The sequence below is a fragment of the Bacillus rossius genome, chromosome 1 (assembly GCF_032445375.1).
Source record: "Bacillus rossius redtenbacheri isolate Brsri chromosome 1, Brsri_v3, whole genome shotgun sequence".
Lineage (NCBI taxonomy): Eukaryota > Metazoa > Arthropoda > Insecta > Phasmatodea > Bacillidae > Bacillus > Bacillus rossius.
Window position 1 is genome coordinate 261,422,976 of NC_086330.1, and position 70,744 is coordinate 261,493,719.

General features: G+C 37.4%; 1 protein-coding gene across 4 annotated transcripts; it reads left to right on the plus strand.

Annotated features, from left to right (window-relative positions):
• The first annotated feature begins 257 nt into the window (after window positions 1-257).
• Window positions 258-57,380, plus strand: LOC134527532 (CLIP domain-containing serine protease B4-like). 4 transcript variants are annotated; one of them, XM_063360284.1, is made up of 8 exons: window positions 3,670-4,072; window positions 4,168-4,344; window positions 23,470-23,595; window positions 31,465-31,671; window positions 46,139-46,247; window positions 48,365-48,540; window positions 53,682-53,780; window positions 56,760-57,380. In XM_063360284.1, the coding sequence occupies exons 3-8, from the start codon at window positions 23,487-23,489 to the stop codon at window positions 57,053-57,055; spliced, it is 996 nt and encodes a 331-aa protein (XP_063216354.1). In that variant the 5' UTR covers window positions 3,670-4,072; window positions 4,168-4,344; window positions 23,470-23,486; the 3' UTR covers window positions 57,056-57,380. The 4 variants fall into 4 exon arrangements, with proteins under 4 accessions (XP_063216355.1, XP_063216354.1, XP_063216357.1 ...); XM_063360285.1 differs by lacking the exons at window positions 3,670-4,072; window positions 4,168-4,344 and adding an exon at window positions 258-450; XM_063360287.1 differs by lacking the exons at window positions 3,670-4,072; window positions 4,168-4,344 and adding an exon at window positions 5,629-6,835.
• The last annotated feature ends 13,364 nt before the right edge of the window (window positions 57,381-70,744 follow it).

A 70,744-nucleotide genomic window follows, 5' to 3' on the forward strand; every position in this document is an offset into this window, starting at 1 on the left:
GGTGTTATTCCCAACTATTATGTGGATTATAATATTGTTTCTTAAAATAATTACAAGGTATGGTAGAGCCTCTTATTTTCCTCTCTAGTGGATATTTTGGGAGTTGTCATTTTTTTTATCTGACTTGATACGTCGTTTTGTTTACAGTAAGCCATTTATTTAATAGGGGAACTATAATTATTTAATAGCTAATATTAAGTTAATGTGTGATTTTGTCTTCGTTCAATATGAATTTTACTTTCGTTGTTTGAACTCCCGGAGTTTGTTTTAATTCATAGTGATAAAAAAAGTTCCCAGCCAAGATGGAGTCTTTCGCAGCACAGTGCTGCCAACTTTGAATGTAGTACTTTCATACTGACCCAATGTTGTGGTGTGTTTACTTCTGACATTAGTAGTTCTCGACTCTTATTTGTCATTTTCATTTTTTTTTGGCTTGACTTTGATGTCCAGGTTAGGCATTTTCTTAAAATAGTGGTTCTTCTTTTCGTGTTTTAGTAAATCATGAGTAAATGTATTTTTTTTGGAGGGTTTTATATTTGTAGTTACCTAGTATGTTATTTAGGAGTTAAGGTGTGGAGAGTTATTTTTTTTAACACTTATTCCTGCTTTCAGTTGAAGGTCCACCATTCGGGTCCACTGTTAGCGAATTAGTGTCTTTAGGGTCTTTGACTCAGTCGATCGTGGCTTGATCACCCACTGATCCTAGTCTTGGAGTCCCTGGATTCTGTATGTCTGTATTTTCATAGGCCTATAACCTAAACATAAACTTCATCAATACAAAAAACCATGGTACTAATTTTAAGTTTATTTCAAGGGTTAACTAGTTATGTAACTTTATGGGAACAAGTTTTTTTTAGAAGCACAATTATTTTGCATAGTTAATATTTTATAGTATGAGAGTCATTGGGTAATTTTGAAGTTTTTTTTGTGTGGGTATTTTCAATTTCTCGTTATAAGTTGTAATTTCCAGCAGTTTTGTTATTATGTTTAATGTTGTTTGTTTTTCCCATGTTTTGCTGTAGGTCATCTTGGGTATGTATTTTAGGTATTGATTTCTTTTCAGAGACATTTTGCCGTTTTCCTAATATGTTCATTTAATGTGTGTCCTAGTGCTTTTCATTGCACAATTTAATAATTGATGTTATGAAGTTGTTTTATAAGTATTTAATCTGCAGTATCTTTGAATCAAGTATTTTGGTTAATATTTTTTTTGTCTTGAGCTGTTTTTGGTCTTTTAAATTTTTTCTTCTTGAGCCTATTAATGTTTTGTCTTCGTTTTTAATTTCACTATTTGCATTTGTTTTGTTTTTAATTATTTTGTTTCAGTGAGATGCAGTTAAAGGTCAGTGGTTTTCTTCTGTTAGAATTTTGTCGTTTTTCTTTTTAATATAATTTTTTTAAGCACTGTAATTGAAAGTTTTATAGGTTAGAGCTTTGTATGTTTACAATTTTGTATTGTCTGGAGTAAGTGACTTCCAGACGACATTAGATTTTGTTTTAATGTTTTGTTGACTTTGGTCAAGTTTAGCCAGTGGGCAAACTTTTGCTAAATTAATTTTTCTTGTGGTGGTCCTTAGAGCTGTTGAGCCAGGACAATTTTCTAAGTGTTAGGCTTCACTAACACTTATTTTTGGTGACCTCTGTCATGTTTTAAATCTTATGTCTGCCATGGAAGATCCAATCACTCATTTTAATAATAATTTAAATTTAGGTTAGTATATTTTGTGATTTTATTAGTTTTTTAATAATAATTTATTTTAAGTGCTATCTTGAATTATTATTCTGTTGTTTGTCTAGCTAGTGTCATCTTTTAAAATAACATTTGAATATATCCGTTTTGTTTCTTGTCTTGTCATCCAAAACATAAACTGTTTTAAATTTCTGTTTTGTAGGTTATGTGTGTGTTGGTTCATGTGGGGATGTGGTGTGTTGTGTGTCTTGTACATCTTCCCACACGACACAGCTATTTCACATGTGTTCCACACATTACACCGTGTAGTGTCATCAATTTAATCATTTTTCAAATTTGTGTTTAACTTTTTTTGAACTTAGGTACTTTTCCTGTTTGATTTTGTGTACTAGGTTGTTGCTGTAGGACATCTCTCCTGTGGGGTGTCTGCTGCATGGAGTTTGCTAGGGTGGTTGCGGCTTCGGCTCGGTGTTGCTGCGACTCACCGTTTCAGCCATCTCTGGTGAATTTCGTGTAGTGGAGTTCTGCTTGGTGAGACTGTTGTATAGTGGCACATTCTTCATTGTAAGGTATGGTTTCAACTTTGATTTCTTCTCAAAAATTTTTCTTTCAATAAATTGCAGGCAGTTTTTTTTATTCACTTCCCTTTTGCTGAATCTTAAAATTTGTTCATGTTACATTTTGTGTTAGTGGTCAAGCTTGCTTTTGCAGGTGCTAAATTATCTCTTGAGTGTCTAAGGTATGGGACTTAGTCATTCACCTTTGGACGACCGTTTTCTTATTTTTCTTTCAATTTTGTGTTGTCGTTTTGAATAAGAATTTTAGAAATTTTGTTTTCCTTTTTTTTGTGGCTCAAATGTCTTTCGTATTTGATCAGTATTGTCAATGTAAGTTTTGTTAAACTTTGATTAGGTATCTTCTATGTGGAAATTTTTTTAAATTTTATCATGATGTGTTGTTTGAACTGCAGTGTTCAGAGCGGTATCGTATGATCAGGATCTTAGTGACCAGTATCGGGTGGGTGTCCTGTTGTTTTGCCTTGGGTTGTGCAGTTGGGTGTTGGCCCTCTCCACATTTTGGTTTACCCTTGGATTTTGGCACCTCCCAGTTTTTTTTAAGCCGACGGGCATTTTGTTTGAGGTGTTGTCCCTCTTTGTTGTAGCATACGCTGGCTGTCCTGGGTACTTGTACCACCATTCTGTCCTGTCTTGTTTCTACAATAACACATTTAATTTTTTTTGGTCCTTTCGCATTTTGATCTTCGTCTTCGTTTCTTCTTTAGCTTTGAGATTTTATCTCTCGCAGGTATGTGAGCATCCTACGTTCAGCTAATTTATGTCAATTCCGAGACCGAGTTGTTTTGTTTATCTTACTTGAGCGAGCATTTAATAAGATTTATTATGCAGGGGTGTATAGTCCCCATTTTGTTTTGATTATTGTATGAAGAGGTGTATATTCCTCATTGAGTATTGAGTTTCGAAGGATAATATTCTCTTGTTTCTCAGTAAATAACTGTGTTTTATGCTCGTGTTTGTGCTGTTTGTTTCTTCAGCAGTATAATGATTTAATTTTTGATTTCTATATTTAATATAGTCTTTTCTTTTTGACATCATTATTTCTTATGTCTCTTTTTTTTGGTAAAGTGAAATGTTTTTAATGGCAACTTTTAAAATTTTTTTTTTAAGACGGTAGCGTCGGTTTTGAGGGGAGGAGTGTGTGCCGTTTCATGTTTTGGCACTCGTAAAATAGTAAAATTATTTTAGTTTTCTGTACCTAATAATTATTTTATATTGAGTCTTACAATGTTTACTTGTGTTTAATTACATTTTAAACTTAATTTAGTTTTTTTAATTTTAATTTTATAAATGATATTTACTTTAAAATTTGTATTATATTCCATTAAGCACACAATTCTATTTTTTGTTTGGCTTCAGTCAAAACCTTCCATTTGTTCGCCGGATGTTCTGTGCTAGCCTAAGAGTTTTTAGTAACGCCCGCCTGTCCGCCGTGTCCCGGCGTGCTGCCCACGTGATTGTCAGCAGTTGCTTGCAGTTTCTCCTCGCTTCTTCACGTGATTTCATATAAAAAATCTGTACTCTAGACCATTTTTTTTCCTAGAGCATTTTTTTTAGTACCGTCCACGCAACCTGGTGGCAGTTCGGTAAGCTTCCGATGCTCCATTGTTTTAGAATTACTTACCCGCTTCGTCCGTTGTTCTCGGCATTCGCCAAGATGGCTCCAGTCAGTGATGGTGGTTGATTAATGTAACTTTTCGCACCATAGTTTTTTTTTTTGGTAGACATCTCACGTAGAAGTGGTGTTTTTATTTGGTTTTAAAAGATGATGTAAAGTCAGTGTAAATTTCTTCAGCCTCCGATTTCGGTAAGTCACGAGAAAGCATGAGAGAGAGTGAGAGTATTTTTTTGTTGTTGCCTTTTTTGATTTAATTTTTGTTTCTCTGCAACCTTATGTTGCAGGAGGTTAACGTTTTGGATCCTCTTCAAGTTCTTTACGTTTTGGGTCATTCTTTAACCTACCTTCAAACATTTTGAATTGAATCTACGTCCTGTCGGCCCGGGAAGCATGGTTCTGCGCCGGCTGCTGTACAAGTTTTCGTCTTGAACATGTCACGGATATTTATCATCTTCAGCTAAGTCCGTTCTTTTTTAATGTATTATTATTATTGTTTGTCGTCTAAACGTTTCGTCACCTAACGCTTACAAAAGAAAAAGACTTTCGTCGCCTAATGTTGGGCAAAAGATTTTAATTACCTAATGTTTCCAAAAAAGGACTTTAATTACTTAAATGAAGTATTTTTGTATAATGTTTTGTTTTGTTCCTGAAGAAGTTTTTAATCTACATTTAAAGTTATAGACTCAATTAGTAAAATCTTAATTATGGATATAACATGGTATTTAAATTTATTATAAAAACTATATAACTAATATAAATAACATTATTAGCCTGTAATTTGGGTGCACCCTAGGTTTACTATTGATAACAAACATTCCATTTTAATGATAATTTTATGACTTTCTTTACCTCTTCAGATGAGTCATCATTGTTTTTTTTTTGTTTAGCTTTAAATGTATTTTCTAACTAAATATATCACCACTAATAGATGAAGATACGTATGTTGTTGTCATTTACTAAACTAAGTTCCTCTGGACTTACGTAATTATAATTGATGAGGTGTATTCTGTTGTGAAGCTGGTTTACCCTGACACGTTTCCAGTCAAACATTTTACTTACATAAACAAATAATTTTATAATATCAATATTTATTTCATTATAATTTGGTAGCAGTAACAAGTCAAATCGAAATCAAATAATAATAATAATAAACAACCAGTTGTCACAAAGTCTTCCTTAGATAATTAGCAAATTATCTCCGGAGGGCAAAACAGTAATTAAAGTAAACGATAATCAATGTTTCATATAATTTTAAAATCACAGCAATTTAGTACAAAATAAAAATGTTAATCTTTTTTAAGAGAGGGAAAAAGTGTAATAAAATTATTTTAAAAATAATAACCGTAGATAGTAAGTAGCATAGCAATATGTTTTAACTTTGGGAAGGACTTGTCCATTCTCCTGGTATGCCACTGGTGAACTTAGATTTGAAGTATCTTAAAATTGGCAGTGTGATGCAGCAAAGTGTTTCAAGTACAACACGTTCAAAAATTTGATATTGATAACCCTTACTCAATTTTGTTTGCGTTGTGGTAAACAGTGTAGTATTTAGTTTTTCATATCTAAATTATTAACTTTAATAATTAAATAACACTTTCTTTAACCAGAGAATTTTATTGATAAGCATTTTTATAATTAATTTTTTAAACATTGTAGATACGAATAAAAAAATGAATTATGTTTATATTTGTTTGAGAGTTGGGCGTACAGGTAAGTTTGCATGTAAGTACATTACCAATGAAGAATTTTTGCAAATAGTAATGATTAAATATTATTTAAGGCGTGAGCTAATGGAAATCACAAGGATTGAGATTAACATTTCATCCACTTTGAGGCCATTATTGACGATTAAACATTAAGAGATGCTTATAGAGCATTATTGGATTGACTAGATGGGGAAAAAGTAGTGACTAGGAAAAATCTAAAGGACACCGAAGCATCCGCCATGTTTTCCTCTAGAAAAAACCCTATGTTTAACCTTGCCTGGAATCCGCCCACTTTGATGGTAGGCAAGTGGTCTGTCTGACTACTCAACAACACCAAGCGAGGGTTGAACTCAGTCGAATGAGTCACTAGTTATGTGGGAAGGGGTAGTAACTTTATTTTATATATAGATATATCATATTGCAGTGTTCTTATCAAACTGAGTGAAGACAAAACAAAGCCTCTCCTTCCACACCCGCTACAAATCAATCGCTGTGTTGTACAGTGTTGTTGTTCGTCTATGATTACTGTAACAGTTGCAACTGTATTTTTGTGCATCCATTGTGTCCGTCTGTGCTGTGAAATGTTTGTGACATTCCTTCCACGGCAACATCTGTACTGTACCGTACTTGAAGTTGAATTTAGACGTCAGGTATCTTTTGCTTGTATTTCTGTGTGTGTGTTAATTTTTTATTTGAGTACATTATTGAGGTTACTGTTTACGATATGTATTACCGATAGAACAGAGTCATAGGTAACGTGATTGTTTACCCTTAACCACGCGGCGGCTACTACCCGTCGCACTTGTGAGTCAGTGTCTGTGCTCTGCCTTTACCCCTGATGCTGCCGCCACCCAAGTTGCTGGCGCCCGCCTGCGCACCGAATTGCGCGGGTTGTTTCGACCGTTGGTCGCAGAACTTCGGCCAGGTGGAAGCCTCTACGGCGTGGAAGCTTCTATCCCCAGGAAGACGCCCTCCAACTGGGTATATAAACCCCGGCTGCGAGCTGGAAGAAGGAGAGCACGACCCACTGCCTCATCGCTGAGCTGCAGGTTGTTACTAGTGGCCGAGGCGTGAAGCTGTTGCCCCGTGCCACGCGGGTACCGCCTGCTGCAGAGGCGGTCCTTGCAGTCAGGCCTGTTGTTACTGTCGTCGCGAGGTGACAACTGTTATCTTCGCAAGAGCATTCACATTCTTTCTATATTTGTGTTAGTCATATTTTTCAATTTCTTTCAAGGTTTCCTTTAAGGTAAGGTACCTTTTCTGGAGGTTATTTTTAAATGTTGATACATTTCATGGGCGAGCTTGGATTTGTTACGGCCTTTCGCGTTTAGTGGTATAATTTATTTATTCAATAATTATTTCAGAACCGTAATATTTAAATGCAATTTTATATACTAGTGGTTTCTGTTTTGCGACTAACAGCGACACAGTAATTTGAAATAATAGCCCGTGTCTTTCCTTTTTTTATTAAACAATTATATTTTTAAAAAGGTTTTTAAGAGTGTATATATATATATATCATGCGTTCTCAGATTACCCGCGTGCTCGCGCCCCATGCCTTTTAAGGAAAAGTGCAATAAGTTATTATTGTCATCATCTTTTTAAATATTTGTTTTCAATGTTAAAATCTAACCTTAGTGTTAAATAAATTTGTATACCGGTATGTCTTCTGTTATTTTTTCAAGTACTTGATCACTCGTCGTTTACAAGGCGTTTGTATCAGTACCGTACAATATAAACCAGCAGTGCATGTCCAAAAACGTTATAAATTCAAACTCTCAAGTTGTGCATTTGCGGCGCCTTTCTTAACACCTTTTATTCATAACATTGTCTATAGTTAAGATGGTGATTGTGGATTAGTGTGCTGGCCTGTCTCGAACATTGCCGTAATAAAACTGAGATAATATATTTCAATAATCAGCAAAGTTTAATTCTGAATGGATCATTAATTATTTGCTTGGCGCTAGTTTTTGTTCTTCTGCTATCAGCTCACTGAGTCGCGCAGTTTGCCTCACAATGGGGTGTTAACGTCTTGTGAAATGACGAGGGGAAAACAGCGCAAACGCAGTTACGATACAAAGTTCTGCCCCACTGAAGGCAAGATAAATGATTTTATTGCAGTTGGCAATGACATATACGTGGCCTGCTTGTTTGTGTAACAGTCGGCGAGGCAGGCACTTTGAAGAATACACGCTGGTTCTGTCCTCGATTGTTGGACTTACACCTCCAGTACTTAGGTACGTTGTTGAGCGAACCATAGTAAAAAAAATATGGAAGAAATTAGTGTATTTATTTTCTTAATAAGTAGTTGATATTTTCAAGGAAAATTTAAACGCGTATGTATACAATTGTAAATTGTGATGATATTTTTGAAGAATGTATTTGTTACTATTTTATAGTTACATTTAAAGATACTTAATTTTAGTTAGGAACTGTGTAACTTATAAATTCCTATTAAAATATTGTATTTAAATGCTGCATTAAAGAATTTACTAACTTCTCAAAGAATATTCTTACCAGAAAAACAAAACAAAAAAATCATTTAATTTTAATAAATAACACGTACTTTTGCTGGGCATTAATTTTATTTGTTGCCTCCTTACAATGTTTAAATAATCAGAGTAGCGAAAGTGACTAAAAATACCATGTTTAGAGCGTGTTTGTGGAGTTCTCGCAAGTCAGTGACAAATATATTCAATGGCAAAAACAGTTTTCATCTTCAGCTTTCATCTTGTAGAATGATATTTTAGTCAAGCTATTCTTTGCGAGTAATCACACGAGGCATGAGTGAATGTGTGGAATCGTATTGGCCCGCCGCCGGTAATGGTCGGAGGGGGAGGGGTGAACCGACGACACAGACTAGTGAAAGGGTGGAGCAGACAGGTAGGACATCACTAGAAGGGCAGGGGAATGCGTCACAGAGGTAGGTGTTTGGAAACTAGGCTATGATGAAGAGGGAGGATGGGAAGGATATTTTAGAAGTAGAGCTTTTGTTAATTTCTTTACAGTAGTGGTTTGTGACGTATGCATCCAAATGTGGAGATACTGAAGTTTGGTTTAGAGGGACCGACGTTTGGTTTTTAATTGGAGTACATTTTACACTACGCACGCAAATAAATGTACCAACAAACTAGAGAGATGTTGCTATAAATAAACATTTGACTCTCATTCGAGAATACCTGGGTTCACAACATCCTCCAGGTATCCAGTTTTCTGGTTTCCATAGTTTTCCTAAATACCTTCACGCTAATGCTGGGATGATATATTTTTAGGCGGTAGCACTTTCGAGCTTCAACTTACCTGTGTTGTGTTCCCAACTGACAACCTCGTTGCTACTGACTCGTTCAGCTAATAAATAAATACATATCTTTAATTAGTTATATTCTTGCGCACATGTAACACAGCACCCACAAGTTAATATCATGTCTGAAGTAAGTAAACACTTATGACACTTAAAAACCGATCTATAGTAAATTTGTATAGAATAATTTCCCTATACAAGAATTTTCTATAGCTAATAGTTTAGCCAATTTAAGAAGATTTCAAAGAAGACTACTCGTTACTATGGTGTGACTTCCGGAAAATGTTTATACAGTTTTTATTTCATTGTTCATAGACCCCAAAAATATCGTGAGTAGTGTGTAATAGTATGTCCTGAAACTGGCATCTGGCGGTGGAGCCGGGAACCGAGCCACATCTTGGATTGTGACGTCACGGCAGCCATCTTGGATGAGCGTAACAGGACACAGTTAAACGGGACACAGTGTAACGGGACAAGTAGATCACGGCGGCCATATTGAAGGACCGTGACCTTGAACTTTGACCTTGACCCCGGCGGCCTTTTTGGATCCGCCATTTTGGATGACGTCATTTTGTTTTCTCGTACATTCCGGCATTTTGTTTTCCGCCATTTTGAATTATGATGTCGCCGTTGCAATTTCGTTACGCCCACCATCTTTAACTTTTTTTTATACATTATGCGATTTTAATGAAAAAATATTAAAAAATTAAAAAATTCAATTAATAAAATTTTATAAAAAAATTAAAAAAAACCAAATATTTATGTCACGTAGCTCGGAACCTTGGTTCGAACCCGGTGAATAAAAAAATTAAAAAAAACAACAGATCCTTCCTCCACAGAAGCCACCTACAGACTGACCCCCGCCACTTGTTTCATAGCATATATATCATCACCTAGTATGACGTCATGTCCACTGTCTTGAAATTTAGTGGCCATCTTGGAAATCTTTATTTATTATCCGATTTTAATGAAAAAAATTACAAAATTCAACAAAAAATTAACTTATTAGAATTATGATTGATTAGATCGATTTCCGTCCTTGGTTCGAAACCGCTAAGAGCAAAAAAAAAACAAAACCCATCATATCCTTCCTCCACAGAAGCCACCTACAGACTGACCTACCACCAATACCAAAGTAGGTATATATCGTCAGATGGTATGACATCATGTCCGCCATCTTGTCTTCGTACGCTGGAGACCGTCATCTTGTTTTCGTCTGCTAGAGTGTGCTGGCGACATGTTAGTATAATTTTCTGTTCACCATACCATTAACCTCGTCTGTTGGCATTGAACTTTGTCATTGACCTTGAACTTTAAATTGGGCCTTGACCTTGAAAATTGACCTTGACCTTGACTTTGAAATTTGACATTTGAATTTGGCCTTAAAATTTGACCTTGACCTTGTTGTTTGAACTTGAACTTGAAATTTGACCTTGAACTTGATCTTTGACTTTGACCTTGACGACCATCATGGATCCGACATTTTATGTTCAGTACATGCTACCAGGAGCTACAGCCTGATAGTGGTCATTGCCAATATCTTGTTTTCGTCTGCTGGAGGGCACCATCTTGTATGTACTCGTCTTACCATCATGCTAGTTTTATTCTAACCTCCTACAGTGCAGTAATCATTTATTATTACTGAGGTGCCCGACATAATGAAAGATTGGGCATCATCTGGTTATCATGTAATTATTTAGCTAGAAATGCGGGAAAAATTACAAAAGTCTCCGAAAAAATCAATTATTAACATACAAATTGAATCGATGGATTCCTGTCCACGGTTCGATTCTTGACCAGTGACAGTTGTAACTAAATTTTAAACATATTTAATATTTTGTTTTCCATTACCTTTTGTGGAATTTATTAATCATTCACTCTACTAAAAACAACTCAAGTCAATATAACTGACCATCTAAATAAATACAGTGCCGCTATGCATTACATGAAAGTCCAGTTATTTGATACTTAGATTAACCTTTAAAATGTTCATGTACAAAATCATCCATACACCAAGCGTCTTTGGACCGCAAGACCGGGTCATGAACAATGTCAGACATATAGACCATGAACATAATACACGGAATTTACACACAGGAAAACGGAATGTACACACAGGAAAACGGAATGTACACACAGGAAAAAACGGAATGTAAACACAGGAAATGGAACGTACACACAGAAAATGGAATGATCACACATACAGTAGCGGAAACACGTGCTTAGTTGGAAATCAGAATACAAGAAATAAAGTATACTTTTTTTAAAATATAAATAATTCATTTATTATTCAATAGTACACACATGAAAGTTAAACAAATGATTATTGTATGTAGCCAGCTTTCCGCAGTTCTTTAAGTATTCTGCCGCCCTCTTTACCTCAACCTGGCCAAATACCAAGGAGGTACAGAGGCCAACAGTGAAAGCATGGGGAACGGGCTCAATGGTGCCTTGTTAGGCGTGTAGAAAATCATGAGAACCTTGAGCCGACTGGGGAGGCCATATTACAGGATAAAATAGTTAAATATATATACTAGTCAAAATTAATACAAACAGTGGTTTTAGTTAAATGAATACAGCAATATCGTTTCTCTGTTCCTTATATTTTCTTTTCTTTAAATTCTTTTACTTTAAATAATAACAATAACAAGTTTAATATCAATTGATGAGTATACAGTCATACTTATAGTAAAAGTAAATGTTAAGATAAGGGGCACCTTTAGATATTTAAGTTAAGCACATTGATTTTGATGTTAAGAATTACATAGGTTAAAAATTACATAGGTTAAGTCAAAAAAAATTAATTATTAGTCCAAAACAATGCCGAAAATGCTAGGTTAAAATTTTATCTTTTGATATGTGGTGGCTCATGGTTGCTCTTCTGCATGCAGAAAGTAACAAAGAAGATCTTTCCTGATTAGACGAGCTGCATCAGGCACTGAGGAGCACCATGACTCAGGTGACGAAGAAGTTGTGTGTCACGAAGTAATCGCGCCCATGGCCACCCACGCCTTCCGCATACACACTGTACATAAATGTATTACAAAATAAGATAATTGAACAAAATATCATTTCCACATATTCTTGAAGGAATATGCGATTTTACTCACCACTTGCGGTGTACGGAGAATTAATTAAGACATTGATGTCAAGAGATTAAGAAACGGCCGAAGGTAGGAACAGTTACATCATGGCTGACATGCTTCAAAAAGAAAGACGTATTATTTTGTGCAACTGAAGAAGACCATAGAGTTGAGACATGAAAGACTGCACATGTAAAACAAATAGAGTTACACTATAGTGCGATTTCCCAAATCAACATTCATTATGGACAAACGTAAACTTATTTTGTTGGAAAACTAATATAAAAATTTTAACACAGAAACTTGTGCTTTATAAATATAAATTATGTTGAAATTGTTGGTTACAAGATGATTTACAAATTCAAGAATAAAAAAAAAATATGGCTCCCAGTTTGCTATACAAAATAAAATAAAAACAATAACTATAAAATAGATAAAGTGAGCATGCGCATTACTACAAATGTGCAATGGCACACACTCCTCCCCTCAAAGGGCAACAGCTGGTGAGTGGCAACAGTTAATAAGTCCCAAAACTAAAATAACATCCCAATTACAACAATATCCACATAAACACTTAGCTTTATATATAAAAAAATTACTATTCCACATTAGACGACGAGGCTAAGGGAAACAACATTGTCCCGGAAGGGATAGGAGGTGAAGGATTTGGGGGGGTGGTCGAGATGGAGCGCAACTTCAAGAAAATGATAATGCTCAAAATGAGGATACAAATTAAGACCAGGGAGGATATGGATATGGCAGCAAGGTTAAAGTGAGAGTAGGACTCAACGTGTTGTTGCTTCGGACGAAAGAGATTAACTACATCGTGAAAAGGAGCACCGTTAGGACGAGACTTTAACATACCATTAATATCCTTAATAAGAGAAGCATTGATGGTTAAATTAGGGAGTGATGCAAAGGACGGCTTGCTGAGGTTAAAATTAAATTTTGGGATGTGAATAGAAGGTAAAGTTAGATTGAAATGTAAGTAGAAATTACTGACCCGAAAGTTTTGAAAAATGGGCTTACAATGTCACAATGGGATACATTATTTATATATCCACTACCAATTAAAGAAATAGTTAAAGGTGGAAATGACTCCGCAGTTGATCGACACAGTAAGGTAACATCCAATGAATGATTACTAGCGAATAACCAAAGTGTATTGGTTTTTTGAAGGAAAGGTAAATCCAGTGAAACAAAGCTTTTATCACAAATTTCATAAGTGGGTTTACCAAGAAAAAGGTTAAACTCACAATTACTGACATGAGCATCAAAAAATGGAAAGGTTGGGGAACATAAGGTTACACCGTATTTTTTACAACCCGAGAGAGAAGAAGAAAACACAGGAGCAAATATTTTTCTGTCTGGACTAACCAACAAAGTGTCGTGCACGTTGAGTAAAAGATAATGTTTGAACTCAGAAGAGAAAAATGGGAAGGCGAAAATGTTATAAGCCTCAAAACTGCTATCCTTGTTTGCTAGAGGCACGTTAACAATGACATTTAATGAACCATTATAGACGATGGCTTGGACTTTACTCAAACCATAAAACATGTAGAGATTATCATGCGAAATTGTAGCCAACATATGCAAGGGTAGGGCAATATACTGTTGAATTTTAAACAAAAGATCAATAAACACCGTGGGTGTTAGAAGAGTGGAACTTAGTTGTCCATGAACACTGTTTTCAGTAGCTTGTCTTAGATCGGAAATTTCCAGCCGAGCACTAGATAATGTCTCACTAACCCTAAACAAAAGGGTATTTAGATCAATTCTCCAACTTATTAATGTGATTTTGTCCCAGACTTCATGGATGGAGCTGTTTAATGCTTTGTAAAATTCATTATGGCTATTTAGATAATGTAACGCCAAATTTTTAATGAGAATAGTGTTGTTTATGACTCTGTCTTCTAAATTCTTGACCACAATCATATGATGTAACATACTGTTAGAAATGTCATCTTTATTCTCGTTAACCACTTTCAGTCTTTTCTCTAAGACAGTCAAATCATCACTATCTAGGGTACTGAAAACTGTCTTCAATATAGAACCACCAAAATTAAACCAACCACGTTTTTGCCTTCTAGGGCGATGGGGCAGAAGTGAAGTTAAAGCCATAGTCTCAGTTTTGTATGCAATAAAGTTTTCTTGTAGTTGTTTGACCACAAACGTTCTGATTCCAAGCTTCGTCATCGTGATGACCACTATTCAGTGAAATAACTTTGTTCAGAAAAACATCCAATTGTTTACTTTCATTTTCAAGTTGAACTAAATTGAAGTCAAGCACAATGGAATAAACATTGTCCGAAAAGATGAGCGAATCTTGTTTTTCGAAGAGAATACCAGAATTCAAATGATTTACCGTAACTCTTCCAAGAGCGAAGGAGTAGGCACAAACAAGGAGGCACAAGACCCCGAACATGGCACACGACCACAAGGAAATACAGGAGACGGGAGATTCACAGCGACACTAAAACAAGAACACAGGAAAACACCTTTGGATAGTGAAATATAAAATAAAACATTTTAAGATTTCTAATTATTAATAATACCCAACATTATTCAGATATTACCCACACATCATGTGATTTAAACTAGAGCATACCCATAAAAACATACATACATATTTAATACGACTTCTTTCATGTGAGTGCTTAAGGTTTTTAAGGGCAGCTGCCCAAATTACTTTAATGTTTTTAGAATCCTTAGGTAACAGGTCATCCAAGGACCAAAGATTAGACAAGGGATTGTTCGGAGCATAGGTGAATATCAAATTGAAAGGCGAAGATTTATGTGACTCATGACGTGAATAATTAAAAGCCATCTGAAGCCAACGCAGATTTTTGTCCCAACTAACTTGATATTTCGCATGGAAGGCAATTAAGGCCGAACGGAGGTTACGATTGAACCTTTCTGCATGCGAAGGTGGAGGATAGTATGGTGACAACGTGATATGACGTATACCATGTGTGAAGCACATAATTTTGAATAATTTGGAAGTAAATTGTGATCCATTATCCGAAACTATTGATGAAGGAACCCCAAAACTTTGGAATATGTAGGTTTGAAGAGCCCGAATCGTGGATGGAGCATCAGCTTTTCTTAAAGGAATCAACCAAACAAATTTGGAAAATGCACCCACACAAACTAATAAGATACTATTTCCATCTTTACTCCTTGGAAAAGGGCCTACGAAATCAACAAATAATTTTTGCATAGGTTTGTCGGATATTTCAGAAGACAAAAAACCTAAATGGGTATTCTGAGCAAGTTTACTAAGTGCACAAAGATGACATTGTTTGACTCTATCAGCCACCTCAGCATACATCCCTTTCCAAACAAAATGCCTTTTAATAGCCTCAATAGTTTTGTATATACCGAGATGAGCACCAATAGGCGAGGAATGAAAATATTCGAATACTAGGGGTTTCAATACTTTGGGAAGAACAATACGTTTCTGATTGTTTCGAGTTTTGGAAAATAAGATACCTTTGGACAGAAAATATGGTTTTTGTTGGATACCTGAACTCAAATTTTGGACAATTTTCTGCAATTCCTCATCTTCCTCCTGATGAGCCTGAATAGTCTTGAAGGCTAAAGGGAAATCAGTGACTAAAACATTACAAGTGGCTTCCTCCTTACTAGGCTGTGAACAATCAAACATACGTGAAAGCGTATCAGCAATTACATTCTGTGTTCCTCTTATATGCTGAACCTTGAATTTTAGAGATGAGATTTTCATGACCCAACGACCGATTTTGCCTAATTGTCGTGGGTGCGCCAAGAGCCATGATAGAGCTTGATTATCCATTTCCAAAAGGAATTCTGTATGTTCTAAGTAAGGCCTGAACTTATCTATACCAAAAACAACAGCGAGACATTCAAATTCATAAATAGATGCTACCTTCTCTTGATTGGTCAGAGTCCGGGATGCAAAAGCTATCGGATGGCGGGCACCATCAAACTCTTGTGCTAAAACCGCCCCTATTGCTGAACCTGAAGCATCGGTTTGCAAAATGAAAGGTCTCGAAAAATCTGCCATACGAAGTACTGGTGGACTCATTATATCATTCTTTAGTGTTTCAAAAGCTTTTTGTTGTTTTTCTCCCCATTCAAATTTCACATTCTTTTTACGGAGTTGATTCAAAGGAACGGCCTTCTCGGCCAAATTAGGAATAAATTTTCCAAAAAACTGGACCATACCGATAAATCTAGCTATACCTTTAACATCGCGGGGTGGAGGAAACTCTCTAATGGATTTTGTACGTTCTGGATCGATGGAAATACCTTGAGAAGAAATTTTATGACCAAGGAATGAAATCTCTGGGACAGCAATTTTAATCTTTTGTGGGTTAACGGTTAAGCCTGCTTTCTCAAGACGAGAGAAAACTTCTCTCAAGTGTTGAAGATGTTCCTCAAAATTCTCAGAATATATAACAAGATCATCCAAATAATTGTATACAAATTTAAATTTAATGTCATGAAAAATTTGATCCAATAATCGTGTGAGGACTTGAGCTCCAGTAGCAAGCCCAAAAGGAACTCGCGTAAACTGGTATAAATTCCAGGGTACACAAAAACTAGTGATGTGTTTAGATTCTTTTTTGAGAGGGATTTGATGGTATGCTGAATTTAAATCAATGGTGGTAAAGTACTTAGCTTTAGCAAACCAATGAAAAGCTGAATGTAGATCGGGCAAAGGAACTGATTCAATCTCAATCTTTTGATTTACACGACGGAAATCGACCACCATACGTTGCTTACCATTAGATTTAGGAACTAGAAATGCAGGACTCGCATACTGAGAGGTAGACTGCTCAATAACGCCTTTATCCAAAAGTTGCTGTACTTCGTTTCGCAAAAGATTCATCTGAATGGGTGCCAATCTATAAGGTTGATTTTTAACATAGCTGCTATCTTTTAGCTTAATCTCATATTCCAAGAGGTTGGTAAGACCTAATTCGGAGGTTAGAACTTTAGAAAATGATTCACATAGTTTTCTGATAGCCATACGCTGTTCACCAGACAGATGGCTCAAAGTAACACTTTCAATTTTACTAGAGTTGTGTACATTGATTTCAGCAAGGTTATCAAGGTGCTGGTTACTGTCAGCAAACCGAATTTTGAGTTTAGGTAGGAACTTAAAGAAAATACACTTTTCTTGCACATCAAGTATAAGTCCGGTTTTCATCATAAAGTCTGCTCCGAGAATACAATCCAAACCTATATTTTTACATACCAAGCAAGGGAAAACCCAAGTAAAATTTGCTATTTTTAATTTAATAGTGGCGCAACAATCTATGGTTAAAATATCATTAGAAGCAGAATAGCACTTGAAATCGCCTTTTACAATTGATTTTATGCCCTTAGCTTCCTTTAATTTGGTGAACAACTCATAGGAAATGATAGAACGTGTAGAACCCGAATCAACTTAAGCAGTAGTATCAAAGGAACCAAACGATACCACAATACGAGGTACTGGCACGGAATTTATTCCCACAATATTAGGGGAGTTAACCTTACAAACTTGATCTGGAAAGTGTTTTCGTACTCCAAAATATATTTGAAAACAAAGAGCTGAGTTAATCTGCTGAAGAACGTGAGCATTATACTGTGAATTAGGCTTCCGATCTTGCTTGCAGGGTAAGTCGCTCACATTACATCCCTGCTTCTGGCGTTTTTTTTGTTGCAGAACCTTGCAGTCTCTGATGACATGGTTATTTCTTTTGCAATAATTACAAAATTGACCTTGTGCTTGATTGTCTGGTTTAGTTTTTGTTTGGTTGTAAACACTACTCTTCCTAAAGTTAGGATTAACCTGTGTAGTGTTACATGAACTGTGAAAACCATAGTTTTGAGTCTTAAATGTGGGGTGGGCAAACTGTAGGTTACGGTGATGATCCGCAAACCTAACATTTTGCGAATGGATACACATTCTGTCGAGCTCGGAAAATGTGGAGGGTTTGCTGAGAAAGACTAACCGAGATCTCTCATCAGGGGAAAGCCCCTCTAGGATGGTGTTAACAATCTCTTGTTCAGTTACACCAAGTCGCAAAATGGCAGCGGCCTCCTTAACCTCATTTACATACACATAAAGCGGTTCATCAGGTTTCTGTAACCGATTGAAATTATTTAATTGTAATTGTGTAAGCAACCTGAAGGGAATAAAAAAAACTAAGGATATTCTCATGGTAGGCATCGAAGGAAAGGTTCTGGGCAATTGCCAGCTGAGTCCTTTCGGCTAAAGTCCCAAAAGTGAAAGGGTAAATAGTTTCCAAGATCTGCGACTCGTGGATGGTGTTGCTTTGTCGCAATTTAACAATAATCTTAAGGAAATTTAAAAATTTAGGTATGTGCAATTCATCAGTGGCCGGGAAGTCTTTCAACATAGTTTCGAGAGGATGAGTAAGTTTACCAAACACACTTGGCAGCGCAAAATTTCTAGTGGGAGTAGGATTATGTGTCGAGCTTGCTGATGTACTAAATACAACATGAGGGTTCCGACTCGTAGACTGAGTGGATGTGGTATAGGCTGGGTTGGTTAGGTTAGGAATGGACATAGGGCTACAAACGTTGCCGACAGGATCAAAGTCTACCTTGGACGGACCAGGAGCTGATGAAAGAAGTGGATTCGGGACAGTGGAAGTGGGCAATGCCACCCTACTCAACTGTTCACAAATATTTGTCATGGATGTGATTGGTGTTACATCACGCAATAATGAGAACTGAGATTCAGCGTTACCGACAGTCTCAACTAAATTCTGAATCTCCTCCATCATATTTTCAAGTGAGGCAACTTGTAACTCAGACAGTTTAGGTGTGTGAACATCAAGCAAACACTTAATGCGTGTACTCAAGTGATTCAAACGATTTCTGACACGAGGGAGCGTTACGGCAAAATTCTCATCATCTAAGTTTGTAACCAACTCCTGTAAAACTAGTATCTTACTCGTGCAGGTTTTATACTCCTCATTAGGGTTCACTGTTATCAAAAGGTCATTATTAACTGGAGTGCTGTTCTGAAGAGCCAAACGCAATGTTTTACGCAAATGTGCCACTGTGGCGTTTTCACATGAAATGCCACGCAATTGACACTCAAAGATCAATTCATCCTTTATGAGGAACTCAGGGATGATTGAAGAGGACATAATGAAAATAACAAATAACAAAACTACCACAATAAAAACAACAGTAAATAACTATTGCCACAACCAAGCCATGCACATCTGAGGGTGGACACATGCAAGACAAACATCTACACACGTGAACACGACCAACAAAACACCAGAACAACCATGCTCTGCTACCAAGCTCTGCCGCCCTCTTTACCTCAACCTGGCCAAATACCAAGGAGGTACAGAGGCCAACAGTGAAAGCATGGGGAACGGGCTCAATGGTGCCTTGTTAGGCGTGTAGAAAATCATGAGAACCTTGAGCCGACTGGGGAGGCCATATTACAGGATAAAATAGTTAAATATATATACTAGTCAAAATTAATACAAACAGTGGTTTTAGTTAAATGAATACAGCAATATCGTTTCTCTGTTCCTTATATTTTCTTTTCTTTAAATTCTTTTACTTTAAATAATAACAATAACAAGTTTAATATCAATTGATGAGTATACAGTCATACTTATAGTAAAAGTAAATGTTAAGATAAGGGGCAGATATTTAAGTTAAGCACATTGATTTTGATGTTAAGAATTACATAGGTTAAAAATTACATAGGTTAAGTCAAAAAAAATTAATTATTAGTCCAAAACAATGCCGAAAATGCTAGGTTAAAATTTTATCTTTTGATATGTGGTGGCTCATGGTTGCTCTTCTGCATGCAGAAAGTAACAAAGAAGATCTTTCCTGATTAGACGAGCTGCATCAGGCACTGAGGAGCACCATGACTCAGGTGACGAAGAAGTTGTGTGTCACGAAGTAATCGCGCCCATGGCCACCCACGCCTTCCGCATACACACTGTACATAAATGTATTACAAAATAAGATAATTGAACAAAATATCATTTCCACATATTCTTGAAGGAATATGCGATTTTACTCACCACTTGCGGTGTACGGAGAATTAATTAAGACATTGATGTCAAGAGATTAAGAAACGGCCGAAGGTAGGAACAGTTACATCATGGCTGACATGCTTCAAAAAGAAAGACGTATTATTTTGTGCAACTGAAGAAGACCATATAGTTGAGACATGAAAGACTGCACATGTAAAACAAATAGAGTTACACTATAGTGCGATTTCCCAAATCAACATTCATTATGGACAAACGTAAACTTATTTTGTTGTAAAACTAATATAAAAATTTTAACACAGAAACTTGTGCTTTATAAATATAAATTATGTTGAAATTGTTGGTTACAAGATGATTTACAAATTCAAGAATAAAAAAAAATTATGGCTCCCAGTTTGCTATACAAAATAAAATGAAAACAATAACTATAAAATAGATAAAGTGAGCATGCGCATTACTACAAATGCGCAATGGCACAGTATGGACGATACTTCCTCGATATGCGAGTAGTTTCCTCTACGAACAGATGCCACCGACAGTCTTAGCCGGTCAACCAATATGTTTGGATCTTTCCATGATGTGTAATAAATCTCTTCTGCCACCATCTTCCTTGCACGTTTATAATAAATATTATGATCTCTGGTGTCTTCCGTTTTAACACCAACCTCAGGGTAACTTTCATCATCGAGCCAGTGATCATCACAAGCTTGATCAGATTTATTTATTATAACACGTCTTTTCCATCGTTTCGGTCTCAGTACACCATCACAGTCTTCGATCTTGCCTGCTTTAGGTGCTTCAGCACAGTCTTCGATCACGTCACCAGCTTCAGAGTCACTGTAGCAATCACCGTAGAAGGCATCGTCTTCACCCAGATTACCGTAAGAACTCGATATCGTTGATGTCGAAGTGTCTTCATCGTCTTCATGCTTACTTTTTAGGAGTCCATCATTTTTAGAAAGTATGGAGGATCTACTGAATATAGGCTTGAATGTATTCTCACTTTTTACGGTGTTGATACTTCCATTAGTTTCAGTCTTCCCGAAGCCATCAGCATCCTTCAATTTATATTCTTCGTCACGATCGGGTGAGCTAATACCATCACGCTCAGGACAAGGAAAATTATTGTCGTAATGCAGATCACTCTTATTTAGTCTAGTAGTTCCATCGATGTCCTCTTTGCCGTAAGTGGGCTTGGCTTTACATGTTCTACCATTTTTTTTAAGCTGTCAATTCGTGTTAACAACCTGCTACACCGATTACAGCTGAACATTTTGCGTAGTGGGTTTTTAGCACAATCATTCTTCTCATGATGTCTAGCATTCTTTCTCATGACAAAATCCTTGCCACAATATTTACAGCGGCTTCCTTCCGATTCAGCTGCAGATAACAATCCATGATCCATGGTAGCTTTTGTGACTAATGTTAGATACAAACTGACAGTTTTCCAATTTGATCCATTACTTAAATAGATTTTTTTATAAATATTTCATCAGCAAAGAGTTAAGTTATCTAATGCAAAACAAATTGATGCAAGTAGTTCTGCTTGTCAACAACAGATGTCGACACATTTTGCTTGCAGGTAAATAATATTTATTTTATGTGGGATGCGGGTTGCTCACTAACGATCGCAAAAGAAGGAAGGCTTCGCTAGACATCAAGGAGAAGGAAGTTAGTCCTTCATGATAGTGTTTCTCATCTGTCTTATCAGATATTTTTGGACTGAGTAATTTTTTTAAATCCACCTTATAAAAATATTGTCAGTTCTGATTTAGTACCAGAAATGAACAATTTAATTGTATCACAGGATAAAATGACATACCTCATTAGGTAAAACGTCCTTCATGCGGAGATCAATTTCTCATCTGTAACCAGAAGCACTCAGAGAAAACCATACATAAATTTAAAATAAATAAAATTTGAATAGTAAAAAAATTTAAATTTAAAAAATTACAAAATATTTCTGACAATTTCTGCTAGAATGCTGTTATTGCTTCTCGAAAGAGAAGTTCACCAGATGCATAATTATTATTTTTATCCCCAATTAATTTTATTATTTATAATTCTTCATAATTTTTAAATTTAAATTTATATGTTATAATTTTTTCAGACCTCTTGTGGATTTTTCAGAGTGCTACTCGTTATTCCTTGAAATTTGTACACTATAGTTTTCTGTTGATTGTATCCCATCATGTCTTTACAATCATATCCTATCGTATCCAGCCAAGCATATCCTATCGTATCCATCCAATCATATTATATCGTATCCAGCTGATCGAATCATGCCAGTGGTATATTATCGTATGCTGCCCATCGTATTCTATCGAATCCTGCTGATCATATCCTATCATATCGTGCCATTTATGTTCTATCGCATCCTACCTATCCTGACAAATGTATTCTATCATATCCCGCCACACGTATCCTTATGCCCGTACTGAAGACACAGTTGGTCGAAGACTCTTGTCAGATATGCTTGCAACAGGTCTTTCGTAAGTGTAAAGTGTGTTGAGTATCTCATCACAGTGGGGCCTTCTGCTTCTGAGACACGCGAGTTATAGGCCAGTAACTGAATTTATTTTACGTGGGCATATTTATAAAAAAAAGACCTAGTTGTTCGGATACACATTGTATAAATGTACTGAATATGTTTCTACAATACCTCTAAGAATTTATATGCCAGTAAACTTGAAGTGTCATTTTAGTACACGTAATGCATACGTATCATTTCTGTATAGTATGTGTGAAATATTTCCAGTATTGCACTGGCTGGTAAGTACCAAAATTAATTAATACCATCCAATCGTTTTATAATCTCTTACATAGTATAAAAAGTATGTTCTGGAAAGGCATGACAAGGCATGCAAGAAGGGTTTTACATTTGTGGGAGATAAAAGAAATCAAGAAGTGGTAAATGAAATTCATAATTTACTTGCGTGTGTGTACTTGCAGTATAGAAGGTGTTTTTTAGGATAAATAATGTTTGTAATACTATTAGTGTTATATTTATTTTAATATTGCTTCGAATTTATCATAGAGTATTGAGTTATTATGGTATGATAACATTATTATAAAGTGTGATGATAATTATTTAAAACCCCACAGAATAATATTTGAATATAGAACCCGATGATACTACAACAAGCTATGAATAGCGAAAAGTGTATCATTTTTCCATTAAAGCAATTGCTATGACACCTTGACTTTAATTAAATTATTGTGATAATTTGTTGTTTTGATAAATTTTAAATTGTAAAATAAATCCAAGGCAGAAATTTGATTTCTATTATTTACAATTTAAAGGTATACGGTTGGTTATGTCTAGCGACCTGCATGATTAATAAAAAATACGATTTTCTTGCTTTGATTACATGTTGTTTTTTGCATTATTGCGTTCTTGTATAGTTTATAATCCTGTCCTAAAGTGTTTTGCCACACCCACAGTGAACCATGTATGACTGTGTTTCAGGAACAGCGATTTTCACGATGCCTATTTTAACAGCATTGACTTTTGGTGCAGTTCCTTTCTTTAATGGCTGGGCAATAACTAATTTGTGGTATGATGAAGGAAAAATGAAAGCGAAAACGTGTTCAGGTAATTATTCGTATGCTGCCTGTCCCTATTAACACCAACCATGCTCGTATAAACGTATACGTACTTTGTTTAAAAGTTTAAAATTGAATGTGTAACACATTTCAAAGAAGGGACATAAAAAGTATCGAAGATTCGATAGGTTACATGGGAAATTTATTAAAAGTAATATTTAATGATTTTATAACCCTCAAAGTTATTTTTAATTTTTATATTATTAACATAAATATGGATCTTTTTGGAAGTTACATTTGTAATCAGTCACTTATGTGATTGATTAAATCCACTATTGCGACATTTAAATTGGCAGATCATAAAGCCAATGGTGATCCTATGTGCAGAATATATATATGTATATATATGTTTATATATATGTATATATATATGTATATATATGTATATATGTGTGTATATATGTATATATATATATATGTATATATATGTATATATATATATATGTATATATATGTGCAGCCTGTGTCAGTCGGGAGATCATGTTCGCTCTAAGTTAGCAAATGATACGGAAATTAGGTTAATAAATCACTATCACCTCCCCCTCCTCCCCTTCACCCATACACAACATTTTTTCTATTGTTTCATTTCTCCCCTCCCCATTTCGCCAGATGACACGCCACTCCCTCCCTTTTGCAGCCAGGAGTCATCCCTCTTTATCATTATTATTTTATTTTTTGTTATGTTTCATTATGTTAAGATTGATTGGTGTATCTCTAATGTTGACTCCACCCATTCCCCTCTCACCCCTTTCTAACCAAACTCCTTTTCCTCCTCTACCCCTTTCTCAAAAATAACTTTTTTTTTAAAAATTTCTTCATTCATTTCAAACATAGATCACAAATTGAGAGGTAGTTGTTAGTACTGTGTTGCCAGCCATCCGGTATGCCACCATATTATATAACATCACAGATGGATGAGACGTTGGGAGGTAGGTGAACATTTTCGGCCATCTTGAATGACATCAAAGGTAGTTCATAGTATCGCTACGAGGTAGCACCAGTATCTGAGCACGGTGACTACCATGATCACAGGAGTGACCTCGATGCTAGGAAGCGAGTACATTGTCCATTCGACCACGAGCTCAATTGAAGAGCAGGGAAGTAAATAAGTTATTAAAAAAAGTACTGGAGGGGGAGGAATGAAGATGATCAAATTATAATGACTGAAATTAATAATTAATTAATTGGGAGTGTAACGCCCCTCGTGCCCTTGATTTTTTTGGTATTATCACACCTCTTAAAAGTCCTAGGAAACAGCTGAGCAACAAGCTACAAAATTGACATAAAATTCGAACATCACCAGAGGTCGCACGAGGCGGGGAACAAAACAATTTAGAAACTCCCTACTCACAATCCATTTGGAAGTTAGTGGAGCGGTAGATATATAGGTACTCAATTAAATAAAAAACAACAAAATAAGTTATTTGATCTAAAGGCTTCCTGGTTTATTTATATTAATATTCTTTTATATAGTGCATAACCTTTCTTTAAATAGATTTTAACAGAAAATATCAAGACAGATTAACCATCGATGAACAAATTAGCATTTTAACATCTTAGAAATCATTAATGAAGAAAATATGAACAGAATTTATAGTGCTAGCGAGTCCGAACCGCGAATCTAGCGAAAATTTAACAAGGTTCTTGCCATAGTGAAATGTTTACAAAAATAGTTAGAATATATTGCCTTGGTTTTGAATCTTATGCAAAAAAATTACACTATCACCATGTCCGATAAGGGTTGATTCTTCTTGAGTCACAATTTCTGAAGATATAACGTTACATCGTTAACAATAACTTCTCCTATGTCCACTGGCAAACCAAAATTTATGAAATTTTGTCGTTCAGAGCTCACGACAAGGTAAAATTCGGATAAATTTTGTTGACTTTCAATCAAGACCATTTGTGGAGGGGTGACTCTCGGACGACGGGGGTGTTTCTTCAATCGGTGGGTAACTCTTGCACCCTGCCTGCAACAAGGTCCAATATCGACAGAGATTAGACCAGGTCGCAGACAGACCATCAATCGGGCAAAAGCCCGCTAAAAAGGAGCGAATTGGAGGGAAATATTGAAAGCAAAAGACTCACCGAAGCAGGGTGATGACAGATGATTACAATCATATTGCGCGATCGCCAGTTAGGACGCGCGACGCGATGTCGCGGAAGTACAAAGAAAAGAATTAAAAAAAACAAACTATTATGTAGCTATTCGGGTTGGCTGACTAACTAGCAGAAGATAAAGAAAAGTTTAGGGAAAAATTCCTTCGCCCGAGACGATTACATCCTATAGCGCAGTAGAAGGCAGATCTACACGCGATTTATTAGTCGAGGAGCAACTCGACAGAGACGCCGATGTAGTCAGCCCAACAGCCCGCGAATTAATTCCAACATGGCGGCTAGATCGTCTAAAAAAGGATGCTGGGACCCGGGAGGCCGAAGGGGAGATGATATGGCTCAGAGCCGAACGGAGCCGAAGACGTCCGAGGCAAGGTAAAACAAAGGTCTGTTGCTTGGTAAAAACCTCTATAGCCGTCGAGCGCCGCGCGCTCTATGGAGGGGCAGTCGAACTAAGTTTAATTCTACTCGCAAATATCGCGCTAGGTTACTTACAACCAGCATGAGCTAAAGGGGGGGGGGGGGACAAGAGTGCGCTCTGGCGGCCAAAAAAGAGAGAGGGAGAGACTTAAGGACACGACCACTAGAGTGCGCCGAAAACCAGGGAAAGAGAACTAGGATGAAAAAGGTTTGATAATACAGAAGTCTGAAAAAAATTAAATAAGAATAAAAATTTAAAAATTTTAAAACATTAAAAATAAACTTAAAATTTAAAATCTGTACACCAATAAACGGCACAGGAGAAGTGGGGGAATGTGAGGGTGGTCATTGAAAACTTGAAAGAGGACAAAGTGTGAGGAAGGGGAGGTGAAACTAAAATGAATGAAGATAATGATAAGGGTATCCATAATAATAAGGGGTGAAGGGGATATAGGTGGAGGGGAAGTCTATCATGTGATGTTCAAAGTTTCTACCAGTAGTACTATGATCTTTGATGCAAGAAATGGCAGCCGGAGTGTGCCACATGAAATTTTGAAAGTGTCAGCTGGGAGAGCTAGTGGCATCCCTCTTTGACGTCAGACTTATTTAATAGAGTGCACCACAGTCGTACACACCAAAGTGTTACAATTCATACACATGATGTATGAGTAAAGAACTTCTAAATTTTACATGTACATGTCCCTCCTGCTCCCTCACTCACCCTCTCACACACTCCTCTCCTCTCTTTGTCCCTTTTCCTTTTAATCTTCTCTCGACCTCTCCTGTCTTTCTCTTTCTTACACACACTCTTACTTCTTCTTTTCCCCCATTTCCTAACCTTTAAATATCGTACCCCCTATCCTCACTCCACCAAACCTATTTTCCTCACACACACTTACATACTCTTCCACCTCTTTCATGTTCTCTCCCCTCTCGCATTTTCTCTTCCTCGTATACCTCTCCCTTCTCCGTCCCTTATTCACTCTCCTTCACACAAAACTCACTCACTCTCACTACCAATTCTCTCTGCCGCACACAAAAACATATATACAGACAATCGTTCCCTTTCTCTTTCTCTATCTCCTAGAATCACAAATCACAACCTTAAGGTAAATAATTTTTTAAAAATGTATACTATTTTTAGCTGGATATGTTTTTTGTCTTTTTTGATCTTTTTTAGTTATGCCACACTCAGGTATGCAGATTTCCTTTCAATTACATAAAATATTTTCTTAACATTTAAAAAAATATCCCTTCACTGACGCAGGTGCTAAATGAGAAGCTTAAAGCAGTATGTACATATGTACATGTAATATTAATTTACAAATATTTAAAATTAAATCAATTTCTGTACAAGGAACAAAAGTTATTTTTCTAACACCTTCTCGAGAGTATATCAATTTAAACACGAGTATTAAAAAAAAAACACAATTAGGCATAACCATAAATAAAATTACGTAAGAGTCCTTAACTCAGAACAAATTTTAAATGCACTCTCACGATGCAAATCGCCTGGAACTTCCACAGCTAGGCAACTCGCAATACAGTTTTATTTAGGTATTTCTACGCACTTCGTTTAGCAGACTCAGTGCATGTTTATAATAAGCCAGAGTAACGAACCATTGCATTTATTGCATGCCTAGTAATTTTCCAACTATATGAATATATGTACTATCAATTTAATCACACATAGGAGTATATATTGAAAAGAAAAAAAAATATGTAAGACCATAAACAAAATTATATAATATTAATATCTGGAAAAAATTAAAATATGACTTCACGATGCAAGTAAACCTAATTTCCACGACAATTCAAAAACATTTTGTGTATAGCTAGGTTCATCACTTGCACAGAAGTTAGCCTTCCGAAAACACGCTACGCAAAAAATCATTGCCTCATAAAATTTACACCACTCCACAATGACACCTGCACAAATTAATGAAGGAAAATCATCAACAGTAGAAACACGCACACTTCCTTAAATATTTTACGTTAAATAACACACGAATAAAATGGATGAGGCAAAATGATAAAACATTCAAAAACAATCTGCTATACACCTAAAAGTCCACAAAAAACTTCGGCACTCGCATATCATAAAACAAATTAACAGAGTGAGAAACCAATACAAGAATGACCTGTTTACGCTATTATATAATTCAGGGAACATTCTCAAGGATCATCGCTACTAGATACTAGATTTCGTATAAAAATAGCATAATAGACAATTTCCTTAAGGAGGCATCTTGGTTACTAGTATTTTTCTAGGTTTCAAAGTGTAGTAATACAATTACTACTATTTGGTGATTTTGCCATTGAAATTGGTATATTTTTACTGTGTTGTATTAAATTTACATTTGCGATATATGTGTAATTTTACACAAATGCCAGATGTTTACTACAATATTAAGTATATTCACACAGGCTATGAATATGTAAAATTGTACACATTTCACTATTTTTTTATTACATCTATAGCTTAATCCTGCTAATGAAAGTTGTGTATTTTATACAGTTTTTAATTCTATCACATTTTAATGACCATAAAATAACTAACAAATTTCAGAAAATATTCTTTGCTTAGTATCAATAATGTATAATAATCAAATTAAAATAAGTTGTATATGATGAATCCTACTAATATTGTAAACACGAAAGTTTGTAAGTATGGATATATGGATGTTTGTTACTCTTTCACGTAAAAACTACTGAATGGAATTGAATGAAATTTGGCCTACAGCTAGCTTATAACCTGGATTAACACATAGACACCTATATTAATATTAAATTCCATCCCTAAGGAGTGAAAAAGTGATAATTTCATTTTATAACAGGGAAAAAAATCATACATAGTAGGTCATATACATACAAATAGTGAGTGAGTGTCATTTCTCTATGTCTGACACACGATCATACACATAGTAAGGTCTGGCAAATTAATATTTTTCTCCTTGGTGAGACCAGTTCCCTTAGTGGGGCTCGCAGCGGCTAGCAAAATAAAGGCGCTAATAACAGTTTTGTTCTTAACTTCTTCAATAGATAGAGTTGCCTTGAATTTTAAAGCACCATCGTTTGATGCGTTTGTCACGTCTTAATTTTCGTTTGTTTGTGCCGTATGCGTTCCTATACCATTCATCCGATTGCGATGAAATTTTGGTGATTTGTTATGCGCATGCCCATGAAAGTTACTGAGACGGTAAAACTATTTTTCAATAGTTGGAGCACGAATCGTGTCAAAAAATGTGTTTATTTAATTTTATATAGCGGCACTTCGTCTGTTTTTGTTGTATAAGTGCGCACGCATGGCACAATTTATTTAAATACTAGTTGCAATACCTGGCGTTGCCCAGGCTGAACACAGGGTGAAGGGGACATTTTTCGAAATCAGATGTAGTTAGTAATTTTCTTCTTTATTTGAATGTCAAGTGTGAACATTAATTTATATCACTTTCAGATCCCAACAGACGTTGTTCTGCCAGTTTATAGTTATTTACCTGGTCTGTATGTAATTTAGACTTTATAAAGCAATATACAAAAAAGCTGAAAAATAAGAGATTACTAATATTGAAAAGATTCCATTATCTAGCTAATGCTCGGCCAGCATTGCAACGACTCATTCAGTTTTGTTTTGTAATATGTTTGAAGTAGTTCCACATGTACAAATCATGTAACCATCTCTCTCTATATATATCTTTATCTCTATATACATCTATATACATCTATGTATCTCTCTATCTCTTTTTATCTCTTTATATTTACATATATACTTCCCACTATCTCTATATCTTCTATATATAAGTCTCTATATAGCTCTATACATATATAGGTATATCTCTTTATCTAACCCATTTCTATCTCTATACCTCGCTCTATCTCAACTTATCTCTCCGTCTCTACCTCACTCTCTACATTTATCACTCTATCTCTGTCTCTCTTTTATATTTAAATAAATTGTGTCATGCGTGCTTACTTATACAACAAAAACAGACGAAGTGCCGCTATATAAAATGAAATAAACACATTTTTTGACACGATTCGTGCTCCAACTATTGAAAAATAGTTACACCATCTCAGTAACCTTCATGGGCATGCGCATAACAAATCACCAAAATTTCATCGCAATCGGATGAATGGTATAGGAACGCATACGGCACAAACAAACGAAAATTAAAGACATGACAAACGCATCAAACGATAGTGCATTTAAATTTCAGGGCAACTCTATCTTTTGACGAAGTTAAGAACAAAACTGTTATTAGTGCCTTTATTTTGCTAGCCGCTGCGAGCTCCACTAAGCGGACTGGTCTCACCAAGGAGAAAAATATTAATTTGCCAAACCTTGATATGTGTATGATCGTGTGTCAGACATCGAGAAATGATACTCACTCACTATTTGTATGTCTATTTTTTTTTCTGTTATGAAGTGAAATTATCACTTTTTCACTCCTTAGGGATGGAATTTCATATATATATGGGGTCTATGTGTTAATCCAGGTTATCAACTATCTGTAGGCCAAATTTCATTCAAATCCATTCAGTAGATTTTACGTGAAAGAGTAACAAACATCCATCCATTAATACTTACAAACTTTCGCGTTTATAATATTAATAGGATAAAAGAGAGACAGAGATAGAGTGATACACGCACACACACACACACACACACACACACACATATATATATATATATAGAGTGATACAGATACGGAGAGATATGTTGAGATATAGCGAGGATAGAAAATGAAATGGGTTAGATAAAGAGATATACCTATATATGTATAGAGCTATATATAGACTTATATATAGAAGATATAGAGATAGTGGGAAGTATATATGTATATATAAAGATATAAATAGAGATAGAGAGATACATAGATGTATATCGATGTAGATAGAGATATATATATATAGAGAGAGTGATGGATACATGATTTTTACATGTGGAACTACATCAATCATATTTAAAAAAAAACTGAATGAGGCATTGCAATGCAGGCCGAGCATTAGCTAGATAATGGAATCTTTTCAATATTAGTAATCCCTTATTTTTCAGCTTTTTTCTATACTGCTTTATAAAGTCTAAATTACATACAGACCAGGTAAATATCTATAAACTGGCAGAACGTCTGTCGGGATCTGAAAGTGATATTAAATTAATTTTCACACTTGACATTCAAATTAAGAAGACAATTACTAACTACATCTGATTTCGAAAAAAGGTCCCCTTCATCCTGTGTTCAGCCCGGGCAACGCCGGGTATTGCAGCTAGTGGTAAATAATACATTAAAATGGCTCATATGTTTGTTACGATGCCATGAAGATACTCCTACGATCGGCGGGAGCAGGAACCACACGCGGCGTAGCGCAGATGGCGACCTGCCCCCGCTGCCGTTCGAGCCGCACGACCACCCCAACTGGCAGCTGTTCGAGCACGAGCAGTGCGGCGCCGTAGCGACGGACAGGACCGCCTATGGGGATGAGGTGGCCTTGGGGGACTTCAGCTGGGTTGCCAGGATAGGCTACATAAGTGAGTACAACCACTACTAGCGAGGCGGCACAACTGTTATGTTTTACACTCACAGGTACGAGGGCCCGACTTATAACGCCGTTTTTATATTCCTGGAAAATGCTGGGATGGTTATTTATTTTAGACCTTGGTCAATTCTTCCTTATTTTCCGTAAACAATGTTCGTTGGCATGACACGCAAAACATTATAAAAATGAAAATATGAATAACAAAGTTATCTCTTAGAACCACAAACTAAAAGTTGAAATTAAAAAATTTGCTAATTAATTCCCAAGCAATTTCTACGAGAAATTTACACTTTGTTTTATAAATTTTATTTCTGCATTCAGGTACATAAGTGTAATTTTCTAAAAGCATTAGCTTTAGGATAATTTATAATGGAGATGAATAAAATGTCAATAACCTTGATTCATATGTTGTTGATATTAAAGTTAGAATGGCACACAAATTTATACCCAGTGTGTTTCTGGCAATTTTTAATATAATCAGAAGTTCACAATAGATTAATTGCATTTCAGTTGATAAAGTTAAAATAATTATTTTTATATTTTTTCCGTTTCTACTATGCATAGATAGTACTGTAACTGCAAACTACATGATTTTGAGTTCTCAATCTGTCCCATCATATTCAAAATATTTACTCGTACACAAGAGACGTACCAACGGGTTTTTATTTGCGTAGGTTGGCAATGTCAACAGTTGCCGAATGGAAAAGATGTTGGCCGCCAGAAAGTAAACTAACATAACCTGACTTTGTTACGTTCTTTGAATTGTTCTTGAAATGGGGAATATTAATTTAAATCATTATTTTGACTTCATCATGTAAAACTCCCGTCAAAGATGCACGCGCATTTCATTGCATTTCCATAATTTACTACAATTTAACCTTCAATTTGCTTATAGAAGTATAACTTCAAAAAGAATTCCCTACTGAAAACCATAAATTTCCATGATTTCAAATCAAGGGCGCTGTACCTCGGATGCAAAGCTATTGTTTGAAGCTGATTTTAAGGAAAAGAGCACAGCATAAAGGGCGCCACTGAATGCATCTACTTGCACTACAAAATGCCTTTGAAAATCCACCAGAGCCAGCACAGGAGAATTGGCAATAGTCTGTTTCTATTTTTAAAAAGCTACCTATTGGGCGTCCCCCCCCCATTGAAAAGTAGTTTAATTTTTTCCTATGCTGATTCAGGGGTGCACACAAATTAGAGTATTTTTCTATGAAGCGACTAAAGTACCCCATAATACCTATAAATCTCACAATCTCATGTGACGGTGGTGTGGAAATTCTGGATTGCCTTTATTTTAATTTGATGTATCATCATTTTTCCCTTTCCTATTAAACGTTTTTAGGAATTTTATTTTTGTACGGACCTAAGAACCTACTCCGGGTTTACAGTGCCCCCCTGAGTGCCTCAAACACCTTTCCCACATACTCAAGATATTCTTTAAATGTTGCGAATAAATACACATGTCGTCAAGTAAACTAATAACAAAATTGAACTGAAAATCCTTTTAAATGTGACATAAGATGCGGGATAGACACTGTGACCTAAAGTTTATCCCAAAGGTTTCCACTGGTAATGCACCTAGCGAGTGACAAAACCAGTGCATTTTCTACTGGAGGGGTCTAACACACACTCATAAAAGGCAGCGTTGAGATTAAGTACGGTGAAATACTGGGCATGTCCCAGGTGTTGCAGAACAGTTTCAATCTTCGGCAAAAGAATACTGCCTAGTTTAATGAGGTCATTAAAAATTCTATAACCCAGAAAGATCCGAAATTTTCATGGGTTTTCCTATGAACCAGAAACGTGGGAAAGGCATATGCTGAATCGGCGGCTTCGATAATGTCTTCAATTTTTAGGTCTTTAATAATCTGCTAGAAAATCTGCATTTTAGGTGGTGAACATTTTTTAAAAACACAACGGTCATCCAGCAACTCAATTTAATACGGCATTATCCACATTTTCCCACCCATTCCATGATAACGTCTAGAAAATCCCGTGATAGCTGTTGAATTTTCTCCTTTTAGTTTATTGAGAGATGCTCTTTCAAACATTCCAACCCCGCTAACCACTCTGGCCTTCATTTTAAGTTTACATAACTCCATTCATTTATCATTATCAAAAGCAAAACTAACGTGTTGGTTTGTGCAAAGACAATGGCCTGTGTGTCTCTTAAAAAGTCCCAGCTCAGTATCATTTTTTCCATCAAATTTGGCATGACATAAAAACATCTTCTCCAAGAGTAATGAGCGATTAAAAAAAAAAACATTACATTAGGCATTTTTCTATGCGCTTTACCAGTGGCTAAATGCACTTTAAAGCTTTATTTAGTACTCAGTAGCAGATATATGCTGATCATACAACTTTACCCATTCACTTATAATTGTGGCACTTTTCATCTCTGCTAAGAGCTGTTTATTTCTAAAGCGCCAGATATTTAACTCATTTTTAAAAAGACATCTGCCCGCTCAGTGAACACTTTTCCCAGAAAACCACACTGAAATATCCCACCCCTGTTATTACCTCACTTTTTGAGATAACTGGCCACCCAGGGGTTATTTTCTACAGAAATAACTACCTACTTTCCACCTTTCTATTTTTCCCTTAGAAACATCTCCACTGATGTTTTTCTTGAACCACACGCTACCTTTTGCATTAATTTCTTGCTACGCAAGAACTTTGTCCAAACCATCAAATTTGTTCCCCCATGTATCTCCGTTCTCACTGAAATTATGATTACATTGCTTTATTTAACCCCTAATCATTTCCGCACGATTTTGCCTCTAACTACTAGATGACTGCAACTGTTTAAGATCCCCTGTATCCTTGACTCTTTTGGATGCCCCAATTCTTGACCTCTTACACTCCTTTCATTACATGACAGAGCAATAAAACAAATATTGTCCACGCATGCAGCCCATTCACTAATGTCATATATATTCCTACATTCGAAAATGACTTCAAGCTTCAAATTTTCTATCAAAATATTAATGTACTCATTCTCGCTCATGTCTACTTTTAACACATACGTATGATTTAATACATAGTGCACAAAGCACAAACTTTCCTCCCCATTCTCATGAAAATCATAAATGTGCGCTCTGATTAAATCCCCTCTCTTTTTGCAAGAGCATAAAATTATTCACAGTTCCTCTTTTCATTTGGTCCAAACCTATACTTGCGCTATACTTCCTAGACAGATCTCACGTCATGTTCCTTAGCAAAACGAAAATAAAACCGTAATTAATTAGCCCTCATTGCCAAAAATAATTTGCCTGAGCCGAACTGTCTGCGACCAGGCAACAACGTAAGAGCTGTTCCGCACATGTGCTGCTAAGCTGGAAATTTTATACCAAAACCTTCAATGCCACTTTATTTTTTAATTAGCGTATCTATACTGACCTGACCTCTACAAAAAAGTCACTCACTTCAAGGCCCACATTACTGACCTTATTCAACGCTCCATAATCAGTCAAATGTTCTGACAGATCTTACTTTCTCACTATTTCTACTCCACCATAGGCCATAATTGTGATGAGCAAAAAAGTTATCTTAAAAGTGCTTAAACAGTATTTAAGATGAAACGGGACAACCCGACTGCGACTCTTACTAGCAGAGTGGCGCAGACTTGAGGCTTCTATGCGGGTGGAGGACACAAAATTTAGTCTGAGGCAGGCTCGATTTACCTTGAATTAAGTATCTAATCTTCTTACTCTGACTTGAGAACAAATAAAACAAAAAGCTTAAAATGTTGTTCACTGTTCTCTTTACTATTCAAAAACGTAAAATCAATGATATTAGAATATCTAAAATGATAAACATGGCCTGGGTGAACACGCAATGATAATCTATACTTCCTACCGGGGCGCACCTCCGAATTACCCAAATAAGATAAAACATTAAAACCTAAATACAATAATACTGATTACAATAAATAAAATACTATGGTGATTTGATTTACAATTCATTACCGTGCATATATTCGCTAATCCATGCAACAAGCTCATGGCTATTTCAACCATGATGTAAACATTAACGTAAATACTGATACATAACGTAAATCTCATGCTAAATACAACAAGAGAGACAATGTTGTTTTATAAATTTTTAACAAAAGTTGGAGAAAATTTGGCCGAAACTACACGAGATGTCAAACTGTCTTATGTCTCGTGACGGTAAATTAATTATACAAAATCTCATTTAATAAACATAAAAAGTAGTATGTTTTGGGGGCTCCTGAAACAGGGTTCAGGGTATGGTGACTGTGGTGTCGACCGCCATCTTGGATCGTGACGTCACGGCGGCCATCTGGGATGGTTGTGACCTTGACCTTTAACCTTGACCTTGACCTTCTTCCCTAAAAATTGCCAAAAGTTGCCAAAATTGGGCAAAAATTGCCCAAAATTCCTCAAAATTCGCCAAAATTTCCATTTATATGGAAAAAAATTCCGCCAAAAAAACTCAAAAAATTAACACAATTCAAAAATTCGGATTTCGAAAATCCTCAAAAGTCGTTTAGCCCAAGAAAGAACTCAAATTACTAAAAACGGCTTAAGCATCCATGTCTAAAGCCTCCGGTAAGCCATTTATAGGAATAAGGATACCATGACCACCATTTTGAATTATGATGTCACCTTTGCAATTTCGTTGCTGCCGCCATCTTTAAAATCTTCATTTAATATCCGATTTTAATGAAAAAAAAATTAAAATTTATAAAAAAATCAATTAACAAAATTTTTGATAAAATTATTAAAAGAAATTACTTTTATGACACGGAGCTTGGAGTCCTCGGTTCGAAACCGTCGAGTGCAAAAAAATCAAAATGGCGACCGATCCTTCCCCCGTGGTAGGTACACGCAGACTGGCCCCCACCACTTTGTTAATAGCATATATATCGTCAGGTAACATGACATCACCTCCGCCATCTTGAAAATCCATAATTTTTATGTTAGAAAATCGGGAAAAAAATTAAAAATCATTAAAAAATTAATCAACCAAATTAAATAATAAAAATCCTTAAAACCACCATTGCACTTTTCGTGACGGCCACCATCTTGAAATCATCCACTGGAGACCACCATCTTGTTTCCGTCAGCTAGAGTGTGCTGATACCATGTTAGTATAATTTTCTGGTCATCATACCTATGTACTCAACTGCTGGCATTGAACTTTGACCTTGACCTTGAAATTAGACATTGACCTTGATCTACGACTTTGACCTTGACGACTATCATGGATCTGACAATTTGCATTCAGTACATGCTACCAGGATCTACCACATGCTAGTGGTCATTACCACCATCTTGTTTTCGTCTGCTGGAGGACACCATCTTGTGTGTGTACATGTCTTACCATCATGCTAGTTTTATTCTAACCCGATAGAGTGCAGTAATTATTTATTACCGAGGTGCCCCCGCCATCTTGAAATTTTGACTCCATCTTGAAATCATGTAATTATTTAGCTAGAAATGCGGAAAAAATTCCAAAATTAATTTAAAAAATGGCAATCATCTACAGATTAATTCGATCTGCTCCTGTTCTTGGTTCGATACTCGATCGATGTAATAACGTTTAATTTTATGTTAAAAAAATAATAATTTCAATAAACCATCTTCAAAATTCTTAAAGAGACTTTAAATCATATACTACCATTATCCTATAAGCCATCAATACCAGCATCTTGGAAAATTCGTAATAATTAACCTAGAAATTCAGGAAAGTTCAAAATTCATTAAATAAATTTGCAAACAATATACTGATTAATTAGGTCGACTAAGGTCCTTGGCACGATCCTGGACTAAGCTAAAAGAAATTTTATCTAAATACCAGAAAAGTGTAAGGTTCGAGAAATAAAACACCACAAGTTCTTTTACAAACATAATATTTACTACAAAATTTCTATCCTACTACAGGATCACTTGCGAAAGCCAGCAATTTTATAAACATTTAGCCCTGCATAGACGTGCAAAAACTACTTCTTATAAACATTTAGCCCTACATAGACGTGCAAGGACTACTTCTTAGCTCCAGATGCTTCAACAGCTCCAACAGCTCCAAATGCTACAAATGCTGCTAATGCTCCAAATTCTCCAAATGCTCCAAATGCTCCAAATTCTCCAACAGCTCCAAATGCTCCAAAGGCTCCAAATGCTCCAACAGCTCCAAATGCTCCAACTGCCTTTTCTTTCAACAGCTCCAATGATATTGGGCTACAATGCTATGAGTCTAAGAGATTACGAGGCTACAAGGCTACGAGTCTAAAAGGATTTAGCTGGTTACGAATTATACATGGCTGCAAGACTGCATGACTAAAAGACCGCATGGCTACGAAACTACATGTCTATGAAGCTATAAGGATACAAATCTACTCGGCTACAAAAGGTCCAACAACTCCAACACGCAATGTACGCAATGTACGCGCAATACATGTAATTTACGCGCAATAAATGTAATGATTACATAGTACACACAGGAAACGAAATGAAGAAATAGAACACACACAGGAAAAAACGGAATGTACACACAGTACACACAGGAAACGGAACGTACACATAGTACACACAGGAAACGGAACGTACACACAGTACACACAGGAAACGGAACGTACACACAGTACACACAGGAAACGGAAGGAACACACAGGAAACGGAATGATCACATATACAGTTGCGGAAACACAGGCTTAGTTGAAAATCAGAATACAAGAAATAAAAACATTAAAATTTTACTTTAAATATTTAATTTATTACTCAACATTACACAAATACAAGTAAAATAAGCCATTATTGTATGTAGCCAGCTTTCCTCAGTTCTTTGAGTATGAAGGATATTTCTTTGATGCACGAATAGTTTCCTGCACAAATTGAGCCATGTACAAGTCTTAGCCGGTCAACCAATATTTTTGGATCTTTCCATGATGTGTAATCAATCTCTTCTACCACCATCTTACTTGCTTGTTTATTATACATACTTTTAATATCACAATCGTCCCAGTGATCATAATAAGAATTATCAGATTTATTTATTATAACACGTCGTTTCCTTCGTTTCGGGCTCAGGACACCGCCACATTCTTCGATCTTGTCAGCTTTAGGTGCTTCATCACAGTCTATGCCTTTGTCAATAGCCTCAGAGTCACTGTAACAATCACTGTAGAAGACATCCTCGTCACCCAGATTACCGTATGAATTCGATATCGATGATGTCGAAGTGTGTTCATCGTCTTCATGCTTCCTTTTTAGGAGTCCATCATTTTTACAAAGAATGGAGGATCTACTGAATATAGGCTTGAATGTATTCTCACTTTTCACGGTGTTATACTTCCATTAGTTTCAGTCTTCAATTTATGTTCTTCGTCACGATCGGGTGAGCTAATACCATCACGCTCAGAACAAGGAAAATTATTGTCGTAATGCAGATCACTCTTATTTAGTCTAGTGGATCCATCGATGTCCTCTATGCCGTAAATAGGCTTGGTTTTACATGTTCTATCAAGTCTTTTTAAGCTGTCAATTCGTGTTAACAACCTGCTACACCGATTACAGCTTAACATTTTGCGTAGTGGGTTTTTAGCACAATCATTCCTCTCATGACGTCTAGCATTCCTTCTCATGACAAAATCCTTGCCACAGTATCTACAGCGGATTCCTTCCGATTCAGCTGCAGATAACAATCCATGATCCATGGTAGCTTCTGTGAGTAATGTTAGATACAAAGTGACAGTTGTCCCATTGGAACCATTTTTTAAATATAATTTTTAAAATATTTCATCAGCGAGAGTTAAGTTATCTAATGCAAAGCAAATTGATACAAGTAGTTCTGCTTGTCAAGAACAGATGTCGACACATTTTTGCTTGCAGGTAAATAATATTTATTTTATGTGGTATGCGGGATGCTCACTAATAATCGCAAAAGAAGGAATGCTTCGCTAGACATCAAGGAGAAGGAAGTTCGTCCTTCATGATAGTGTTTCTCTTCCGTCTTATCAGATATTTTTGGACTGAGTAATGTTTTTTTTAATCCACCTTATAAAAAATGTTGTTAGTTCTGATTTAGTACCAGAAATTAACAATTTATTTGCATCACAGGATAAAATGACATAACTCATTAAGTAAAAAGTCCTTCATGCGGAGATCAATTTCTCATCTGTAACCAGAAGCACTCGGAGAAAAACATCAGATGTCTACTCAGGAATAATGAGAAGCACTAAAAGAGAACAACCAAAATATTGTCAATAATAATCAGGAGCACACGGAGAAAAAAACCATAATATTGACAAGAAAAATCAGTAGCACACGGAGAAAACCACCATAATATTGACAAGAATAATCAGTAGCACACGGAGAAAACCACCATAACATTGACAAGAGTAATCGGAAGCACACTGAGAAAACCGCCTGAAGTTTCCTTTAATGACATGAAATTACAGAAAAATAAATAAATAAATAAAAATAAAAACAAAATTACAAAGAATTCTGGCTTGTACTAGAACTCTAACTTTGCACAACATTGAGAAGTTCACAAGCTAGCAGAATCCTTTGCATTTTTTTGTTTTTATTTTTATTTTTTTATTTTTATTTTCTGTAATTTCATGTCATTAAAGAAAACTTGAGGCGATTTTCTCCGTGTGCTTCCGATTACTCTTGTCAATGTTATGGTGGTTTTCACCTTGTGCTACTGATTTTCTTGTCAATATTATGGTGGTTTTCTCCGTGTGCTACTGATTTTTCTTGTCAATATTATTGTTTTTTCTCCGTGTGCTCCTGATTATTATTGACAATATTTTGGTTGTTCTCTTTTAGTGCTTCTCATTATTCCTGAGTAGACATCTGATGGTTTTCTCCGAGTACATCTGGTTACAGATGAGAAATTGATCTCCGCATGAAGGACTTTTTACTTAATGAGTTATGTCATTTTATCCTGTGATGCAAATAAATTGTTAATTTCTGGTACTAAATCAGAACTGACAACATTTTTTTATAAGGTGGATTAAAAAAAAACATTACTCAGTCCAAAAATATCTAATAAGACGGAAGAGGAACAATATCACGAAGGACAAACTTCCTTCTCCTTGATGTCTAGCGAAGCCTTCCTTCTTTTGCGATCATTAGTGAGCATCCCGCATACCACATAAAATAAATGATATTTACCTGCAAACAAAAATGAGTCGACATCTGTTGTTGACAAGCAGAACTTCTTGCATCAATTTGCTTTGCGTTAGATAACTTAACTCTCGCTGATGAAATATTTTAAAAATTATATTTAAAAAATGGTTCCAATTGGAAAACTGTCAGTTTGTATCTAACATTAGTCACAGAAGCTACCATGGATCATTGTTTGTTATCTGCAGCTGAATCGGAAGGAATCCGCTGTAGATACTGTGGCAAGGATTTTGTCATGAGAAGGAATGCTAGAAGTCATGAGAGGAATGATTGTGCTAAAAACCCACTACGCAAAATGTTAAGCTGTAATCGGTGTAGCAGGTTGTTAACACGAATTAACAGCTTAAAAAGACTTGATAGAACATGTAAAACCAAGCCTATTTACGGCATAGAGGACATCGATGGATCCACTAGACTAAAGAAGAGTGATCTGCATTACGACAATAATTTTCCTTGTCTGAGCGTGATGGTATTAGCTCACCCGATCGTGACGAAGAACATAAATTGAAGATTGCTGATGGCTTCGGGAAGACTGAAACTAATGGAAGTATAACACCGTGAAAAGTGAGAATACATTCAAGCCTATATTCAGTAGATCCTCCATTCTTTGTAAAAATGATGGACTCCTAAAAAGGAAGCATGAAGACGATGAACACACTTCGACATCATCGATATCGAATTCATACGGTAATCTGGGTGACGAGGATGTCTTCTACACTGATTGTTACAGTGACTCTGAGGCTATTGACAAAGGCATAGACTGTGATGAAGCACCTAAAGCTGACAAGATCGAAGAATGTGGCGGTGTCCTGAGCCCGAAACGTTGGAAACGACGTGTTATAATAAATAAATCTGATAATTCTTATTATGATCACTGGGACGATTGTGATATTAAAAGTATGTATAATAAACAAGCAAGTAAGATGGTGGTAGAAGAGATTGATTACACATCATGGAAAGATCCAAACATATTGGTTGACCGGCTAAGACTTTTACATGGCTCGCTTTGTGCAGGAAACTATTCGTGCATCAAAGAAATATCCTTCATACTCAAAGAACTGAGGAAAGCTGGCTACATACAATAATGGCTTCTTTTACTTGTATTTGTGTAATGTTGAGAAATAAATTAAATATTAAAAGTAAAAATTTAATGTTTTTATTTCTTGTATTCTGCTTTCCAACTAAGCCTGTGTTTCCGCTACTGTATGTGTGATCATTCCGTTTCCTGTGTGTTCGTTCCATTTCCTGTGTGTTCGTTCCTTTTCCTGTGTGTACTGTGTGTACGTTCCGTTTTCTGTTTGTACATTCCGTTTCCTGTGTGTACATTTTAAACGTTCAGTTTCCTGTGTGTACTGTTTAAACGTTCAGTTTCCTGTGTGTACTGTGTGTACGTTCCGTTTCATGTGTGTACTGAGTGTACATTCTGTTTCCTGTGTGTACTGTGTGTACTTTCCGTTTCCTGTTAGTACTGTGTGTACGTTCCGTTTTCTGTGTGTACTGTGTGTACGTTCTGTTTCCTGTGTGTACTGTGTGAATATTCCGTTTTTTCCTTTGTGTGTACTATTTCTTCATTTCGTTTCCTGTGTGTACTATGTAATCATTACATTTATTGCGCGTAAATTACATGTATTGCGCGTACATTGCGTACATTGCGTGTTGGAGCTGTTGGAGCTTTTGGAGCCGAGTAGACTTGTATCCTTGTAGCTTCATAGACATGTAGTTTCTTAGCCATGCGGTCTTTTAGTCATGCAGTCTCGCTGCCATGTATAACTCGTAACCAGCTAGATCCTTTTAGACTCGTAGGCTTGTAGCGTCGTAGTCTTTTAGACTCATAGCATTGTATCCCAGTATCATTGGAGCTGCTGAATGAAAAGGCAGTTGGAGCATTTGGAGCTGTTGGAGCAGTTGGAGCCTTTGGAGCATTTGGAGCTGTTGAAGAATTTGGAGTATTAGAGCATATGGAGCATTTGGAGCATTTGGAGCATTTGGAGAATTTGGAGCATTTGCAGCATTTGTAGCATTTGGAGCTGTTGGAGCTGTTGGAGCATTTGGAGCTGTTGGAGCTGTTGGAGCATTTGGAGCTAAGAAGTAGTCCTTGCACGTCTATGTAGGGCTAAATGTTTATAAGAAGTAGTAGTTGCACGTCTATGCAGGGCTTAATGTTTATAAAATTGCTGGCTTTCGCAAGTGATCCTGTAGTAGGATAGAAATTTTGTAGTAAATATTATGTTTGTAAAAGAACTTGTGGTGTTTTATTTCTCGAACCTTACACTTTTCTGGTATTTAGATAAAATTTCTTTTAGCTTCGTCCAGGATCGTGCCAAGGACCTTAGTCGACCTTATTAATCAGTATATTGTTTGCAAATTTATTTAATGAATTTTGAACTTTTTCCTGAATTTTAGGTTAATTATTACGAATTTTCCAAGATGCTGGTATTGATGGTTTATAGGATAATGGTAGTATATGATTTAAAGTCTCTTTAAGAATTTTGAAGATGGTTTATTGAAATTATTATTTTTTTAACATAAAATTAAACGTTATTACATCGATCGAGTATCGAACCAAGTACAGGAGCGGATCGAATTAATCTGTAGATGATTGCCTTTTTTAAATTAATTTTGGAATTTTTCCCGCATTTCTAGCTAAATAATTACATGATTTCAAAATGGCGTCCAAATTTCAAGATGGCGGGGGCACCTTGTTATTAAATGATTACTGCACTCTAGCGGATTAGAATAAAACTAGCATGATGGTAAGACATGTACACACACACAAAATGGTGTCCTCCAGCAGACGAATACAAGATGGTGGCAATGACCACTAGCATGTGGTTGCTCCTGGTAGCATGTACCGAATGCCAAATGTCGGATCCATGATAGTCGTCAAGGTCAAAGTCATAGATCAAGGTCAATGTCAAATTTCAAGGTCAAGGTCAAAGTTCAGTGCCAGCAGTTGAGGACAAAAGTATGGTGACCAGAAAATTATACTAACATGGTATCAGCACACTCTAACTGACGGAAACAAGATGGTGGTCTCCAGCAGATGATTTCAAGATGGTGGCCGTCACGAAAAGTGCAACGGTGTTTTGAGGATTTTTATTATTTAATTCGGTTAATTAATTTTTTAATGATTTTTTAATTTTTTCCCGATTTTTAACATAAAAATTACGGATTTTCAAGATGGCTGACGTGATGTCATGTTTCCTGACGATATATATGCTATTAAAAAAGTGGTGGGGGCCAGTCTGCCTGTACCCACCACAGGTGAAGGATCGGTCGCCTTTTTTATTTTTTTGCACTCATCGGTTTAGAACCGAGGACTACAAGCTCCGTGTCATAAAAGTAATTTCTTTTAATATTTTTATCAATAATTTTATTAATTGAATTTTTTTATAAATTTAAAACATTTTTTTTCTCATTAAAATCGGATAATAATTAAAGATTTTAAAGATGGCGGCCGTAACGGAATTTGCAACAGTGACATCATAATTAAAAATGGTGGTCATGGTATCCTTATTCCTATAAATGGCTTACCGGAGGCTTTAGACATTGTTGCTTAAGCCGTTTTTAGGAATTTGGGTTCTTTCTAGGGCAAAACGACTTTTTAGGATTTTCGAAATCCTAATTTTTGAATTGCGGAATTTTTTCAGATTTTTTGGCGGAACTTTTTTCAATATAAATGGTAATTTTGGCGAATTTTGAGGAACTTTGAGCAATTTTTGCCGAATTTTGGCAACTTTTGGCAAGTTTTGAGGGTCGAAGGTCAAGGTCACAACCATCCCAGATGGCCGCCGTGACGTCACAATCCAAGATGGCGGTCGACACCACAGACACAACACACTGAACCCTGTTTCAGGAGCCCCCAAAACATTACTATTTAAGTCTTTTGTTCGCACCAACCTGGCGTTCTCAACAGGCCTGCGCGGAAACCTCGAGCACATAGCCTGCTCGCACTTGCGTGCGTCGCAAGCTACTTCTAATAGCCTGACCCAAACATAAGGGCAGCGCCCACTTCTCTTTTTAACTGCATTAATCGTCTGGACATGCAAATACACTCCCAGAAATGCAGGAGACGTTAAGACGGCATTGGTTTATCAATCAGCATGGCGTTCGTGCATTCTACCGCAATTGTTTCACTGAAAAAATTAACAGCTTCATCAGTCGTGGCGGGTTGAGCTATAGCTGCTAGTTTAGTTTGTCACCGCTTCTACTTAGTAGACGCTTAAACATGCCAAACGCTGCTCTCTCGATACCAGAAAAATTTCCACAATAGCTTTACTGCAATTAATTTCGTAATGCATTTGCTTGAGCAAAACGTGTCGTTAAACACAGCCAAATCCAAGCGGCCTTTACGAAGCAATGACTGCGGCAGCAAAAAGTATTTCAATCCAACAGGCAGCAACGATGGCCGCAATTCCTCGCGACGTCGCCGTTCGTCGCGCCGCGCAGTGGCCAGCTCGCGTACCAACACAAAACGACGAAAGTTATGGTATGACTCGTCACACTAACATGGTGCTCAAAACATCGAAGCTTTGGCGCGCGTACCAGAATAAAGTTTTTAATAATCCGGGTAAAGTCTAAATCATAATTTAAAAAAACAAACAAATTATGACGTAGAGTAAATACAAAAAGCAAATAATGCCCTTAATGACTTAACTAATTAAAAGTAGGTGTAAGAAAATATACTTGATATGCAGGTCGTCTCACGTTTACAAACCTTAAAATGAACTCAGTAACGATGTGTTAATAGTAACTGTATGGCTTCAAATGGACGAAAGATATTTTCCATCTAGTGAAGCCGCCCGACAAGTACACTTCCTGCTGGCTGCTCTTGCAATCCTTTGTCTAGAGCGAACCATCACAGAGGTCGTGCCGATGAGCTGATGAGGTGACGATGTAAAATTGATGGAACTAGTTTGTTGGGGCTAATATCTATACACTGAAGAAAAAATCTTGTACTTTTAAAAAGATAGTCCTTGAAAACTCTTTTGCCAATGATATCACTCGTAAAAATTCATTGCAGAGCTTTGTACCATTTGCAATTTTAAAAATCTCTGCCTTGCAGATTTTCAAGTGATACTGCTTGAAAATGGGTTTCAAAGGAATTTCCTTGTAAAAGTACAAATATATTTTACAGTCTAGAAAACCCATCAGCTCACTGCGACATCCAACATGTTTGAGACTTGTGAATAATCCGGTTGCGACCTTTGCCAGGAACTGAACTCAGATCACTTTAGTTGGAGGTGAGTGGTTCTATCCGATCTTAAGGTTAATGCGAAGGGAAACTTGTTTCAGGTGACGAGGAGAACATTCCCAAGTTCGGATGTGGAGCAGTTCTTGTGAGCAAGTACTATCTTGTCACGGCAGCACATTGCGTCATCAACCTCCCCAACAAGCTGAAAATGCAAGTAGAGCTGGATGTTAGCAACCCAGCGTGTTTACTTAATGTCGGAAGAAATGCAAAAATGTCTGTAGAGTAGCCTAGTGTTAAAATATAAGGGCTATACACTATTAGGTATATGACTACCTATTGTAGCTCTAACAGTTTACATATATATGTGTGTGTATATAAATATGTATAATGTTTTTATGGACTCAATAACTGCTGTAATCTTGCACATATCACTTACGACCCGTAAAATAAATTATAATAATGTAATATTTCGGTTCATATCGTTTATTGGCATAATCCTACCCAAGGAGTAGCAATGGGGAACTTTTTTTTTAAAAACAGAAAAAGTTCTATAGCTTCCATAATATGAAATATATAACATCGGTTTAAAGTGTTCTTACTCGTCGGAGTAATACCGAAACCTTTTTATCTAAATAAATTATTGATACGACCACCGGTTCCTGGGAAGAGGGGGGGGGGGGGGGGGGGGGGAAACGAGACAATTAGAACAAAAATCTAGAAGTCCCTAAGTAGAAACATCATTGAATCCGTTCAGATTGTTTGTAAATCATATAAATGTTATATGAAACTTTTGTCTGAACTAATTTTTGATAAGATGAACTATTACTGCAAGTGGTTTAAAAAAATAAGGTGTTATAATTATTAGAAACAGTTCGATTGCATAATCTGTTGCTATAGTTAATACAGTCATATTTTTAATATATTTTAATTGATATACAAATACAGATGCTAGAAGTGGTCCTAATAAACCAATTTGTAGTTTCTTCGACATGATTGTTAATTACAAATCTCCGCTACATATTTCATCTCTAGAATGCCTCATAATTACGATTTATTTCAAATTTTTGAAATCAACAATTTTAAAGTTGTTGCTCTTTACTACTGCCAATTTTCAACATGTCAAATTATAAATATTATTCATTAAAATATTGTTCTGCTTGATTATGAACGGTTTAGATTTGGGACAGTTAACGCTTTTAAGTGATCGATGAAGACATATAAATAATGGATTAAGAACAGAGAGAGTACGGTCTTGTACAAGACGACACTCTCTCACTGTACGCTCGTTGCACACTTTTGCCCACTTTTTGAGGTCCATGTTTTATTTCGAATCATAAGCAAATATTTAGCTTACTGTCCAAAGCAATGTTTGTCGATAGTTACGGGTGAGGACATGGGTGGCAGGGAATGCCAAATAACATAATTTAGGTTAAGGAACATGTGACCGGAAACGAAAATCTGCAGTGTTAAAGGCACTAAATATAAGCGGACGAATTTGAATTTGGCGGGCTTCAGGGGAACTCTCCATTGGCTGAGAGGACGCGATCGCAGCGCGGTGGCGTTCAATAGCTCCACGGGAAGTAGGCGAAGAGCCGGCGCAGACGTTTAGAGTTAGTCATACGCTTCATATGGCTTCATATGAGACTCACAGTTCCAGACAGTTGCTGGTTAGGGCGTGCAAAATTCTTTCCTGTTCAGTACACGTATGTTGTGAAAGTGCCTTTTGTAAACTCGCTCTGCTCCTACTGCACAATTTACATGTCGGCCTCCTCTGCGAATGTAAAGTCTGACGTGCTATTGCTGTTTGTCACTGTGCTTAATAACAGTCAACAATTCGCACATGACAAGCTTGTAAATGTACTATAAAAAACAATACAACGTGTTTTTACACTCTATTGCTGGTTGACGGTGTACTTCAAATAACTCTTATACACCTGCGTTTGCTTGGTTTGACATTCCCCGCCCCACCCTTCAAATTGAATTCCCACAATTTTCGATGATAAGGTAATAATCAAAATTAATTGTATTTTGAATAAATCGATTTCTATTTTGACTTGAAATATGTCACTGACGATGTAAAATGAAATTGTTTTTTATAAAATAATTATTTTTAGTAGAGCGATATTTTATAAGAACAAGACCACATATTTAAACATATATTTAAAAGAACTGAAATACATTTTAACATTGGCCACTCAGTGCACGATGACACGATGACAGCACGTGTAGTGTGCAGAGGGCAGATCCCAGTTCGCTCGAGGGTGACCGGCAGGGTGCGTGTGGGCCGGATGAGCCGACTGCAGTGATGGTCCGTGTGGCTGCCGCAGAGGCGTGGTGCGGCTGGGCGAGAACGACTCCAGCACGGACCCCGACTGCCAGGGAGGCTTCTGCAGCGACCCGGTGATGGACTACCGGGTCGCCGAGGTCGTGGCGCACCCCGCGTACGGCCGCTACAAGAACGACATAGCGCTCATCCGCACTGACCGCGAGGTCGAGTTCACAAGTCAGTGCCTTCCACAGTTTGCTTTCTCACTTCATTTGCGTCTTTCTATGTCTTTTAGTTACACAGGTGCAAATAGTCTGTGGGATCTTACTGTATCTCAGAAAGTTCAAATCCATTAAAAATCGCTTGAAATGTTACACTTTATAAAGTTAGTACTTTTCTTTTAAAGTATAATGCAATTACAAAAGTATTGACTTTTTAAAGGTAATATGGTATTTGAGTAACGAAGACTAAATAAATAAAATAATAGACTTGAAACACCACTAAACATACATCCATGAGAAACAGACATTATGACCATAGTCTCTATCACATAACCAAATACCTATTCATACTTACTTATGGATCAGATAAAAGTAGATGCAATTTGGGAGTTTAACATCAAGTGCAGGATCTAGGATCCAAATTGACTTGAACACATTCTCCTTAGTGACCTTGACCTTTCACCTTGACCTCAAAGAAATTTAAGTCGGTGATGTGGATTATTGACTTTGAGCACGACGACCTTAAACTCTGTGACCTTGACCACGACCAATTCAAACTTTGTGACCTTGATCTACCAAAGCTTTTATGTTCCTTATAGAAATATTAAATTTAATTTATATACAAAATACATTGGATGCGCTGTGATTCTAACCGTCGCAGCTCAGACTTCTAGGTTGGAAAACATATGACTTTAACCGCACGGCCATCGAGATATTTACCAGACTGAGAATTTAATCAGGTATATAGAAAATAACCTACATATTCGGACTTGTAATTTTTTCTTTATTTGAAGGAATAATATCATTATCTGTTAGAGACAGAAACGCCATCTTGTTTTAAGTACTTGCTACCAGGAGTGATAGTTAACAAACATGACGTATGATAGAGAGTGCTGTCACAATTTTATTTCAGTCCAAGACATTTGGAGCCAAGTAGTCTCGTAGCCATGTAGACTTGTGTCCTGGAAGCTTCGTAGTCCTGTAGTCTCGCAATCATGTAACCATGTGTTCTGGAAGCTTCGTAGTCCTGTAGCCTCGCAGTCTCGTTACCTTGTAGACTCGTAGTTGCGTAATCTCATAACCTTGTAGACTCGTAGTCGCGCAGTCCCATAAAATTGTAGACTCGTAGACGCGTAGTAATGATGCCTTGGAGCCTCGTAGACTTGTAGCTACGTAACCACGTAGCCTTGTTATCTTTTAACATAATGATGCTGGAGCTGTTGGAGCCGAAGAGATAATTTAGCCGAAGACATATGCAGCAATTGGAGCCTTGTAAACTTGTATCTTCGTAATCAAGTACCTTTGTAGTCACGTAGTCATGTAGTCTCGTATCTTCGTAGCCTTATAGTCTTGTAGTTAAATAGCGGCAAGACCTATGACTAATTGGAGTCAAATACTTTTACGTCATTGATTGTTGGAGCCAAAACACTGTTGGAGTCAAATAACAGTTGGAGGCATTATATCCTAACTTAACAATGACAAGCGCATTAAACTGAGTTGAATGCAGAAAGTGAAAATGCACTTCTTTTTCGTTAAACGCGCTTCTATTTTGTAGAATTTCCGACCAATTGTGCTTTCTTTTCTTTAAATGCTTGACCTGCGTGAACATTGCGTGTATTGCGTGTAAATTGCATGTATTGCGTGTACATTACAAGTCAATTGCGTGTCTTGCGTGTCTTTTGAGTGTATTGCTTGTCATTTGCGTGTATTGCTTGAACATTGCGTTTATTGCGTGACAGTTGCGTGTATTGCGTGTCAATTGCGTGTATTGCGTGTACATTGCGAGAACATTACGTGCACACTGCATGAACATTGCGTGAACATTGCGTGTATTGCGTGTATTGTGTGTTTACCGCGTGTATTACGTGGTCATAATATTTGTCGAATAGGTTTCCAAATGTGTTACGTTACTTTAGTGTGTTAATTTTTTAAAAATATGTTTTGAAACACACCTTATAGTAAATGGTTCTTGATTTGACTAGCATACTATTCCGACGGTTGCATGTATATAAGCGAGTCCTCAGACGTTGGGATTTTCAGTTTGTTACTGTCGACGGTGTAAGGATCACATAGTTTGTCTCATCTGGTGCATAAGTCGCGTAATTACCTCTTCTCGCGAACTCAATGGCATCTTTACCGTTTAACGCCGAACTCGATGGAGGCTGTACCATCGACTAAGGGAACCCTGGCGTCAGCGACGACAATGAAGGAGCAGATCCCGTTGGCAACTACGACGTCAAAACTAGAGGAGACTTCAAAAGTCGTGGTACCGTCATCAGAAGAGATCTTATTGACTTTTGTGCTGGCTGCACTGGAAACCACGATGAACGACGTTTCACCCTCGATGGAGACTTCAATGGCTGTTAATTCACCAACTAACGAGCATAGATGCCGTTACTACGTAAGGGTTTTCTCAAACAACAGCAATGCTTGACGACACAAGAAGAGATAATGTGCTAAGAATCCTCATCGCAATATGTTTGGATTTGAGAAATGTCATAAGCAAATTTCCAGAAAAGATAATATGAAAACGCACATGAAGACATGCAAATGCCGTGCTGTACGGCGGAAGGTACGGGTTTCGCTTCAACAACGATGCATTGATGTCCATAAGAGTATGCCGGGAATTGGTACAACTGTAGCAACATCAGTATCTGGATCGGGTCTGAAAGGCTCGTCTTCATCACCGCGGTATCCTTGCAGCTACTGCGATGTCTTTCGCTTTTTCCCATGTAGCACGATGAAATGAACGGAGTAAATGTGTAAAGAATCATTCTCGTACGATGTTTCACTGCCATGAGTTTCATGTTTGGTTTACTCGTATTGACAGTTTGCAACAACATGCGAACAAATGTAAAGGTGAAGTCCGTGTGCCTACTGTCGAACTAAGTGCAGAAATTTTGGGTCTTCAGTTTAAATTGGAGACTCGTGAGCGTACAAGCAAAATAACAGATGTGCAGCAACCGATTTCTATGACGTCTGGACATGACACTAAATCCAAGACTGTGTTCGGTGCATTACATGTGAATGATATTGGGTTCTACTTGGCACAGTCTGCATTTCGTGGAACATTGAAAGACTACTAATATCTAAATACGTTCAGTGAATTGAAGGACATTTGTACTTTTCTTGACGATATCAGACAGAACATAATCGAACAGCTTACTGATGACGTAGCAACAAACGGACCTTTAAAATATAACTTGTGGCTGGACTATGTATATGGAAAACCATATCCGTTCGATGACAAAGTGAAGACGTGCGCATTCAAGACATCGGCTGCAGTAATTAACAGTTCTGACAATGTTTAGCAAACTGTTAAACACAGTGTCCAGAAACTCTATCAAAAAGAGGAATACTATGTTGGTAAAGGATCTGGCTGGTCTTTGTCTAGTATAAACTGATTAGAGCTAAGAATTAGTCATTTCACGCCGATGCAGGACTAATTGTTTATCAGATTGCTAACTTCGCAAGTGTTCATGTAGTAGAATAGAAATTATGTAATAAATATTGTTTGTAAAAGACCTTATGATGTTTTATTTCTCTTACCAGTCACTTTTGTGGTATTTTTAATTAAAGTTATATTTTTCTTCGCCCAGGGTTCTAACCAAGGACCTTAATCGATCTAATTTATCAGTTAATTAATGAGTGATTTTTTTGATGAATTTTGAACTTTTTCACGAATTTATTGGTTAATTATTACGATTTTTCAAAATGGCGGACATAAAGACTTATATGATGTTGTTTGGCTAGGAATCTAACCTTATTTTAGGACTTTGAACATGATTTATTAAATTGTTATTTTTACAAAAATTTTTTTTTGCATTGCCTACGGATCGAACCGAGGATAGGAACTGATCTAATCAATCAGTATAATGATTGCAAAATTATTTAATGAATTTTGGAAAATTTTTCCGAATTTCTAGCTAAATAATTACTCATTTCCAAGATTGCTACGAAATGTCAAGATGGCGGGTGCCACAGTAATAATATATGATTACTACACACTATCGGGTAAAACTTAAACTAATATGATGGTATAACCCCCAATAGACGAAAACAAGATGGTGGCCTCCAGCAGACATAAACATGATAATGTATATGACGTCATACAAGATGATAATATATACCTTGGCATTAGTGGTGGGAGATCAATCTGTCGGCGGCTTTCGCGGAGGAAGGATCTATGAATATTTTTATTATTTTTGTCCTTTCCGGGGTCGAACCGAGGACTCCATGATGTAAGTACATTTTTAAAAAGCAATTTTATTACATTTTGATTAATTAGTTTCTTTTTAATTTAGCCCGGTTTTCTAGCATAAAAATGTACAGTTTTTCAAGATGGCAGCCGTAACGAAAAATGCACAGTTATAGAATACGATATGGTGGCCGTTAAGTAAAGTGTAAAGATGACGTTATACTCGTCCAAGATGGCGGGCATAAAAAATCATGCAATGTTTCTAGAATCCAACGAAAATTGCAACATTAGGGAGTGAGCATTCGATTCCCTTTTTCAATTCTTATTTTTATATGTTTAAAGTAAACATATAGGTGTATATATATTTTTGAATTCTGTCTATAATCAAAATATATTTCAAAATCTGTGCTAGTTTTATTGCGGTAATGTTAAGGTTATAGCAGTTGGGTGTGTTGTAAGAAATATATTGATTACATATAAATATTTTATTTATTTCAGACTTTTCTAGTTAATATGCAAAACTGTATAAAGTTTAATAAATTTAATATTTATATAGTCTACAGAATAACATTCATCATTACTTCTCAAAAAATTAGTAGGGTTGTGTATTTTTTTTCGTTTTAGATATTTTTAATGTATATGAGTATCAATTTAATTAATACAAAAATGATACAAGAATATGTAAATCACTTTTTATTTGGTCTCAACATAAATTTGATTTCCTTGTCATAATTTTTGACCTGTGTAAAAGAATAATTGATAAAAAAAGGACTTAATATAATTTAATATTTCGAGGTAATGATATAAAATTTTATTACATTGAGAGTTTTATCTGTACATTACACTGTTTATGATGGATACTATGTAGTTTCAGGATACTTTTTATGTTGTTCTAGCTAGATTTTTTAGATCTTATATAATATAATTAATAATTTGTTACATGTTTGTGCGTCATGCAGAATGGATTAAACCGATATGCGTAATCGCTGGACCGCTGATGAACAAGAGCTTTATCGGAGACCATCCTGACGTAGCGGGATGGGGAGTGTACGGCCTTGGTAAGAAACTGTTATCTAAGATATGCTGTTTTTTTTAGAACAATTAATAACCTTCTTTTCATTTAGTAGGAAAAAAAATATATTCCAGTCTTAGAGACAGTTTACATCTAAATGACATCCCCTCAGATGTGCTCACCCATATAATAGCGATAAATGAATATAACATTTCTGGAAAAAATATTGGATAATACTTTCGTTTGTTTTACTTAATGGGAATTATATAGATTTTATTTAAAATAAATTCTTTAAAAAACAAAAATAACAATTCAAGTGTGAGTACATTTTTGGGTGTTTCTGTTCATATATTTTTAAATAAGTGGAACAGCAATCCACGCCCGACAGTTAGAAGTGGGATTCCGTGACAACTATACACTAAGGTTTATAGATGTGTGCAAAAATATATATTCGTTTTTTTTTTAAATTGATGAATTCCAAATATTTTTAAAAATCATGATAAAAACAGCACATATAGCTGTAAATGTTCGTGTTTCTGCTAATTATGGGCAGTCTAACAATGAAAGGGATACTGTTTTTTTAAAATATGTTTACAAGTAACCATTACTAAAATTCAGTACAGCCAGAATAGATATCTCAATTAAGAACCTTCACAAAATAGTTAATAATAGGTATATGTAAATTATCCAAAAAAAGCAATTAGCTTTGTTTTTTTTTATAAAAATCATAGATAATGTACAAACAGAATAAATAATTATTTGACTTAATATCTCTGTATTTTTTTCTAAATTACACCATATTCAAAATTGTTATGTGTTAGATTTTTTAAGTCCTTACAACATTAAGAGTAGCGTTGAATAAAGCCATGTAGGCTTGCAGGAAAAAATAAACCTTACCGTGAAAGGTTGAACACCGATTCTGGTGAGAAACGTAAGAAAGCTACAGCTGTGATTTTTTTTATAGTCGATTAAAATAAAAGTCTGAGAAATCACATGCACGGATGTGAAAATATTATGTAACTTGCTCATCAGTTGTTTTGAAACAGTAGCATTATTTTAATCTGGCACGTTCGCGGACTTGTGTATTCCAGTTTAGCAATTTCGCTAATTAACAAAAAATCTAACATTCAAATATTATTATGCCCTACAATATTATTTTAAACAAAAGTGTTGGTCTTCTTCAATAAGTTATCACTGAAATGTGACAATGGAACGTAAAATGTTAGCCACTATAAAACAAGAAACAATGTTCTGGAATGAAAACTGACGACTGCGGCGATAAACGTTGAAAGAATTAAAAAAAAAAAAAAAAAAAAAAAAAAAAAAGCCGCAGGTCAGGTTCGCACCGTAGATTTATCGTGGAAATGTTAGGCTGAAATCATAAATGTTTCGTATTTAATCACTGTATTCTGTTTGGACTAACGCTGGCCACTGTATGCCCCATAGCTCAGCTAAGTAATCACAAACGCAGTTTTTTTTAAATTTCCTTTTCGACACTTCCGTAGCTCTCACATTCTCTCGGCACTGGACTTTTTGGATTCGTTTTGACACGAGCTTTCCTCTGACTAACGTTTTCTGTAATTTCAAATATATTTACAAGTCCTATGAGTAAAAAAAAAAGCTCCTCACAGTGACCCCGCACCAATGTCTTCAGCTACACGCGTTTACGCGCTGCACCAGTTTATAACTTTACACAGAGATGATTCGTGACAGACACGCGCATGCGCCTACACTGGTGCGATGACGCCACAGGCAAAAAAAAAAAACAATTTTCCCCACAAACACGTACGGTACAGACATGATCTATCTATTGCGTTTCAAATCTGACGGTATTTTGTCACACCAGAAATCCGACTGTCACTGTACGAGCGAATACACGTTTTCACGTCAAAACACCGGTGAAGCAGGAATGCGGCCAGGGGCGACATTAACAGCCGGGATCCACAAGCGAAAACCTGAACGCGACTGGTTCGATAGCTGCCGGACTTCATAACAGCGAAAATTAATAGTGCCAGATTGAATACCTTTTACTGCAGCCACCTAGATTAAAAACACATACATATGAAGTATTTGATTGTTAAAAATATTATGAATATTAAATGAATTATAGCCTATCAATGGCTGTTAATATAGAAGGTATTTTCAAGAATGGTTAGAACATTGGCTTCTCCGCTTCATGTCTCGATATAAATCAACCTGTAGAAAACACCTTGATGGATTGATAGTGTGGAAAATTTAAAAATAAAAAACCCTTAACTATATGTCAATGATTTATTGAAGCTGGTGGCATGTATTGACAAAATGCGAGTATAGGTACTAGGATAAAATAATGTGTGTTTAAATCAGTATTGTAGCACGAATTAACTGTAGTCAATTTCCAAAGTATTCCACTAATGGAAACCTTTTAATACCGATTAAAATGTTTCATTCGTTTGTAAGCAATTAGTTGGTAGCGAATGTTTCCTACCTGACTGCAATCCACGCTTTTTCTGTTTAGTCCCTGAGTGTAACCTTTGCTAGGCAGGACCGTCCAGAGAGACTGAGGGCCTGGGGGGAAATTATTTTCTAGGGCATCTCCCTATTACTTAAAGTGCAAAATTTTAAATCTAAACTTAAAAAAATACTAAACATTATCAACACCATAACTGTATAGGTGATATACACGTATCTCATAAATTATAAGATTTATAATGAATTTCGTTAGCAAAAGACATGTAATTTTCGTCTTATCAGTTTAAACACATAAAGTACGGTTGGGCAAAGAGGAAAAACTTAGTAGTGCTGATTTTTAAACTGACTTGTAATTGACGAATTTACGTTAAGACTTCAAAATTGGTGGTTACTCTACTTCAACTATATTAGTACATAACAGAATTTTACAATCACTTTAGAAATAAGTTAAGTTGGACTATAGATATGGATAGAAACAAGGATGTATAGCACGGATTTAGTCCCCACGCCACCCCTACACATGGTCTCGACGGCCACGTGCACGTGAATGCAGCTTGGGTGCACATGTTGGCAGACAAACCGGAGCGGAGCGTGCGCATGCAGAAGGCACGGCTGCAGGTGGTGGAGAGCGGGCAGTGCGAGCCCACGTACCGGCGGCTCGTCCGACTCGACGACACGCAGATGTGCGCGGGCGGCACCGTCTGCGTGGGCGACTCCGGGGGACCGCTCATGCTGCTCGACGGCAGCCGCTACTTCCTCGTGGGCGTGCAGTCACTGAGCTCCAGTCGCTGCGGCTCCTCCGGCAAGCCCGGCGTCTACACGCGCGCCTCGGCCTTCATGCAGTGGATCATGGAGCACATGCACCCGTGACACCTCCTCCAGCTCGCAGCATGGCCATGCCATTTGTTGGGGTCCTCTCCTTCATCGAATGCAAACTTTCAATAATAAAGAATAACACATTCTTCACAATCTCTAAATTATGTATTCAATATAATGTATTTACATTATTATAGTCACTTATAATTGTTTTTATAAACCTTGCAATTTTTAGCACTTGAATGTTCGCAAACTAACCATTCTTTCGAGAAGTATTTGATTAAAATGCTTTCAAGAGGTGTGTTAATGTTTATTGAAATGAATTTACATTTTTGTTTTCCACAAGTCTAATAAATTTTAATTCTGAAAATTTTTAAAATACTCTTTCGTGGTTTATTAAATTTTTTTATTCGTATGTGCAGCACAGGAGGTAAGAAATAATAAGGTGTCATTTAAACAAAGTAAAACAAACAAATACCACGATCCCATGGATGGTAATACTTTGTTATAATGGTTTTTATGGCTCGTAGAATGACTTTCAAGCCAATTTTACATTGAAACTTGTAAAATAAGAGCCACAACTTCTTGACTGGGAAAATTAAACGAAACCGATATTTCCAAAAACTATACAGCTATATATTTATTTCTGTATATCTCAATGAATTGTAAAGAGATTAGGTAAGGCTGGTATTCCAAGACAAAAAAATAAGGGTTTTGGCGTTGAATATGCTTTCCTAACTATATTTCTAGTGCACGATAAGACATGGCCAGTGCCATATTTTTAGGCAAAAATTTTAAATCCCTACTCGTTTCCATCATGTTGATCTATTTACGCGCATGCGGTAGAGCTCACTTTTTCGTTGATTTCTCCCAGATGGCTGAACCGCATCTGGTGCCATTAACTCGTATATAGTTTTTTTCTAATAATAATAATGGGACATACCAAACGTATTGGTGTTGCGAATGAAACTTTATGACAGTGATACATCCTGGAATACATTTTGTACACTTTAATGGTCATAAAAACAAATAATCTTAACTTTAACTTAAACCATTGAAATCACACCATTTTATTCGCGCAATAATGTTGCTATCTGTATAATATTTTGCATAGAAAAATTATCGATGGTTGCCAAATGTCCCTTAGAATGCACTGAAATCAGTTTCTAGCCTCGGGCAAAGCGCAGTTTATTTAAACGGTTTGCTTTTTCGTTACCTACCAATGATTGTGTTTGGTCACGTTCTGGAATATGGTTTGCGTGTTAGGTTACGGTTGTATTTCACCAAAAAAGTGCTCATGCTCTGTCCCTTACCCGAATGTCTGGGTGTACCGCCCTAAGAGAGTATTTGGAACTCACATAAAAATATATTTCTCTTGGAACACATAATTTTCTTTTTTTCCTTCAAAATGGCTTCTTATGATATAAAAGATGTAATACTTGTATTTAAATTATTTTTGAACTTTAAAAATTAATAAAATTGTATATTAAAAATTGTCTACGGAGAGATGTTAATAAATTAAGCGAAAGGAAATTAAATTAAATTTTGTTTCAAATATATATAAAAACTAGCTGCCCGACCCGGCTTCACACGGCTATACTAATGGAAAAAAATTAAGCCACATCTCTTATTTACACAAATAGTAAATAAAAAAATTCAGTGAAAATTTATTACAATGTTGTATAATGTACCGGAGACAAAATGAATAGCACCGATGGTTTCCCGACTCGTGCACGCAACGTACAACTGATGTACCCGTACTTCGCTACGGCAGTCTACAGGCAGATCACTCTTGCGCCGCTCATTATACATGCCCCTCCTTGTGGGTACGCCACTGCCGCGCGATGCCTGTTGCCATGAAGACGCAGAAGGCATGAACAATGCAAAATCCTGTTCTCATGCAGACAAAGTACCCACTGTTGCCTGATTTTAACCACCCATGGGATCTAATTTTCGGAAAATGTCATCCTGCGTAACATAAGGAACATTACTGTGAAGTTTCAAGTCTGTAAAATATATATACTTAAAAAAAAAGGCAACAAAAAAACAAATTAAACACAGTGAGAGGAAAAAAAAACAATAGTTTATGTTTGCGATTTAACGTGATAAAAAGTATTTAATTACTAATTGAACTCTTATGAGGGTACTGATTGCTTCGTTGTTAATATCACACGGGTGTTTTTTACTTGTATGGGGAAATTAAGAATGATAAGGCATCTAGTGCGTGGCAACAATGTTAATAGGCAATAGGAAATAAACTTCTAGCGCCTGCGGTATTGTCAACACACACTTCATATGTGTACTGCATGTTGTATCTAACCCCCTCCAACGTATTTGATTCTAAATTTGACTGTTAGTATGGATCCCTAATGTTATTGATAATATAATATAGTCTATAGCCTTCCTCGTTAATGTACTATCCAACACTGAAATAATTTTTCAAATCGGACCAGTGATTCCTAAGATTAGCGCGTTCAAACAAACAAACAAACTCTTCAGCTTTATAATATTAGTACAGATAACTCGAAGATTCCAGTCAGCTCTAACTTGGGGCTTTTGGGTATATCTCTCCGCAGTTATCATCAAACAATTGAAAGCATAGGGTGAAATGTGAACTTAGTAGTATTTAATACACCTTCTGCAAAGAATAACAGCTGCTGTGGAAGGTAAAAGCAGTACTGACTGGCTCCGAAGTTTCAGACATACACAGGTTGATTCCTGGTTGAATTTTAATAGCACTATACCCATGGACTGAATTGAATAACAAATGACAACATTAGTGAAAAAATACACATTTATTATAAAAAAATCCAAATTGTACACCAGATTTTGCGAATTGTAATTTAAAGGTGAGAAGAGTTGTGGGAAAGCGTTCAGCTGCAGGAAGACAGGGTTGCAGTGCTCTGTAGTCTGCGGCCACTGCAGCGGGGCTCATGCGACAATGTGCTAGACATCGCACTTGAGCTGTATTCCCACTCCCGAGTCAGCGACGATCTGCCAGATATCGAGATGCTGGAGGACGTCCTATGGCCAGTTCTCACAGAAGACATCGACCACCCTGCTGCAGCGTTTCCAGTGGAGAAACCGACGAATGTTCATACGGGCCCTTCAGAGAGAGAAAAATGTACTTTGAATTCCAGAAATTAAACTTATTGATTATTATTTCATTTACTTTAATTAATTATTTCCAATAATTAATATTGAAAAAATTATTTTATAATCAATGCTTTAAATCTTCTTTGGTTTACGTTTTTTTGAAAATTTTAATTTTTTATATGAACTTCTTATGTTTAGAAGCTATAAGAAGATTTTTATAAATATTGTTTTAATACTGTTAATTTGTTATTATACTATGTAAAATAAATCAGACAACATTCTTCTGCGACGATTTTGGGCAGATAGGTTTTTGTAAATCTGGCCTTGATCGAATTTAAACAAATTGTACGATAGTTTTGATTACATTTTTTTTTAAATTGGAATTAAAATAATAATCATAATTATAATATTTTTAATAGTTCTCTAAATAATGTGTCAAAGGAACAAAACAATATTACCTGATATATATATATTATTTTTAGAATAAATTAAAGTGTTTCGAAGGGAAGAGGTTTATTATCGTGAAACTTTAAGACAAGGTTTTGTTAATGTAACACAAAGATCATTGCTAGTAATGAGAGATATGACAAATGTAGAGATTTATCATCTGTAGGTCTCCTCAATCCTCTTCAGAATCCACTTAAATAGGGGAAGTGAAAAAGGGAGTGGGGGGTGTTTCCTGAAGAAAATAAGCCTACAAATTCGAAATTATCACAGGAAAACCAAATATTGCTAAAAAAAAATACCGAGTTCAAAAATTGATAAATATTGAAAAGCTGTACTTTGGAAACTATTGTGTTTACATAAACTCTACTGGGCTCAAATTGTAGCAAATTTAGTAGTCTCTTAAAACTTTTTGCATATTTATAATCAGAAACTATTCATTCAGTGCTAAAATCGTCTAAAACAGAAAGGTAAAAAGATTTTTTTTTGACTTTTTTTTAGATTATTGACAATTTGCATTCTGTTTTCAAGGTCGAAAATTCGGATTATTTAATTGGCCCACTTTATAAACAACTCAGCAAAATATCATAACTACCGGATCTGACGCAAGAACCCTCCTCCCTTTTGCATGCGTCAAGGTTACTGGACTATTCCAGGGCTCGCTCGACTTATACATTACTAAGTCGGTTTCAGACTGTGTCCCAGCGCTTCAATCGGACGCGCTACCGGTCAAATGCAACTTTAGCTGATCGATTTCTGTTTCCCCCGCTTCCTTGCACGAACTAGCGTGTTATTTACCGCGACTAAAGTTTATCAGAATTGACACCCTCTCGAGGCTACAGCAAACCTCAGCACACCTAATCGGCGGGTTTCCGCAACTTTGGAGAGGTGCGCAGCTCCTGTTTCTGTGCTGCAGAGCACCAATAATGTAGCGTGTCTAACTGCGCTTGAACAGCGCTCGCATGTTTCCGCGCACCCAGCACCCACACTGTTTCTCGCGGTCTCTCTGAGACCACCTTCTCTTCAACTTTCTCCCCTATCCAAGGGGGCACCTCAAACACATGCTTGCGCCCAGTGCCCCACCCGCATGCGTAATCCCTCGGTCACCTTTAATACTAAGTACTTATTATCTCCTGTGCTTCCCGCCAGAGAGCGAACCCTCACTAACTCCTTGCTCTAGACTCCATATACTAACACCGCCGCTCGGCACGCTATCGAATGGCTCTCACGAATCTATTGGCTGGTACAGCTCGTTCCCCTACCACGAAGGACCACTGACCACTCAGGAATCTTTTGCTCCACCCAACTTCCATGTAGCTCTGTTCTCTTTATTTTATCTCGCCTCCCTCCTTTTGAGGCCTCCAAAAGGGACTTCAACTAAGCTACTCATCGGCCCCACGCGCGATTTTGCCGGGCAACCTGTGTCTTGGTAGTGTGTTAGACCGCCGCATACACTTTAGCGCGCTACTGCGTCTCTTGCGAGCCGGACAACAGACTGCATCGTGAGATGTAGTCAATCAGCTGAGGGATGTTTCCCTCTTATTAACTAAGTTATACAGTATGTACTAGTTTGTGATAGTGTGCTCTGGTTAGTAGGAGAAACGAAGGGATTTTTGGACACTGTAAACATTGATTATGCAATGATGGCAGCCCCCAGAAGTCGTCGTCTGCTGGAGGCCGCCACCTTGTCCGTCTGAGACAGTGTGTTAACATTGATTACGTAACATTGAAACCCAATATCGTTTTCTTGGGGTTGCCATCTTGTTTTCGTCCACCATCTTAGTTCTACCTTTCACTGCCAGAGCGCTCCACCGTCGCTCCGAAGAAAGCAGTAAAGCTGGGCGGCTGGGATTTGATCCGGGGATGTGACAACGTCGAGATTAGAAAGCAGATACCTTACTAACCAGACCACAAGACCTGTTGAGGAGTCAAAAAAAATATAAGGAATATCAGCTTAAATTCTCAAAAAAAAAAAGACACCTACATACTGCTATGTCTAAATACAGCTCCCAGGGAGCACTACATACTCCCGCCGCCATCTTTAATGCCAACAACCACCACCAGAGCGCCCCTCAGAGGAGAGCACCATCCAGGTGTCTTTTGCTGAGACTCCACGCACACAGTGCGCAATAATAATTCCCCGCATCATAATTTATATAATACCAATACAAAAAATAGCATAACCATGTCTTTAATATGCTAAGTAATAATATAATTAAAAATAGTAATTGTTATGTTAAAAAACTATTAAATTTTCTTCCACTACGTCAAGTTAAATAAGCATATATGCAGTAAACATCATTTTAAATAAGCGTTATACAAACGCTGTGTAGGAAAGTCTTTGAGCTGGAAGCCTGCTCGCACGCCGCGGCTGCAGGCTTGTTGACGTCAGCCTGCTGCGAGACCGGGTCAGTGGGTGGCAGGGAAGTGTTAACCGACGCTAGTGCAAGGCCGGGCGTCGCCCGAGGGATAGGAGGAGAGATCTGTTATTGTCACCGGCTACCACACTGTCGTCAGCAAGGCAGAAGAGACGCCACACGAGTGTTGGAATTAGTGTTGAATATCACCGGAATTAATCCACGTCTTTACCGACACAGTGTGCCGTTAATTAGTAATTTCGACACGATATATTTTAAATTTTTATTATGATTTTAAATTTTTTTTGTGTGGAAATTTTATTTGCTCTACTATAGTGTGATTTTACTTTGTTAGTCTGGTGTACTCCTCTGAGTTAAACTTTGTCTCAGTGCTCTGAAGTCCCTTTCCCATAGGCGTATCGGATATTTTGCTGGCCTAATCCCTGACTGGCAGACAGCTTACCATTTCCCCCGCTTCAGTCACGCCTCAAGCCTGTAATATCATTTCTCTTCGTGACCCTAACTGCATAGACAAGCCTGTAGCTTGCAAGCGACCAGTTCTCAGAGACGAGTTGAGATTGGCCTCTTTCATCACGTATTAGTGTTATGTTCGCCCCTCTGCAGCCACGACGGGGCGTAGATTCCCAGCAGCGTTGCATTTTACCCTCCCCCCCCACTTCTCAGTTCCAAGTAAGACCAATGACCGGTCGTAACCCCCTGGGCAACAGTGACCCTCCTCAAGGTCTACTCGCAAAAACGAGTGCGCTAAAACTGATCACAAGCGCTACCTAGCGACCAAGTCGCGAACTTCTCCGCTAGCCTACCCTCTAGGGCGCCAGAGAGCAGCACCTGCTTTCCCTTGAGTTATATGGACACCAGGCGCGAGTCGATTGTTTTCAACTCAGACCCCTCCGACAGAGTTCTCTACTGTCGCCCAGTGATGCCAACTTCAAATCTCCTGCCAGAGTTTTTTTTTTCCGCCCGCTTTCGGGCAAGTTCGGAATCTTTCGGCGGCCCAGACCTCCCTCCACCTGTAAGAGCCGGCGGGCACTTTTAATTACGAGACACGGTTTGCTGCGACACAGATCTACTCGCGTCGCGTCTGCAGACAGATCTCCAGCGAGTATCGGCGAATCGGCAGACTCTGCAAGACTTCATCCGACCGCTAACGACTATGTAGTCGCTTGGTATAAGGGATGCTATCCCTCAAGTCAATCCTAGTAGATTAGTCTGTCTGCATAGTTTAATTATTTGCCTTCGAAATTTTTTCTCTTTAAATGTTATCATGAAGAAATCATCCGCGTCCTGCCGCGCAATTCGCGAGCTCCAGACCCTGGCTGACTCCACGACTGCAGCGTGCTGGGCAACTCCCCTGTTTTGACAGGGTCGATGACAGGGAGAGACTGATTGCTCCCATCTCGTGGCCCCCCCCCCCTCCTGTTCCGTGGGTCACATTAGAAGAAACGTTTCTACTACCCGACGTGATCGTTTGAAGACCCAGGGTGGTAATGTAAATTCAACATTTCCCCCTTACCTAGCTACGAACTATCTTAAGCGGATGACCAACCCACCAGCGACCAGTGTCTTCCTCAAGAAAATGTAGAACGAATAGAACTAATTATCAATGTAATCATCGGATCCATCCAATTTTGGGTGTGAAACTCATAATGCAAATGTTTATATTTCAAACTAAGAATGTAAATTGTTTTAAATAATCGCGGGCCGGCCCATTTTCGTTTTTCTTTTTGTTAATCTTTGAAACTTGTTAAAATCTTTTGTATGTAAAGTAATGGAAACAAAATAATTCATCAGGGCAAATAAAACAGAGAAACTATAGATCAAGTTAATCGTGTAGTTCTTATTTATTGATTTTAACGATCCACACCAACTTCCTCCTTGCTTGTTACAGGAAGTTCCTAAATTTTGTTTGTTCCCCACCTCGTGCCGCCTCTGGTAAATTTATTTATTTAACTTATTTTTTGAATCCAGCAAGTTTCCAAGGCTCTTTTTAATTAATTCAAAACAATTCAATTTTGAGGCACGAGGGGTGTTACAACTTGGTAGCAGAGCGTGGTTTCCTTGGTCTATAGGCATACCTGAATAATATAAGCATATCTAAACTAAAAAGAAAAGTACAAAAAAAATTTTTTAAATTAATTTTTGATAATAGCAATTTTGTAATAATATTGTAAACTGATCGCTGGTACACCCCGTAGTTATGTTGAGTTATAATTTTAAAATTTATCTTGAGTTAAATTCCCGTGTGGACTTAGGCTAGCGCGTAGTGCGCGAGACGTCCTTCAGCCAGCCAGCTGTCCCTCCCCCACCGCACGTTCCCGAACGTGCTGTTGACAAGGCCGTAGACATCCCCCCCTCCCCTGCACACCGGGCGACCGGCGGTGTTATCATATCTCGTTCGTGTCTGAGGCTCGCGCGGACACACACACACACACACACCCCTTGTTCCCGCAAGTCCCGGAGGTCGCTTACCTCTGAGAGAGACGCCAACAGACGTACCAACTTATTCGTCTGCCGGCAGCAATAGTTAACTTTTTGTATTCTGGGCACATACTTCCGACCCGTCGGAGCAACTACGATATTATTAAGCTAAGTTAAATTAAGAGTGTCTTGTGTAGAATTTAAGGTACTGTTTCAACCATAGTTTTAAGCCTTTGTTGATTGACCAATCAACGTAAATTTTTGTATATGTTTTGCTGTCCTCGTAAGACTGGACCAAGCTCCACCTACGAAAGGGACACAATGCTCACGCCGGAGTATCTCCTCCGTGACGAGCTGGAGTACGAACTCCGATTTCGAGGTTTGTCAATCCTCGGTAACATGGGCATGCTCCGGAGAAGATTCCGAGCTGCGTGTGCCGAAGAAATTCAACCACAAGTCACTAATCTCGCTGACTTGGACTCTTTGGAGGAATTTAACTGTGTTTGTAGTAAATTTCAGGAACTCCGCAGTTACACTAATTCTGTACGAGACGAGACAAATAGAAACAACATCTTACGTGCGCTAACTTGCTTGAGTCATATTGGCACGAGATTTACCAACCTCACAATAGTAGCCACCAAAAAATTAAATGGGATCTACCAAAAGGAGATCGAAAAATGTAGGCAACAGATTCCTGGTCTAAATTTCCAATTGCGGAGCAAACTAGCCGCAATCGACCAAAGAATACTTGAACCCGTAGAGGCAGTGGCAGGAGGAGTAACTGACAGTCAAGTACAGGAACCCCCAAAACAAATGCACCCTGGAGACAGCCCAGTCCCTACCCCACCTCCTTTACCCTCCCCACCACCCTCACCCCCAGTGACATCACGTCGCCGGGCATTGACTTCGACATTCACACCATCTCATTTTCCATCTGCGACTGTCATGGCGACTGGTACTCACCCGAGCACCAATGTCACCTTCGCCTATCCTATGCATTCGCTCTCAGCTCATCCTGTTTACATGCCCCAACCCATGTACCTACCCTCCACCTCACCCGCCATTTTCAACCCCTATCATGAATTCCGGTCAGCCTTCTCATCCCTCCATACCTCTCCGGAAGCCCTTCCCACCTCCTCGGCCAGTGGAAGGTCAGTTTCGCCACTGATAGCCTTTCCTTCCACCCTGGCAGCTACGCTACCACAACCAGCCCCTGTGCACCCTGGTGGCAGGATAGAATCACAACTTCCTTACCCCAGCCCCGCCACCACATACCTGCCATTGGGCCCGCAGGTATACCAACTTCAAAACCAAACTCAACCCCCACCAGTCACACCTCACGCCTCTAATCTAGCACCGAACCCAGTACCTGTGGTTCCTACCTTCAATCAGACAACTGGAGGTAGTTTTTACGCTAAGATACCAAAACCCGTTGAAAGACTGCTGGCTAATTTTAAGGAAACCACAGGGTTGGAGCCCAGGAGCCTAATCGACTTCCTAAAGAATTTGTTCAAAATCAAATAAAAGGCAAACCTTCCAGACAGGGAACTCCTAGAAGTTATTTTCCCCTTTACACAACCACCCTTGAGCGAGCGAGTGACGCTCGCCATTGAGCAAAATTATTCTTTTGACCAATTTCACGAAGATATTCTAAATTATTTTATTCCAGCCCGTTTGATGACCAATATCAGGTTGGAATGGTACAACAGGCTACAACAAAGAAATGAAGCCTTACCTAATTACATAGCAGACATCAAACTAGCCGCTCAAATTCTTCGGTTGCGAGTGTCTGAGAGTGAGATAGTCTCTAACATACTTGATGGAATTAACCCTCAAGAAAGATCGCGGGCAGTTTTTCAGGCCCGACCACAAAATTTTGCTGAGCTTGATCGCTTGTGCATCTCCAACACAAATGTAGAATACGCAGACCACCAGCGAAATCGAGAAGCTAATGTCTACGCCCACAACAATACCAGAATAACAGAAAATAAGCAGCAGTATTATAACAAAAATTCGCAACACAAAAACAGCAATGAACAAGTCGCTAAGCCTCAAAATAAAGATGAACGGATACCTGTCTGCAGGTACTGCAAAAAACCCGGGCACTACATTGAACAGTGTCGCGCAAAAAACTATCGCCCAAACTATCAAAATTCGCGTGATTCAAAAAACGTGTAAATCGCTGGCCAGAAAAAATTCTTTCTGAGCCAGCCGCCCAAACAACAGTTAGAAATTTTTCCCTTCATACCGGCCCTAATGCCAAATTCGACCAAAAACTACAACAAAACACAGCTTCCCCACACAGAAAAAAAAATAAACTAAGAAAACAAAAACAAAGGCGAGCTAAGAAAGACAAAGCTCGTCAAGACAAGCCAACGGAAAACTGTAACACGTTTAGGCCTATGTGCAGACGATGTAATTGTCCGCGAACCACGGACAAAAGAACATGTCATAATATTCTAGCTAATATACCCACAGTTTTGCCCTACGCCAACACAATAATTGGAAAACAAGAAGTTCCAGGCCTAATAGATACTGGATCCGTGCGATCATTCGTGTCAGGCCAGCTATTCAGGAAATTACAACAAGACCGTTTGACTCAAAAGGTAGAGCCAATAAAAATAAAGTGTTTTACAGCTGCTGAACAGCCTTTGAAGGTAAATCGTATTGTTTTTGTTAAAGTAAAAATCTATTTGTTTTCTTGGTCTTTCCCATTCTTAGTAGCAGATGATTTGGCCACAGATTTAATTTTTGGTTCCGATTTTATTGCAAAAACAGGCATGATAATTGATTTGAAAGCACGAAGAATTCACTTTAAATTTAACAACCAAGTTTTTGTTTCTTTTGTGTCACCTGACGCAAAATGTCAGAGCAAAGTAAATGCCATTCACACAGAGGCTAAAGGTGATAATAACATTTCACTAACCCATCTTAACTTTGAACAGAAACGAGAAATAGAGAAGTTATGCAGTAACTTTCCCGACGTTTTGAGTGAAAAATTAGGGCGCACCCATCTCACCCAATATGAAATTAAGCTTTTGGACAAAACCCTAGTTAGGTGTCACCCTTACCAATTATTAGGACCTAAAATGCAGATAATGCGGGATCACATACAAAATTTATTGGACAAAGATGTTATCGAACCTTCCACTTCCAGTTTCGCCTCCCCGGCATTTTTAGTACCCAAGGACCAAGGCCAAGGTCACCGCATGGTGGTCGATTTCCGCCGCGTGAATCGGCAAATTGAAGTAGAGATGACGCCATTACCAGACCTAAATTCGGCATGTCACTGGTTTAGTAAAGCCAAATTTTTCAGTGTGTTTGACCTAAATTCGGCCTATCATCAAATACCACTAACACCAGAGTCAAAACACGTCACAAGTTTCTGCGTTTCGTGGAATCTGTATCAATACAAGGTAGTACCCTTTGGCCTAGCCACAGGCGCCCAAGTGTTAACACGCCTTCTAGACCAAATTTTCAGCGACATGAAATTCAAATTTGTTTTTAATTATCTTGATGATGTTGTTGTTTATTCAGAATCTTTTGAAGAGCATATGGCTCATTTGCAAGAAGTCCTTAAGCGACTACGTAAATCCGGCCTCACTGTTAATACAAAGAAGGTGAAATTTGCAGTGCAGGAAATTTCTTTCCTCGGACACCTGATTTCAAGTCGAGGAGTGACCATTGACCCTAATCGCACACAAGCGATAAAGGATTTCCAACCCCCTAAAGATGCTAAGGGCATTTCCAGGTTTATTGGCATGGCAAATTTTTACGCCAAATTCATACCTAACTTTGCTGAGCATGCAGCACCACTGAATGCTCTACGTAAAAAAAATTCCGTTTTCAATTGGGGTCCAGAACAGGACAAAGCTTTTGATTTTCTAAAACATGCAATAGCTAGCCCTCCAGTACTTAGAATGGCTGATTTCAGTAAACCTTTTATTTTGCAAACCGATGCATCCAGTGTGGCCATTGGGGCCGTGTTGTCACAAGAATTCGATGGCTGCAGGCAACCTATAGCTTTCGCCTCCCGCACCCTAACACACCAGGAGAGGAAAGCCTCCTCGGTATACGAACTTGAGTGCCTTGCCGTAGTTTTCGGCATAGATAAGTTCCGGCCCTATTTGGAACACAAAGAATTCCTACTAGAAACCGACAACCAGGCCCTTGCTTGGCTTCTAGCCCATCCGAAGCAACTAGGTAAATTAGGTCGGTGGATTGTAAAAATTGCTTCTCTCAAATTCAGCATCCAACATATTCGTGGTTCACAGAACATCGTGGCAGATACTCTTTCTCGAATGTTCGAGAACCCTTCCAACTCCGAGATTCAGGAAAACAATCCTATGGCCTGCCACGCATTGCTCACAGATTCTCCGCTAGCCTTTTCGGATTTACGACCCGCAACTTTCTGACATAATTGCGCAAATAAACTCAGGTTCACCCCCAAAATACCACAAACTATCTAAGGGAATTCTTTATCGAAGAACTCAGCAATGTAAGAATTTTAAAATAGCCTTACCTCAAAATCTCAGGGACATGATTTTTCAATATTATCACTCATCACCTTTAGGTGCACATTTAGGCATTTTCAAAACTATTGAAAACATCCACAAGCATTTCATCTGGGATGGAATGCATAAAGACATAACCCAGAGGGTCAAATTATGCAAGTTGTGCAATTTGAGCAAACCTGCCCAGAAAAAACAATTCGGATTTTTGAGTTCCGATGTGGCCGAAAGGCCCATGCAAAAACTTTTCATTGATTTTGTGGGACCCTTCCCAAGGTCAAAAGACGGAAATTCAATGCTTCTAGTATGCGTAGATGCATTCTCAAAATTTGTGTGGCTAATCCCTGTTAGAAGAGCCACGGCCGAAATCACCATTCGAGCCCTCCAAAATTATATTTTCAAAATATCCGGGGTACCTTCCATTATTGTTTCCGATAATGCCACAAACTTTAAATCGACTCAGTTCAAAAACATGTGTTTTTCACACGGGATTCAGCATGTGACCACGACTCCCTACTACCCCCAGCCTTCGCATGCGGAGTGTTTCAACCGAAACCTCCGGTCTGCCTTAATAGCATTCCATGCGAACTCGCAGGATAGGTGGGATTCCAATCTCGTGTGGTTGCAAATGGCTTTCAATTCCGCCAGACATGAAAGTCACAAAACAACACCGTTTGAACTCATGTTTACATACCAGCCCAACACCCCACTCTCTAATCAATGGACGTTAAAAGAGTTACTGCCATACGACCCCAGGAACATTAAGGAAGTCTGGAGTAGAGCTCGTAAAAACCTGAACTTGGCCCACGAGGCAAGCAGGCAAAAATATAACAAAAAACGCTATCCCAATCCCTACAGAGTAGGAGATTTAGTGTTGTGCAGAGCACACACACTCA

Excerpts from the sequence above, each read along its gene's own strand:
- LOC134527532 (XM_063360285.1), top strand. The coding sequence starts at position 23,487 with ATGCCTATTTTAACAGCATTGACTTTTGGTGCAGTTCCTTTCTTTAAT. Across the intron at positions 46,248-48,364 it reads CTCCCCAACAAGCTGAAAAT|AGGCGTGGTGCGGCTGGGCG; the intron begins GCAAGTAGAGCT and ends TGGCTGCCGCAG. Across the intron at positions 53,781-56,759 it reads ATGGGGAGTGTACGGCCTTG|ACAAACCGGAGCGGAGCGTG; the intron begins GTAAGAAACTGT and ends ACATGTTGGCAG.